At 44.8% G+C, this 72,089-nt stretch overlaps 2 protein-coding genes and 3 long non-coding RNA genes across 5 annotated transcripts; 3 read left to right on the plus strand and 2 right to left on the minus strand.

The window, feature by feature from the left end:
- The first annotated feature begins 9,909 nt into the window (after positions 1 to 9,909).
- LOC135372375 (uncharacterized) lies at positions 9,910 to 13,475 on the plus strand. Its single transcript, XR_010415973.1, has 3 exons — positions 9,910 to 10,149; positions 10,260 to 10,366; positions 13,288 to 13,475. It is a non-coding gene; the product is annotated as an uncharacterized LOC135372375 (long non-coding RNA).
- Positions 13,476 to 14,276: 801 nt separating this feature from the next.
- Positions 14,277 to 28,201, plus strand: LOC135388692 (uncharacterized). The gene is made up of 7 exons (XM_064618410.1): positions 14,277 to 14,325; positions 14,574 to 14,621; positions 14,903 to 14,934; positions 15,643 to 15,865; positions 16,960 to 17,095; positions 17,327 to 17,440; positions 28,015 to 28,201. The coding sequence occupies exons 1-7, from the start codon at positions 14,307 to 14,309 to the stop codon at positions 28,199 to 28,201; spliced, it is 759 nt and encodes a 252-aa protein (XP_064474480.1). The 5' UTR covers positions 14,277 to 14,306.
- Positions 28,202 to 30,200: 1,999 nt separating this feature from the next.
- LOC135372376 (uncharacterized) lies at positions 30,201 to 32,281 on the minus strand. Its single transcript, XR_010415974.1, has 3 exons — positions 32,091 to 32,281; positions 30,622 to 30,882; positions 30,201 to 30,240 (listed from the first exon to the last, which is right to left on the minus strand). It is a non-coding gene; the product is annotated as an uncharacterized LOC135372376 (long non-coding RNA).
- Positions 32,282 to 34,686: 2,405 nt separating this feature from the next.
- Positions 34,687 to 40,117, plus strand: LOC135372377 (uncharacterized). The gene is made up of 9 exons (XM_064606002.1): positions 34,687 to 34,800; positions 34,979 to 35,046; positions 35,110 to 35,205; positions 35,323 to 35,334; positions 35,399 to 35,476; positions 35,553 to 35,669; positions 35,972 to 36,069; positions 37,808 to 38,060; positions 39,954 to 40,117. The coding sequence occupies exons 2-8, from the start codon at positions 35,020 to 35,022 to the stop codon at positions 37,848 to 37,850; spliced, it is 471 nt and encodes a 156-aa protein (XP_064462072.1). The 5' UTR covers positions 34,687 to 34,800; positions 34,979 to 35,019; the 3' UTR covers positions 37,851 to 38,060; positions 39,954 to 40,117.
- Positions 40,118 to 51,593: 11,476 nt separating this feature from the next.
- LOC135372379 (uncharacterized) lies at positions 51,594 to 53,241 on the minus strand. The gene is made up of 3 exons (XR_010415975.1): positions 53,011 to 53,241; positions 52,499 to 52,581; positions 51,594 to 51,810 (listed from the first exon to the last, which is right to left on the minus strand). It is a non-coding gene; the product is annotated as an uncharacterized LOC135372379 (long non-coding RNA).
- Positions 53,242 to 72,089: the final 18,848 nt, after the last annotated feature.

Here is a 72,089-nt window from a genome sequence, read left to right on the forward strand (position 1 = left end):
CCCGTGGCTGGGAGCAGCTCACAGACCCAGTGCACACATGAATGCAAAAGTCCGCTCTAGGCCATGCCACAGGAAACGGAATGCATTGCGAGTTATGGCCACTCGAATGACTGCAGATGGCAGACATACGCGGCGAGGAACCACACTGTAGCACCAAGAGGCCACGTAGGCCACGGAAAGTGAGGGGCAGGTCTACAGATTTGAGTTCACGGACAACACTGAGGAACGTTTAAGCACTCTAGGCCAGTTTACAGGAGATACCCCACTACCATCGAAGACAACACCAAGGATTTTGACCAGAGTTTTCGAGGGTACGCCGTAGGGGGCAACGCGGGAGGGTTCCGCATTAATGTAAACGGCACCGCTCTTAGACCTGTGTAGTTGTGCGCGAGACACTTTACTTTAATCGTCGAAAGCCTTCAGCACAGGTTCAAGGCAAGCTTGCCCTGGTAGCAAGACAGAGATATCATCTGCATACGCGAAAACAGGAGGGGGGCAACCAGCGGGCAACCTCAGAGGGACAGAGAGGGAGCTTAAACGTACGGGGAGCGGGTTCATTGCAACAGCGTACAATACAGGAGAAAAGGGACAGCCCTGCCGTACACCGCGCGAAATCTCAATAGGACGCGATAGACCACCAGCAACGAAGACCAGGCTTTTTCCACCAAGGTACAACACTTCCACAAAGCCAATCCACGCTTCATGGCAAGTGTAAGCTGTAAGTGTGGAAAACAGATACGAATGACGCACTCTGTCAAAAGTTTTAAGTCAAAATTTACTGAGTCAAAATTTCACTTACCGAAACTCAAGCGTCGTCGTCACTACCGCTAGGAGGACGGCAGTAGCGAAGCCTTAGTGCCTATGCGAGAGTTGGTATTCAGAATGTGTTTGCACACCAGAGCGCTGAACCGAAATGTTTTCCGTTTGTTTCTGGTTCGGGTTCGGTTCCGGTTCAGCTGCAGAGTTCACATATATTGGTTCGATTTACCGGTTCAGAGTCTGTAATCCGGTTCCGAACCGGTTCGAGGTTCTAATATGCTACACAATTATAGGTAGCCACTGAACATGATGCAAGATCTCTTGGTTACCTTTTTTATGCATTTATTTTTGTTTTTCGACCAACAGCACCCCCTTTGATCCCTTCCGCGAGCAACGTGCCGCTAATCTAGGCAGGCAGACCGCTCGAATCCTCACATCACCCCATACACACACCAAGCCAAACGGGTAACGGAACTTTTTATATCGGTTCGGTTCCAGTTCATCTCCAACGTGACGCTAGTAATTACGGTTCAGTTCCTTTTGAGTTCCAGCTAAAAATTCCCATTAATTCATGTTTTCGGTTATCGTTTCCTTTCGACGCTCTGGTTTGAAATATGTTTCAGATGCCACTGGAAGCCGGCCCCCCACAAAAGCCCACTACCCCTAAAAAAGCTAAAAGTTCTTGAAGGCGGTATAAGAGGTTCATGACTCAGCAAAATATTCTCGATATCTCGATAAAATTCATGAAAATGACGGCGACTATGATGTTCGTGTGGTGGACAGGTGGTCAGGCTCTGTAGAGAGTTGCACAGAGAGTTGCACTCCACAGCGCAAACGTTGGGGTGCATCCTCCCTGCGCAGCAGGAAACCATGTGTCAAGTGTGTGTGTCCCATCCTGAGTCGGTTCAAAATGACTTCAAACGAACGATTTTCGAAACGGAACCTGGAACTGCGTATGCTACCCCTAATGAGATGTAATTTGTTCATTTTCAGAGAATACGAGTCTCGGTGTCATGCTACATGGATTTTCTTCTTCGGGACCGATCGAAGGTCGTGAGGACCCTCGAAAGGAGTTGTGTCATTAGAAAGAGCAGCAGCTGCTGCTGCAGCATCCGCGAGTTCGTTGCGTCTCCGAAGATGGGCAGTGAACAAAATAAAGAAACAAATGGAGTTCTTCACTACTTCTTCTGCGGACGATCCACTGAACGGCTACGATATCAGCTCCTGATATCGACTGATATCAGGAGCAGATGTTCTCATTCGGACAACTTCGTAGCTTTTATCATTGAAAAGTCGAGTATCGGCTTTTTAGGTAATTAGTCTTTCGACGGCTGAGCAACAGGTGGCCAAGAACGTCCGCCGGCCCAGAGACGACTTAAGTGAAAACAGCATGTCTATAGACCTTATAGTTTTTTTGTGAAAAAGCTGCATCTAAAAGAAAAGACACCCTGTATGTTTTTTTAAAGCAAGGAAAAAGACAAGACGGATGCACCGAGGGGCGAAACGCGAGTCATGGAAGAAGTTCTTCTCATCTCGCTGTATTAAACCTCAACCAAAAATGTGGGTAATAGTGAGGCCCCCTATAAACCGCTTCGAACATTACAAGAAGAGGCCACTGCTCTTGGCAAGCAATTTGAACACACCTCAAGTTCCTTGCATTACACTAGTGATATTCTACAGTAGAAAATGATACGTCCAATTCTGAGCAGAGCAAAAACGCCTTGGCACCACAACACAGCAACTCAAACCAGAAAAATGTTTATTTTTCGCAAAGACTGGAAATGATCTGCAAAGTACGCTAGACGAGGGGAAAAGGAGGGGCGGGAAAAATGAAGGTCAGAGAATACAACTGAAAAGCAGGATGAATTGACACAGACTGAACCCTAAAGTTTGCCTTTATGGAGTTCATCTACCAGCATGCCTCTGGTTACGCAATTTCATCTTTTTAAGTGTTAGCTCATCGTGATGTCTTTTATTCTTTCATGACATGTCGTCTTTTCTGTAGATTACCGGGTTGATGTGAGTAGTAGGGGATGGACTCTCATAGTGCACAACGCTCAACTGGGCTGAACACGATTTAATTAGCAATTAGAGCTAATTGGGACACCCCACATTAATCAGCATCCTCCAGGGAGCCACCACACTAATTGGGGAGCATCTAACTCGTGTCCAGACCAGCTGACCATTGTGCACTATGAGAGCCCATAAAAAAGAAAAAATAGATAGAGATAGAGTGGAGAGAAGAAGTTTAATTGAAGATCAACGGCGCCATCTCGAAGAAAGCGGTCCGGAACGGCCGCTGACCATCGCCGGGAGACGGAGCACAGGGGCAGGTTGCAAAGCCTCGCAGCTATGACTACAAGGTCCGGACATCCTGTGACGTCAGCTGTAACGTCAGCTGTGACGCCATCATGACATGTCTGGGAAAGTTAGGACAGCTCTGAACATGCGAAGAGAAAAACACTCGTAATACAGAGGCTGCCAAAGCAAGGGTATGCTAACCATCAATAGCAATCAACAAAAAGAATTAGTTACACAACAAATCATCCCACCACAACAGGAGCGCAGAATGATGCGACTGCTCCATACGACAGTCAGGCAGAGAACTGACTCGTAATGGTTTTTTCTCCTGTATAAACTCCTGCATCTGCACCCCCTAGCAGTTACTTTCTTAACTAATCTCACACCAAATTATTAAGAATCACGCCTGCGCTACTCTCATTCCCAAGGCAGAAGAAGATAGAAAATGGCGGGAATGCCCGGACAACAGCAACCAGTGCCCGACGTGCACGGGCATGAAAATTGCAAACAAAGCGGGGACAAAGTTGGTGAAAGCATTAGTTACACAACAAATCAGCTCACCACAACAGGACCGCGGAGCGATGCGACTGCTCCATCTGACAGCCAGTCAGAAACTGAGCGAGCGCGGGGACTGCGGAGCAACCGAGTGCACGTCTGCTCTCTGCGACAGCCAGCGAGCAACTGACTGGGACGCCGCGCCGCGGCAGCTACGCATACGCGCGCGCTCTTAGCGCCCTCTGCGGCGACCACCTGTGAGAGGCTAAGAGAGAAGAGCATTCCTGCACCCTCCTCTTTCATTGCTCATTGGTCGTGACGTCATCCCATTGTCTGAAGGCTACACTGATTTTTTTTTTTCACACGGTCGGTCGACACAACTGGACAAGGTCAATCTGCAATGAAGCCATGGCATGACGTCATCATGCACCTGCGCGGCTCAAGGACGCGTACGCTCTAGACAGGGGACCTATTATTTATTGAATCACTATCCCAAGATTATTTCCTTTATTCTTCTATAACGATTGCATAGGAAACTATTGCGAATTCCAAAGTCTTACTAACTGAGACTTGCAAAAGAACAAAATATCCTAACACGTAACTCAATCAATGGCTAATAAGAGGACCAGGCACTCAACAAATCAACACAGAGTACGGGTAACAAGGAGCGCAGAACGATGCATGTACTCCATCCGACAGCCAGACACGGAACTGAATCTTAATGCTTTTTCTCCTCTATAAAGTCATGCATGTGTCCCTCTTATGGTTGATTTCTGAACTAATTTAATTGCAAAATTATTAAGAATTGTTCTAGCACTATTCCCATTCAGGGCAGCACTATCGACATCGTGAAGACGAGAATGTTGCTTGTCAAAAAAGAAAAAAATACTATGCATCAGCAAAGGAAAGCATGCATGTCCGGGCATGTCAGCACACGTCACGACAAATCGTACGGCTGCTGGGCAACAGAGGAAAACAAACACAGAGGCACTTGAACAGAGTGAAAAAGACATTCACCATCATTTTTCACGTTCACCGCATTCCCTCATTATAAATCCGTTCGTCACAAAATCCACCACAATCGTCACACACCATTCAACAGTGACGAACAACACATCCACACCCCATCAGAGGCAGACGGAACCCCACCGAAGCTACGCTATTTCCACTCACGGCGAACGCAATTGCTAGGAGCAGAATTAACGTGCCCACCCCGACTGAAAATCAGTCTGATGGCCCATCAAGAATTCCTGGTGGTACATCAGGAATTCTGGTGGCCCACCAAGATTTTCGATCTGGGCTAGTGGGAAGTCTGAGCGCTTCTGGTGGAGTCTGATGAACCATCAAGATTTCTTGATGGGTCCTGGTGGAAGGTTAATTGTACATCAGGTAGAATGTGATGGACCCTGATGTTTTGATGGATGATGGTCAAAATTTCTGTGTCTGGGGAGATGGGACATTGAGGGGCTGATGGAAGGCATGTACTAAAGTTATCTGCATAAAATTTTTTGGCAATGATTCATGCTGTCTTCATTACAGAATAAGAGAAGTCACTAAAATATACATAAATAATGCATGCATTGTGCTGCGACCCTCTTTCCGTATCTGGTGTTTATCAAAATAATCGAAATTATAATTTTAATAACACATTTTCAATTTTTAATAATATATATAAAATTACACCTTTATACCTTTAGGAACAGTGCTAGGAGTACAATTGTCCTGTAATTGGGCGTGAGGCTTCCGCTGTGGTCGTCTCATGTTTAATTGTCTCGCGTGCCTTGCACTACACTTGCTTTGTTGATTCGTATACTCCCATTGAAACGCGTACCCCTCAGGCTCCTGAACATAGAAGAATCCTGCAGCCATCTTGAGAAGCAGGGCCTGTAGCTTGGAACAGAAAGCCATACAACTAATATTATGTCAGAAATTACACAAAATTCTTCGAATATGAAATATGGTACTTTAATGTGGATTTCTGTTGTACCACCTGATGTCATTTTTTGTAAACAGTGAGAGGTCGATTCATTCATTCCTATCTGAATTGTACACCGGCACTACTTCTATGTATATGGCATTGCATATGGCAACATATTTGCCGTCGTTCAGTTTCAGTTTTTCATTCGCAGAACCCAAAATGTTCGGACAACAACGAAATGACACAGTGAGGGGAAATGAGATTCCCGTTTATCCCAGTTCATCAAGGGAGAGTCGTTTAAGCAAAATGTAGTGGGATTTAGTGTGGGCGAGAGCTCATACTTCATCTGAACTATCTTGCAAAAAAGTACTCAGCAAGCTTTTGCTTCAATGTCACGCCCTTACAAAACAACTTGTTTATTAAGGTACTAATTATCGCTGTCTCACTCGACTATATGTATTATATACATATGCAACAGGAGACCGAAGGGAGCAATTGTCACCTGTTTATTGATACATATATCGCAGTATGCCATCCTTGTACACACACAGAAAACTGAAGAATTGGTGAACACCCAGCTGAAAAAAAAAACATCTTTTATACTTAAAAAATAGTCACAACATACATTCCAAGACACTCAGTCCCTTTCGAAGGGATTGGGGATTCTGCACAGGTAGCTCTCACCACCAAAGTTCAAAAACACACAAACACTCTCTATCTCACGTGCCAAAACTGCAAAAAGGCTTTCCCGGTCTGGAGGAAGGCTGCATTTCATGATATGAGTCACGCTGCCCAGGTCACTTGCGTCAGTGATTGCTTCTTTCAGAACCAAGATGACTTCGCAATCGCTTCTAGACTTGAAAATCCGCTGAACCTCGCCGAAGCACCCATTTCTCAGCATGATATACCTTGAGCAAGTCTTCTGTGGTCTTTTGTATTCAATACTATGCACTTCACAGCCATTCAGCCTTCCCCTCAGGTAACGCTCTAGTCCTGTGCACCGACCAAAGTCTCTGACCAACACACTGTCAATGACGTCGTCGTTGCTGCATGGAAGCTGCATGGCACCAAGAACGCGGTTCCTAACATTTACCTTGCTGGTCATTATGAAACGCTCATACAGACTCTGTAGATCACTAGGAAGGTCTACGGCACTCCGTAGTGAATCTAACTTCTGTACCATCATGCAACGTTCTGTCGCTTGAAGAGGGAGTCCTTTCGCAGCCGTTGCTTTTCGGAGGAGGATACCATTAGCTCCTTCGAACGGAAACATAGAAGTCGCCCATAGCGGTCCCAGGTTCTTCACTGCATCAGGGAGGTGGAGCAACTGATGCATGTTGAATGTGCAGGCTACTTCCCCGTACAAGGTTGGCAGCTTTTCACAGAATCTTTTTAGAAGCTTCTCTGCTTGCTGTACTTCGGCTTGTGCGATGGAGCTCTGGTTAAGCAGGTACACTGCCTGACATAAATTGGAAAAGTGTTTGAAAAAGCGTGCAGGTAGTATGTCTTTCACGCACGGAAGGGAGCAGTGGAACAACCAAAATCTCCACTCAGTCGCTTTCCAAAGTTGCCGGTCCTTCAGGGACCTTGGAAGCCGCGAAAAGCTTATCGGAGGCTTTATCCTCAGCAGCCGAGAGTCAACCTCAAAAATTGACCGACCTATGTAAGCATCAGAATCTACAGCACTAAACCATTTTTCTGGGATCTGTTTGATGACCCCTTCCAGAACACAGTGCATGTAGTCGGGACAAATTCCTGAAACTAAGTCCAGACCCTTGAGGCGCACTAAAGGGCTGAGGCCCTTTATGCCATTCACTACTTGGCCAGTGAGCACAGCTTTTTTCATGTCTCTAACGATGTCCGTGTGTGTTCTTTTCTGGATGCCTTCTTGGAATGGGTACTTCATGCTCCCTGTAAAAGATAGATAAACACTTTTTAAGGTAATATAGAATATACGATTTGTGTTAGACTATATACATGCATTCCTCAATTATACTGAGACATGAGGATAGCAAATCTAGAGCTCATTGTATTGCATCAGGGCCTTGATTGCTTGATGGAATTGCCACTCTGGAGCTGGAATGATTCCAGAATTATTCATAGTTTTTGGAAGTTCGAATAGCAACAGCAGCACTAGTACTGGAATGAATAGCGATAGAAATATGAGAATATCTGTTAAGGTACTGTTAGTATACCCCAGCATTCGATACCAATCATACCAAATTCAAAATTAACACAATAGATTATAGGACCCACATTTGAGTGACCATTTTAAAGAATTTTACTAATAATGAAAATTACAAAATAAGTAGTGCTATAATTTATGCTTTCTCAGATTGGGGGTGTATATGTCTATCAGGAAGAAAAAAAGAAAGGATGGGCACTTAATGGCGTCAATGCCCTTTTAAAAGTGGTGAAGAAAGCATAGCGCAGGTGTTATAATTCTACGATGGATGAATTGCCTGCCTGCAGAGCATTTCCTGTACGAAAGAAAAAAATTTGCTGACTGGGGAAAGTTATGTCGAAAGTAACTTAAGTAACCGTGCTGCTGCTCTACAAATGAAATAAATAGATTGTGAACGAAACCTTTAACTACGAGCATATAGCAGTGGCTAAGCTGCAAGGTACCTACCATGTTTGTGCACACCGGCCTGATAGCACCATGGGCATCCGTGGAATCCATTAAATTGTTTCATGTTCAGAAGAGAAGCTCTAGCAGGAGAGTCAGCAACGCCACATACAGCATACACTCTGGAAGAGATAGTCTCTCCTGTGCAGCTCGTCCACCGTAGTGATCCGATGCTGTTGAACTCTTCAACGAAAGCTTTCAAGAACACAAACATGTTTGGATGCTTTGCTGAAAACCAAAGGCCTGCAAGCGTCACATTCTGCCACCTCGTTATCACGGGCAGTTCGTTAACCAAGAAATGTATTGGCCATAACGATGCTGTGGTGGAGTTAAAGACTGCGGATCCATCTGAACTGAACGTGACTGTGAGATCATGCTTTTTACACCCAAGCGACTGCCTCACTCTTTTGTATAGCGCACCACAAGTCATGTCCGAAAGCGTGTCAACTGGTGAAGTCAGTTTCTCCAAATTCTGGAGAAGTTGTGGTTGGCATTTCTTTATAAGAGTCTTGAGCTGAGCTTTCAGGTCGAATATAATGAAGAAATGCCCATCTTCAAGCATCTCTTTCGTGTTGTGGGTGACATTGCAGATGGCGCACTCTCGTAGTTCTCCTGATTGTGGTTTCCTCGACTTCCCCAGATAGCTTTGGCATTCTTGGCAGAAGTAATGAAAATTGAGCGTGTCCCTTTTTGTGTGTTCCCAAAGTTTCCTAAACATATACTTTGAGTTGGGCAGGATCCTGTCGCCCAATAAGGCATTCACCAACTTCAAGAGTCCGTCAATCTGCGTCCATGACAGCCTTGATGTAACGACGTATGCGAGAATCAAGAGCACAGCCTGGGCGACTGTTACTGTACTGTTGGGTAATGTTGCACTGAAGCTGTCGCTCATGAAGGAGCGAAAGTCGAAGTCTTCAGCAGATTCAAGCGGTTCACTGTCATGGCTTCGTTGATCGCCCGTAACCATGTCTTGGACGGTACCGTTGTTGTCATCAGGCTCTGCATCAGTAGATTCGTCAGCTATGGGTGGCAAGCTTAGTCCGGCTTCCGCTAGACTGCTTGGTTCACCTATGTCGTCACCTTGCTCCTCGTCTGCTGCAGATGCACCGCCAGAAGCCGTGCAGGAATCTTCAAGTCCAATCCGCTCCTCTGTCAAAGAGTAATCTAAATTTGCACTTGTACTAGCACTAGCACTTCTATTCACTCTCTGTTCCTTCTTCCTTCTGTTAAATACGGTCTGCTTCGGAATGCGAGAGTCACTCCCCGGCTCCAAGAACCGTTTCCGACGCGCCTTTGTGGCATCCATATCTTAATTATCTGAACGACAGAACACACATTAACCACTTAGCTATCGGCTCACACCGTAAACTGCCACTGTACTTCGGTAAGCTTGGTAATAATGGTAACTCTCCGTTAAAGGCTTGCAAAACCAAAACGCCTGCGATGCGCGGGGAACAACATTGGATTGACTTGAGCCACACTATTGACAATCCATTGTGTTAGAACAAGACGCCACCAATCAAGTAACAACAGCGGTCACAGAGCATGACCCCACAATCAAGCAGTCGTACTCCAGCACTAAATAATGTTGTCCTTCAAAAACATATTATAAAGTCAAATCCTTCGTTTTTCCACAGTTTTTCACCTCGTTTGCTTGAGTTTAACATCGCGTGATCTTTTTTTTATGTGAGCATTCTGAACTGCTAAGCGTCATCGCTATCAGAAGCTCGGCACTTATGCACTTATCCAAGTCAATCCTGCGTTGGTGTCTTTTGGACTTTTTGTTTTACGGCAACGTGGTGCGCGGTTGTGCCCGGTCGATTGTAGTAGTAGTTTCGCTTCGTAGCAGTGATGTTCGCGTACATCCGATTTCATTTCGACGATGCGCGGCTTGTTGTGCCAACGTCTAATATTAGAAACTTCACGGAACCCGTAGACGGTACAGATTTCAACGGGAACGCGACCTTTCCAGTTTGCGATGTGTATTGGCCCGGTGACAAGAAAACAAAGGGCGGCTACTATGAGGCCGATGTAGTTTTTTTGGCAGGTAAGCATCTCGTACATTACTTCTAGAAGAAACTGAAGTGCGCACTATGAATTTAGTGATGACACCGCAGCCTTGTGTTGTGTAACGCCATTTCAAAATGTATGACTCAGAAAGCGAAGAGGACGCAAGGCTTGGAGGAGAACGCAAGCGTCTCGGCAAGCCGTCGAAGAGCAACCACCTGCATGCACCTGTTAGTCAGAAGAAGAGGCCTCTTAGGGTACGAAACTTTCTTAATTCGTTTAGTTGTCGTCACCTAGATGTGTCAAAGCAAATATTTGTATGCGTTCTACGCTTTCCGGTGTCATGTATATGTGTACCTGTTCAGCTTCATTCTTAGTTATCAGTTGGTTTATTCCAGGCCGAATCATCCAATGCTTGCGCTCGACCCCCGGAACTTTTGTTCCCAAAAATTATGATCGACACGTCCTGACATTAGTATGCATATCCCAAGGTTTTATTGAAAAATATTCAACCACTCTGTCTACACGGAGTCACAGTTAAGGGGAATCACAAAAACAATGGTGCAAAAGTAGTAGTCAGGCAATGGACTGTTTGCACTAGTCCCGGTTTCACTAATGCTGGTTAACTTTGAACCGCGAGATCAAGAGTTGCTAAAACTTGAAGTTATCACTCAAATATTTTTTTGTCAGCGCTAGCTTGTAACGTCATGAATGTTTCAGTAACAATAACTATCTTTTGTGAAGCACAGTTAAGCATTGATTTTAAGTTAAGGGACGGTTGATCCCGATTCAAATGTTAATCGGCGTTGGTGAAACTGGGCCCTAGCCAGAATTCGCATGGTTTTTTCTTGCGACTTTGCAGCCTTACTGACGCCATTTCATTCACGTCGCAACCCTCATAGCTGGCTCATGTAAAGTCTGGGCACTGTAGTACACCTGTATGGGGTGCAGATGGTCACACGTTAAGGGGTTGCTGAAGAAAAAATGCAAAGTTAGCAGATATGGTAAAAATTGCACACATTTTAGCGCTCTTGGCTGCTCGGCGGCTGGCCAGAGGTTCCTAAAAAAGTGTATTTTTAATCTGCAATCTTTGTGCACGGTGCAATGATGTGCAATCTTCAAGTTTCGTTGCCGAAAGAGATGTCCGTAAAGTTAGGCGAGAGCGTAAAATTCCCGATGTTTACTTAGGCCTCTGCAATACTTAGTCCAATAATTTTGCGATCACTCAAGGCCAACATATCCCCTAAACGTAGCTGCAAAACTATGTTGCACTATTTTAGTAGGGTGAACGCAGGGAATTTTTCTGTGTGCCCAGTTTTCGCCGTTGCGGCCTTGCACTCAGACTCCACTTTTGAGTGGTACGCCATCATGCGTTTCCCATTTCACAGGGCCTTCGATCTCACTGATGTTACACTGATTCCCACGGCTGGCACTTATTTGTGGACATGTTCACGTCGGCATTGTTATTGACGTACAACCCTTTTATATGCTGTTGCGAAACCAACAGATGCCGTGTTTCTATTATTATGCCACAGCGAATGAGAGTGGAGTACTGACTGACGATATGTAGCTGAGTATAGCAATGACTTTTGCAACAGTACAGTTTTATAAAAAAATGCACACCTTGTGTAGCATTGACAAAACTGTTGCAAAAGTTATTGCTATACACAGCTACATATCGCCAATCATTACTCCACTCTCATTCGCTGTGGCATAATAGACACACGTCATCTGTTGGTCTCGCAACTGCATATAAAAGGGTTCTACGTAAATAAGAATGACGACATGGACATGTCCACAAATAAGTGCCAGCCGTAGGTATCAGTACTGCATAAGGAAGACCGAAGGGCCCGTGAAATAGGAAACGCGCGATGGCGTACCACTCCAAAGTGTAGTTGGAGTGCACGGCAGCAACGGCGAGACCTGGCCACAGAGAAAAAATCCCTTGCGTTCACCCTACTAAAATAGTGCAACATATTTTTCCAGCTGCGTTTAGGGGATACGTTAACCTTTGAGTAATCACAAAATTATTGGACTTTTGCAGAGGCCGGGGTACGCCATACCAAACATCGGGAATTTTATGCTCTCACCTAACGTTACTGACATCTCTTTCGGCAACGAAACTTGAAGATTGCACATCATTGCACAGTGCACAAAGATTGCAGATTAAAAATACACGTTTTTAGAAACGTCTGGCCAGCCGTCGAGCAGCCATGAGCGCTAAAATGTGTACAATTTTTGCCATATCTGCTAACTTTGCATTTTTTCTTCAGCGACCCCTTAAAGTGTGACCATTTGCACCCCATACAGGTGTACTACAGGTGACTTGACATGGCCAGGTACGAGGGTTGTGACTCGAATAAATTGGCGTCACTAAGGCAGCAAAGCCGGAAGAAAAAATCACGTCGTAAAGACGGCACCACCTTACCCCCTTCTCCTTGCTGATCGTACGTAGCTCCCGTACCTGCTTTCGTCTTCACTGAACGTCGTTTCCAATTTTTTTTTCACTGAAATAAAAAAATGTCACCGGCGGTCCTTGGTCGATTTAAAATTGAATTACCCAACAGGCGATGTTCATCATCCGCTGAACTTCGCTATCTTGGTTAATCTTTGTTTCTTTACCGTCACGCGGGTAGAGGACAGACAAAAAGAAAGCCGGAGCCTTCAAAAAAGAAAAAAAAAGAGTCCAAATGCAGGGCGGTGACTAAGATCTTCAAAATTTTTTATGTCTCATACTGTGAGAACTTCCAAGTATGCCAGAAAATTTGGGGGTTTCTAGCTTTCCAGGAAAATGTCTTTATTGAAGCGCAAACAGTGGACAAATCGCGGCGTACTGTGCGCCCTTCTGACGGGGGAAATGGCTTGGGCTCAGTACGTTCTTTGGGGTTTGATCTCGCGTTCTGTGCAGAAAATGTCTGCGTAGATTAAACAGTCCGCTGCCTGGACTACTACTTTCGCACCATAGTTTTTGTGATTCCCCTGAACTTTGAGTCAGTGTAGATCGAGAGCGGTTAAATATTCTTCACTATAACCTTGAGATGTGCCTTCTAATGTCAGAACGTGTCCACCATAATTTTTGGGAACCAAACTTCTGAGGGTTCAGCGCAAGCATTGGATGATTCGGCCTGGAATGACCCAGTTGCCAGAAATATACGCAGCATGACGTGACTATTGACAGGATACAGCTAGTAAGCGAAAGGCTGCAAGCCGTAGGGACGAACTGGCGCTTCTCGATGAGCTGACTGGTGAAAGCGAAGACGAAGTTGTCCCAAAAAGGCTTCTTGATGAGAGGGACAGCCACACAGGATTTCTTGAAAAAGAAATAAAAGACATCAGAAAATTAAATACGCAACTCAGTAAAGCCCTAGCTGCAAAGGTACTGGATCTAGGTAAGTAATGCATGATATTGTCACCAATATTGATTCAGTACTCATCCACGTTCCCTGGTGCTCCGTTGCTCCAGTTTACGTGCAGTGTTAATGGATTGAGTTGTTAGGATAGAAAACAGTTACACAGACAAGGTCACAGAGACGTTTTAACACTTTGTCTGTGCTGTTTTTTGTCTCTCGGTCTTGGGTTTTTAAGTTATGAACCTGTACCGCCACCTTGCTTGCTAGCTATCCATTGTCCTGTGATTTACACCAATATTGCTATTGGGTCGCAGGGGAAATGAAGCTTTTGTGCAGGACTCACTGAGATAATATACTTCCACTTCAGATTCTGTACCGCAGACAATGGTGTCCATTCCCGTTCAACCTCAGAGAAGTAACAGCACTGCGATGTGACCATTACAAAAATTATTTATATTAAGCTTTCCCAGCAGGTGTACAAGAAGTAAATCACATGGAGTGCGAGACCCAAAGCCGCCATGTCTTGGTGCATCATTCCAAGGACGTGCCTTCCTCACCACTTACTCCATGCGAACTCGACAGTATGAACATAACGTTACTCGGGCCTCCTTAGGATTTTTGATATTTTGTGTATCCGTGATTTAACCAGGCCGACGGATGTCCGCACGTGAGAATCAGCCGGTGTTCCAAAAGAAATATTTTCAATATTTGTTGCTCCTGGTGTGAGGACTTTTTACCCTGCCTCATGATTTCCCTATTCTGCACCTGTCCAAACTGTTGCACTGCTGTAGCATTTTTTTAAATTTATGCAGGTATCTCTCTTTCTTCAGCCAACAACGTGGAAGGAATGGCATACTCAGTTTCAGGTATACCACATTCTTCTGCATTTCCCGGCATGAAGGTATTTCTGAGGTGGGCCATCTTTTGGGGACTGCCTTCCTGGCCTATCATTACAAATACCTGTACATCTACCGCAAAACACAAACTTTTCAACCAATGTTGGTCGGCCTCATTTTGTCCCAACATGCCGGGACACCTGCTGTAGGACGCCGGGACACCTGCTGTAACATGTAGGACGCCTGCTTAATTTTTCGACATGTTAATCATTGTACAGATGGAAACCTCGCGCAACCTGAGGGATCCCTGGAACTTGCAGCTCAAGGTAAATATTTGCCCACTTTCTGTCGGTTGCACCAGTCTCGGTTCACAACGAGGCTTTCACGAGCGCGGCTCATCCCTTGAGCTCCATCAAAGAGAGTTCACCTGAGGCTATTATCAGCTTGGGTAACACAAGCGGAGAATGGCGCAGAAATGAGAAGGTTGGATGCGCTTAAGTTATGCCTTCGCACCATTTTAGTCGTACACCACTCTACGGTACTGCACTGTACACCACTGTTTCAACATTGCCTTCTGTCAAGTTAATCATACTTTGCTTCCTTCCAGGGGAACCTGGAGAACAGCCTCCATTGGAAATGGTAAAGTATATCTTCTATGAACTACTCTGTGACATCGCAGGGTATTTTTCCTTGTTACTTTTCAGGCCTCTGTGTATCGTTTTTCTCATACTATATTCAGATTGTATATCGCACTGTGTACACATCTTTGCACAGTATAATGCTTTTAAGTGTAATTTAAAATTTAGTAAACTTAATATAAATGGCTAAGTGGATAAATCCCCACAGTCTGTTAATTACCGGGAAGAAATTGAGATACTTTATGGTTGAGAGTCAGTGGCGGATGCAGGAAGGTGGGGGGGGGGCGGTCGCCTTCCCAGAAAACGTCAGTTTATGCATTAGATTTTCCTCTCTCCCCACTACCCGCTCCGACAAAGAAACCCTCTCCCCAAACAGAGGGTCTGGATCCGCCCCTCGGACAAAGTTAGCTCTCCTGCATTTGTACACTAATCGCGATTAAAGGGAAGACTTTATCATGAGAAGTTTCCAGGTGCTCAAACTTTGCCATGCCGGTACCGGACAGCTGTTTCGACCTCATTGGGCCACTGTCAGCAGTACGCAGGCAGGCAACGTTTGAGCAGGTGCTGTCAGAAGGTCACGTGGCTCGTGATTCTTCCGGTCAGGGTGTGTGTGGGCTTCGCCCCAGTGCAAAGTCAGTGAAATATATGAAGTAGTAATTGATTATGCCATAATGAAGTTAATTAATTTATACCATCTATACTGTTGTAGACTCTCCTTGGAAATGGGGTTGCCATCCCCAAAGAGAAGTGGGACATCATATTTTCACAAGACGAGGACACCATTTTCGTCAAGGAGCTTGCGGTAGCGGTGTGGGGTACTGAAGTGCTCAGCTGCAAGACCTTCTCAGGCAAGCTGTCGAATCATGCCAAAGCCAAAGGGAAGGTTGAGACGTTCCCAGCCCTAACACCAGAGAAAGTTCAAGCTGTTCACGGTATGTTCACCTTGTTTATCAGGGCTACTATTCTATTTAGTCAAATTATTTGGGTGCGAGATCATGAATGCCCTGAATCAAGAATCAAGTAGTTTTTTAGGGGGTAGTATCATGTTTCATTATTTCTACGATCTCTAGTGCCCTGAAACATGTGTCATGTACATTCTCCCATTCAAGATGAGATTCACTGATAATGTGATCCTAAAATGTTTTTTTTTTTTGTTGAGACCATTCCAGTATGGAATTCATCACCCTCTGGTACTGTTACCAGTTAGAGGGCTTGTTATTTAAAAGGTTGAGTTACAACTGCATTGTTAAAGGCTCTTCTGTTATCTTTTCCTGCGGTTCCTTTTATATTTTTTGTTAGGCTATAAGTATTACCTGCAGCATTTCTAAATAAGTAAACACAAAATGTGCAAAAAACATTTTCGGTCAGTTGCCTCGATTCATCCTTTTGGCACTGTTTTACAGTCAGTATAAGTGAGAACTAATCAACGATGCATCTGTTCAAGCTTCTGTTACAGTTTTGGGGCTGCGGTCAGTAGTGTTGGCAATATGGTAGCAGCCTGCAGCTTTAATCAAATTGGTGACCAGGCATCGTTGGTTGGAGCTTGGTAATCGTTATTTTTGCAAAGTTCTATGCATTTGTGTTGATTTTAGCAACTTTTTACCTAAATTTGGCTGTTTCTACTAATACAGCAGTGGCAGCACAGGCCAGTTTGCTCTTTCTCAATGTGTATAGTGTTCTAGATCTCAGATTCCATAAGACTTCTGTATTTGGATAGGCACCACTCCAAGATGAAACGGGGCTTTTTTGCATTTTATTGTTCTATGGCTTAATGCAGTACAGCAACAGGAAGTTATGGTTTGTTTTGTGATTCCTGGGCACTAACCTTCCTAATGAATAAAGCTGTCTCTCAATCCCATTCCCAATTTATTACGTACTATGCAGCCCTTAGTGTATTACCACATTAAGTTATGTGTTACTCCTTTTATTCTACAACGAATGCTTTACACTAGCTGTTCGTAAGTGTTGAGTTTCAATGTGATTGCTTTAATGGTGTACTACATATCTCTTCGCTAATTTGTTACAGGGGCCTTTCGACGATTCCTCGTGGAAAAGAAGAACGTCCCAGAAGACAGCCTTCAGAAGAGACTGAAAATGATGAGAGTATACCTGTCGCAAAAAATGAGCGACCTTCGTCGACCTCCACGGCGAGCCTTGAACTTGTAAATATTTTAAGGTTCTCAAATACAATGTGTATCTTCTTTGAAATCTCTCCACTCTAACGTGTGATGTCATTGCCTCCCATCAACACACCCACGACGGCACCATTATCCCGGAAAGGAACAAATCACAGCTCGGACACTCTTTACACATGTGTATTGTACAAGGACAGCTCTCCATACGTCATATGATTTGGCAATATTAGTTTTAGCAGTCATGTATATCACCTTCAGGTCACCTCACACAATCCACTGGGGTCCAGTTGGTCCAGGCTGGGGTCCTGGTTGGACCACCAGCCGATCAAGCCTGGTTGGACCACCAGCCCATCACGTCTGGTGGGCTGTTGGGTACGTCAGCCCACCAAGGTCCCAAAACATACTAGCCCATCAGGCTTGGTGGTCCATCAAGAATATTTTTCAATACGGACACCAGCCAGTGTCCAAGAAAGAAGTGAATGCTTGCGCCCCCTGCAGGCCGTGCTCATTGGTCGTGACGTCATCCTATTGTCTCAGGGCTACACTGTTTTTTCCCACTAATGCTCCTCTGGACAATTTCCACCTAAAACAATAGTGTTGTGGTATGACATCATCATGCAGCTGCGTGGCTCAAGGACGCGTACGCTCTAGACAGGGGACCCGTTATTTATTGAATCGCTATTCCAAGAGTATTTCCTTTATTCTACTATAACTATTGCACAGGGAACTATTGCAGAAAAACGCCATATATGAGAGGTGATTGTAGGATTTAAGCATTTCATTCCCAAAGTCTTACTAAATTAGACTTGCAAAAGAATAAAATATCCTAACAACTTTAATGCCTACATACAACGAGCTAATCGAGACATGTCCATCCCTTCCGAGAGCCAGGCGGCAAACTGAATAAAGCCATGCACCTGTCTTCCTTGCGGTTACTCTCTGAAGTACATGAATAGCAAAATTATTAAGAATAGCACTACTCCCATTCAAGGCAGCACTATCGACATCGTCAAGAATGTTCCTTGTCAAAAAGAAAAAACTAGTATGTAGAAAAAATATGTAAGAAAATGGAAAAAATGTAGAAGGAAAACATGACAGAACAGGTCAGGACATGTCAGCGCATGTTTGTCAGACAACAAGGGGGAAAAAAGTAACGAGAAACACTTGAAAACCAACATCAAACTATTTCTAAGCACACGCACTCCTCTTATTCAAAAACAGTGCTCATCATAAATCCGTCCAGAACAATACACACCATTTTTTCTATTGCTACACTTTTTTCCAGTAACGGTCAATGCTTTGCTACAGACTGTGTGACGTCATCACATCCCGTCTGAAGAAGACAGCGGCAAAGACAAAGTCTCCTATTATTTATTGAATCGCAAGATTATTTCCTTTGTCCGATTCTTAATGACGTTCACTTTTACAATAAAATTCAACAAAAAAAGCACCGTCCATACTCCAAAGGCTCATCATGGTCATTAGAATCACAACACCAGTAAACTACCACTGCCCTTTTAAAATAATAAGTGAGACCACCCAACATCATCACCAGGCTTATGTAATACATGACCCTTTCTATGCTCGCATACTCATTGTCTGTGGCTACACCTGCGAGCAAAAAGGCGCGAAAGCCGGGGGCAAAGTACCATTCGCGTACGACAATGCACAAGACAGAACGCCTTTATGGGAACATGATGGCATTCACACCATATTAATGATTTTCTATCTTGCATTGCAGTTTAGAAAAACTACTACTACAAAACTATACTTTTAGGAGTCTATTAAAATTCTACTTTCTATGGAAACTATAATTGCCCTATTACATGGATCGCTATTAATGAAGCGCTCCAATTTTTCCTCTCTTCCCATTTCAGCCTTGTCATGCAGTGAAGCAGACTCACATCCAAAATAATTAATTTACACTGAAGGTGCCGTGCTTCAGGAATTCCTATCCTGCGCTCAGATGCAAGCATTTCTTCACGAACACGTTTAACAGCTGACTTCTTCAACATACCGAGCTCCTAACAACATCTAACAAACAATCAGAGAAACCCTCTTCTCAGCTGTACCATGCGACTTTCTTCGCTTCAAATCGGTGATTTGAGGAAGAGAGCAGCGAAAAATTGCGCGCACTTGTGCTTGACTAAAAAAAACTAAAGCATATGCTAATAAACTAAGAAAAAGACACTCATGTCTGCTATCTGATAGTGCCACATACACAGACGTATTGCCCTTGCGTAAAGAAAGCACAGGACAGGGATACACAAATTTCCTTAGGTGAGCAGGGAAAAGGCTTAAGACCTCAGGTCACCACACATCGCCACACGGCTAGCACAACATGACACCAACAAGATACTAGCAGCGGGAAGAACTGCAACACTGCTGAGCAAGTCCAGACATGCCATGATGACGTCCCAAATCAGGAAAAAAGCACACGCACGCACGCACAGAGGACAACGCATTAAACACACGGAGCGCTCAGGAATAATCGTAGCTTTACCGCACATCGCTACGAAGCTCAACGTCTAAGACAAGACGACAGCAACAAGATATTAGCGAAGGGTAATAATTGCAACACTACTGAACAAGTCCAGACATGCGACATCGCATACAAAACACTGCTCATCGGGGAAAAGGCCTCAGCCTGCGGCGGACATCATAGAGCTACACAACTTCATTTTTCTATTTCGCGTAAACTAAACGTGGTCTGCTTGGAAAACGACGTACAAATTTTCTTAGGGAGCAGAGAAATATAGAAATTTCTGCTCCGTGCTTAGATACCAGCTTTTCTGCTCAAAAACCTGCAAAATTAAGCACTGCTTACTTCGTCAAGACATCGAACACCCAACAAAATCAAACAAACAACCCCACTTCCACTGATAGAACACTATTCAGCTTTTACGCAGGAGGCTTTCTTCTACATAAAAGTAGAGAAAATAAGAAATGAGCAGCGAAAAATTACACGCACTTTTGCTCGCATAGCTATAAGAGAAAAATAAAATAAATAAAATAACGACGCACTCGCTAATAAACTGTGACAAAGACACCCATTTCTGCTATCAGATAATTATTGCATAATGCTAAATACTCATTTGCATTGTCCCTGCGTGAAGAAAGCACAGGACAGGGATGCAGAATTTATCTTAAGCGAGCAGGGAAAGTCACTTCTACTCGAACAGCTTAATACCATAAAGTCTGAATTTTTGCAAAGAAAATAAAGCTTGAACAGCGCTACGAACGTGACAGACACATACTAACAAATAAACAAACACTTCTATTCATTTCTATTGATAAAGGCGTAAACCACACTACAAGAACAAAGCACGCTGCTTCAAGAAAGCGTATCAAATGCAACGCAACAGGACCGGCTCTCATACAATAGCCTGCCCAAAACAAATATTTCACCAGGTTCGCGAGGCAATTCCATTAAAAACGCTCTCGGTCTATCCTACAGATAGAAATGCAAGCGCTGCTACCCTTATTTTTTAAGCCACTATTCCACGCAATAGTGCATAAATGTATCACTCGTGTCACATGAAAAGGCACACACAAATAACTTACTTGTCAAGTGGGATCCCTGGTTCAGAAAAGCGCGCGCGCCCGCGCACATACACAGACACACACTCACATTTTCACACTCACAAACACAAAGTCTATTGTCACAACCACATAAATCCATATTATTCCTCAGGTCAATAATTATTCTACCATCGTCAAAAGATGGCTCACTCTTGCATGCGATCGCAAAGTGATAGGTCCTCCTTCCGGATGTAATAGGATATCGCCGATCATTATACAGGAGTGCATTCTCTTCTTCGTCTTCCTTTTATTTTCTTGCACCCATATATTTTGCAAGAATACTATAGAGACCCAACAGAGCAGTGCGCTCCCATCAGCACGCATTGGCCTGACCTTACACACCCGAAGCCTTTTCTGAATACATTCTGCTGGCGCTGGAATAAAAATATTTATCGCCAGGGTACTACAATGTCAGCTGTGCTTCCGTATAAGTGATAAAACAGTGCGCCCGAACCGCGCCCCACGCGAGCCGCAAGCGGGGCCGTTCTCGTGGTTTGGACACGCGACGCGCGCGATTCCCCGTACGAGCGCAACGCGAGCCCCGCGGTTTAGACGCGCGACGCGCGCGATCCGTTACCGTTTCCCGGCAAGGCTCTAAGACTCCTAAAAGTATAGTTTTGTAGTAGTAGTAGTTTTTCTAAACTGCAATGCAAGATAGAAAACCATTAATATGGTGGGAATGCCACCATGTTCCCGTAAAGGCGTTCTGTCTTGTGCTTTGTCGTGCGCGAATGGAACTTTGCCCCCCGGCTTTCCCGCCTTTTTGCTCGCAGGTGTAGCCTCAGACAATGAGTATGCGAGCATAGAAATGGTCGTGTGTTACATAAGCCTGGTGATGATGTTGGGTGGTCTCACTTATTATTTTAAAAGAGCAGTGGTAGTTTACTGGTGTTATGATTCTAATGACCATGATGAGCCTTTGGAGTATGGACGGTGCTTATTTTGTTGAATTTTATTGTAAAAGTGAACGTCATTAAGAATCGGACAAAGGAAATAATCTTGCGATTCAATAAATAATAGGAGACTTTGTCTTTGCCGCTGTCTTCTTCAGACAGGATGTGATGACGTCACACAGTCTGTAGCAATGCATTGACCGTTACTGGAAAAAAGCGTAGCAATAGAAAAAATGGTGTGTATTGTTCTGGACGGATTTATGATGAGCACTGTTTTTGAATAAGAGGAGTGCGTGTGCTCAGAAATAGTTTGATGTTGGTTTTCAAGTGTTTCTGTTTGCTTTTTTCCCCTTGTTGTCTGACAAACATGCTCTGACATGTCCTGACCTGTTCTGTCATGTTTTCCTTCTACATGTAGTTTTTTTCTTTTTGACAAGGAACATTCTTGACGACGTCGATAGTGCTGCCTTGAATGAGAGTAGTGCTATTCTTAATAATTTTGCGATTCATGTAGTTCAGAGAGTAACCGTAAAGTTTCCATAGGTTTATATTCACTTTTCGGTCCCTTTAAAATGTCACGTTTGCCACGGCCATAGAGGCAGCATTGCTTGCGGCGCTTTTCGCGGGGAGCTTTTTTTTCTTAAAAATCACCACTAACATCACATCGCATTTATGTCTGTTTTCATAAATGAAACGTCGTCGTCATTGTGTGCCGCTACGGTGCGGGAGAGGCGGACATCGTCATTCCTAACGCTTCCCCCACACCGGCAAACTTGGATAACTGGCACGCACGATATGTGACAGTGGCGTGATTCGGAAACCGTGCTTGTGGCGATGTTCCCAATAACTATTTGCACTTGGGTTGGGTTGGGTTGGGTTGGGTTGGGTAACGTAAAGTTACTGTCTGTCCAAAGGGGACTACCTCCATAGGTAGCTCTCCTGCTTGATGGCAATACACACTTGGGTTGCTGCTTGATGACAATACACACACTTCAAGTCTATTGGGTTGCTGTTGCGGTTGCTGTTTTCTGGTCTATTTTTGAACCGTGATGTGGGCAAGCTAACGCATGTCCCATCCTACAGTTGGCGATACAAAGTCTATTGGGTCAAGTTGGCGATACAAAGTCTATTCCAAGGTATCGCTTGCGGTACTGTTCCCGTGGGCAAGCTTTCGCTTGTCCCATCCTACGGTTTGCAATACTGTTCCCGGGGAGATTTTTTCTTAAAATCTGTTCTAGAATTACTGCTGGCGTAGTAACGGATAGCAATGCCACTGTTTCAGACTCTCAAAGAGCCTGCATCCCATCTTACAGTTGACAGTACGACCCCCATTGTGTAGTTGTCCTGCATGATGAAAATATATACGATCAGGGTTGTTTAACTTTTGTTGGATCTTATCCAGACAATTTTATCCAGATTGTTTAGAGATTTTCTTCAGGTGTGATATGAAAGACAATCTGAATTCAACGTCACACGGAAAACGTTTTCGTTATTCCCGGTGTATTTTTTGTAGTGTTGAATGTTTGCAAAAGCCCAGGCACGCTCAACATTAGCTTTTAACTTTTTAACTGTGTGGCTTTTTAACTTTTTTAACGCAGCAGCTAATGCAGGCGCCTAGGATCCATACCATTCAGTCACGTGTGCATGGAACTCCACTTTTCGGGAAACAATGGAAACGGATACAATGTTGCTGGGACAGGCAGTTCCGTAAACACAAACTATGGGAGGTCACCGGAAATCAAGAAGAGCAAAGCACCATTGTACTCTGTGTCACATTTCTAGAATTCTATATATTTCTCTAAAAATATCCTAAAATATCCGTGTTTTATTGAAAAAAGCCCACTGGAGAGGATCTTTTTAAAGGGACCGAAAAGTTAATGTAAACCAATCGAAACTTTATGTGCAGCGAAAAGCTTGAACCGTCAAAAATTAAAATTCAAATATCAAAACACTCCGCTCAAATTGCTGTAGTTTTTCTGTAATCGAATTTTGGATAATTGCATGTCGAGGGACCCTCGTAGGAAAGCAGTCTGTCAACAGTTGCATGACCACGCGCTATCCATCGAGGACGCATGTAATACGCGCCATTTCTTTCGCTAGTCCGGTGAAAACAAAAATTGCAGTGGGCATTTGTGACCACTTTCTACGTCGAGAATCTCGAGCCTCTTGAACATGAGTAGCGCTGGTATTCCGCATTCGAGAACTGTCGCTCACACATAACTTCTGTTCTGTGCGTAAGCGTGCTGGAAAGTGTGTGCCTTCGTGTGCTTCGAAGCAGAAGATTCCTCGTCCAGAGATTAACCGGAGTCACATTCTTCCTCACCAGTAGCTCACCGTGCCGTGAACATGGACTGCTTTGTGGAATTTCCGTGTATCAGGAAGAAGCACTTGTGTCAGCCGAAACAAGTGCTGCTTTTTCGTCGTGCAGGTGTTCATGTGTGGAATGCAAACCGACGCACACTACGGTTCTTGCTGCCGAGAGGTAGAGAATGAGTGTGAAAAGCAGACAGACAATTGCATCACAACTAACGAATATTTGGAAATACTGTGCCTGGGCACCGAAGTGTTGCCAAGTGTCTTTTATTTATTTATTTTCAAATACTGTTCACCAAAGAGCATGGCAAGATATGCGGCAGCGCCGTGTGGTCTTTACGCGCTACTTGAACGGCAAACTGGACGGAAAACCCTTATTTCTGCAGGAAATTCTGTTATGTCACCTGTCGACCATTCAAAAGAAGGATATGGGGTGCTCCGAGAAAATACAATAGAAGTACCCCACTGAATCTCAATCTGCGCCGTGCATCCTATTAAGGATGCTTTGTCATCAGTGCGCAGACTTGTACAAATGTAGATGTCAGCAAATTTTCATTTCTTGCTTACTGCAAGTTTTTCTCATTGCTTTTTTTTTGCTACCACAGCATATTATAATTATTATATAGTTTGTTCCTGGAGGGTTAAGTAACCTGGGGGCATATCTGTATTTGTAGATTATACTCATGTCTTGTATATATGAGGAGTAAATAAGATAATTTTCATCACTGTCATTCAGCTGAACTGTGTAACCCAGGGATTTCCCTACATCCCCCCCAGGGGGGTGTACACCCTCCCTGGATTTTTGCAACCCCCCCCCCTGAAATTGGTCAGGTGACCCCACCCAGCTCGACCATGTAGTGAGTCTGGCGCAGCGAATTACATCCTGTACTGTCAAGCTTGGGCTGTATGACCACAGTTATGCAGATGATCGTACCATACAGTTGTCCAAAATCATTTGAAAGTAACTGTTCAATGCATATATTGCGCGCATATCTGAGAAAAATGTGTGCGTGCACGCACACTTAGTGTGGATCATCAAGAACCATTTGCGCCCAACTCAGCCAAGCGAGCTGCTCTGCTTTTTTCGTCTAAGGTTTCCTCCGTTGGTTGCTAGGTACTCATTGAGCTTCGTGAGACAGGGTGCTAGTCTTTTTCCTTTGTCGGTCATGCGATTATGCATTATGTTAAAATGCCCTTCATAATGAATCTGTATTCTAATGTACTGTGTTCTAATGTAATAAGATGTACAAATAAAACGGGAAAGTTGTGCAGATGTCACCATTGTGCCACAATTCCTTCTGTGTCTAAGAAAACTTCCGTAAGTGGAATCTTCACCAAGCATACCCCCCCCCCCCTTTGAAAGGTCGGTACCCCCCCAGCAGTGAATTTCTGGGGAAATCACTGGCTGTGTGAACCTTCTAATATACCTCTTACTGACCACGTTTCCAAATGCCAATTAATATTTGAACCAAGATTGGGATTTAACACTTGATTAACTCTGTTTTGCAATAAGGAAACTGATTTATTATCACATAACCAACTAATATTTGTAAAGGACTTGAGGGCCGACTTCTTGTATTATCAACCCTTGATCTGGGTTCAAAGTTAACCATGCAGCATTGGTGTGCATAGTACTCCAAAATGGCTAAATAATTTAGCGCATAAGTTCTCTGTTGCTGTAATTGAGGTGTACTTTTGTAAAGTACTTTTGACAGCCCTGCAAATTGAAACTGGCTTCAGTGTACACGACAAATGCATCGTAACATTTAATTGAACTATAATATAAGAGCAGAGGCAACATTCTGTCACAACTCAAACTATACCTTTCTTTTTTATTGTCCAGAGATTTAGGAAACAGAGTAGGACCTCTTGGCGTCTGATGTTTTAACGTACTTGATAGAGTTGTAAAACCTGCAACAAAATAAACCAGAAGTATAAACAGCTTTCTATTTCCCTTTTGAATTTAACGAGCAAGGGATATTTTACCATTTGTGCACTTTTGTATTCTCTGTTGATGAAACGATTACACGAACAATAATGCTGCATCCAACAATGACCTGTCATCGTGATGAAGATGTGAACTTTTCTTCACGTGTGCTAAGTGAGACAAAAGAAATGTACAATGAAAGTTGTACAAAAACAGCAAATCTCCGTCGACTAAAATTTTATATACAGGTTGTTTCAAAAAACGTGTCATTCGACGGAAAAATACGGGGTAAACGGCACTTTTGTGGTAGCTGAATTTGCCATCTTGCAAAAATATTTTCATTTGATTTTAATTAAAAGAAATTCAATTTCTTTAATTGAACTTCAAAATTTGCCACGTCAACCTCACGTTTTCTTTACAGAATTAGAGAGCCCGTAGCGAACTTACTCAGAACCACCAAGAAATCCGCTCGATACTGCAAAGGGAACTGCCCAAAGAAAGTCTCGAAGTTGAGGCTTCAGAGTTTCGGGTATTCAACAGCGCACCAAATCAGTCGCAAAGATGCGCGAAGGGCAGGACATGCTCCTGCCTCCATGAAGCTAGAACAGTTTATCGCCGGATCGGCGTGCAGCACAAGACGCGCCGATAACAAGGTGGGTGACATTCCACCATACGTTGAAAAAACGGCAAACAAAAATGATCCCACCACTTTTTTCCCGCCCTCTTTTTTGCGACCTTCTATCTTTCATCTATCTTCTATCTTTCTATGGAGGCAGCAGCATGTCCTCCTCTCCACGCATCTTTGCGACTGATTTGGGGCGCCGTTGAATACCCGAAACTTTGAAGCCTCAATTTCAGGACTTTTTGTTGCACTTCCAATTGCAATATCGAGAGGATTTCTTGGTGGATCTGGCTAAGTTCGCTACGGGCTCTCTAATTCTGTAAGAAAAAAAAAAAACACACGCTAGGTTGACTTGGGAAATTTTGGAGTTCAATTAAAGTAATCCAATTTCTTTTAATTAAAATCGAATCAAAATATTTTGGAACGATGGTAAATTCAGTTGCCACACGAATGCCGTTTACCTCGTATTTTTCCGTCGCCCCGTTTTTTTATAAAGTCCGAATGACACGTTTTTGAAACACCCTGTATGTAGATGCTACCACATCATGTAGTTTCCATCCAAAAGTAGGACTAGGCAAGGTTGTTTGGTTGTCGATGGTAGGTTGTCGGCATATTGATGTGCTATGCCATTATAGCACATCAATATAGATGAGGGGTGAACACAGTAGACAGCTTGATGGCAGCAAACTCTCACTTGAAGATTTATTCAACAGAACAAGAAACCGAAAGCATCAGTAGAAAAGGGAAGTGCCCATGCAACGCAGAACCACATTAACCTCTGAGAGGGTGTAGGATTGGGAGAGCAATAAAGACAAATGACCGTTATGTCCGAGATAGGGGGACTCTGCAAATTTAGCACCAATATGATGTAGCCTTGCATGGCTCACTGCAGCTGTGACACGCTTTGAACAATTCCGGTGGTGGGGGGGGGGGGGGGGGCTTCAAAGACAATGAACTTTCGCTGTTTCACTGGGCACTCAAGTGTAGATGATGCATCTCTAGAAAATTAATTAGCGTTCCTTAGTCATAACTGTACCTCAACAGGAAGTAGTCCCATACCCTTCAAAGAAGCTATTAGTTCTGATAGGTTTCTTCCCCTGCCGTTGACGTCACACTAACGTTCTGCACCTGTCCAAAGACTATAAAAATGTCAGAAAGTCTGAAACACGTAACAGATCTAGTGCTTCCCTCTGTGGACTTTGCATACCTGCTTTCAGCTGCTTCTGTCATGCCAACTTGAGTGCCTGGATCACACACACACGAAGCAGTCCGGCGCCACTTCAACACTGGAGAGTAATGGCAGTACGAATTAGTGATGGCGGCGTGGCAACGACTCTTGCAAACCACAAGCGACTGTAGTACCAGGCCACTAGCAGATGACTGCAAAAAGTGATGGGCAAATGAACAAACTTCTGCTGCAGCAGGATAAATATCGGGGAGGAATTGCAGAAGTGGTTACAGATATGCTACGCATGCATTACGTCCCAGCTATTCATAGCCGGTAACGTCAGACCCAAGTTTGACGTTAGGAGGAATGTGCGGCAAGGGCGTCCCATATCTCCCACGCTTTTTGCACTGTATGTGGAGCCACAATGCTGCCGTGTTATAGAAGACGTGACAATCCAGGGTACAAGAGTACCCAGGAGGAACTGACACTTACTACCGACGATGTAGCTATCATCTGTACGGTGGTGGCACATGTGGAGAGAGTGCTCGAGATCATGCTGCACTTCTGTGAAGTGCCGGGAGCAACATTGAAAGTGGACAAGACGAAGGGCTGCTCGATGGGTGAATGAGCAAATAAGCCAGAAAACTTTGTGGGAATCGAATGGACTACAAAACTAGCCACTTACCTAGGAGTAAAACAAGATCCGGAGACATGGCACCCTGACATATGGAAGCAGAAGCTAAACCAACTGCATGGAAAGCTCCAGCCATGGGAGAGAGCTGTCCATCCTACGCAGGAGTGTGATAATTAACGCTGCTTTCTATCCTGCCATCTTATCTTCTGAACAGGCGATTCCTGTAGATGGGAGAACAGTGCAGCAATTCCACAGGCGATGTGCAATACACCTGTGGCAGTCGAAATTCGAGGGCATGCGCAGGTCAAATATCTTCTGGTCGCTGGACACGGGCCAAATGGCTTTGTAAACCTGGAAATAATAATAATAATTAAATTCAGGCGTTTTCCGTACTTCAGGGATCAAAGGAGGCCCGATATTCGTGCTGCCATGCAAGTCATGGCAACAAGTCACTTGCTGGCGTGGATAGTGTAGACGGAAACTACAGCGCTCGACGGGATAATCCTGCTATTCTACAAGGAATCGTAGCTCAGCATCAGTCTTTAAGTGGGAATACATGGCAACAGTCAAGAAGAAAAAGTTGCATTGGGACACCATGGCCATGATGACCCCACCTCCACTCTACCGACAAAACTTCACAGAAATCTCCCCGCGGGATGTTCTGAAGCAGATAAGATGCCTGCCTAATCCAACGAGCTCCAAGGATTTCTTTCTGAAGTTTCACATAGAAGTACTTCCTGCAAAAACTGGCTCCAGGGCAAGGAGTTCCTGTTACCCTGGGAAGGAAGATGTGATGTGTACGGTGAAACAGAAACCTCGCGCCACGTCGTGTATGAGTGCAGGAACGCTTTTCTCTTTTGGAGGGATTTTCGTACATCTTTGCAAATTGAGGAGGAACATCCATACGAGGCCCTGAAGTTTCTCAACTTCAAGCGCGATGAATTCACCGAAGTGAAAAGCGTTGCTGTGGTAACAGGGCTCCAAGCTCTATGGAAAGCGCGAACATCGCGAGTCGAATGTGAGGCAAAGCGCAAATCGCCCATCCATTGCCTGAAGATGGAACTGTTGTGGACACTTCCACTGATAGGCACCAGCAGAATGATAAAGGAGCAGGTGTGATAGAACGCGAACAGGCATGCCACTTAATCTTGTTTACCGTTGAGGGTACTATGTTCCTCTTTTTTGCTGATGTGTCCAAAATAGCTGTGAAATAAAAAGGACGGCATTTTTCAACATTCCTAATTTTTCATGCTGTACCATGTCAGGTGCTGGACTGCCTTCCCAGATTCATGGGCAGGTCAGTCACCCATTCTTGAATTAGATAAGCCTGCTAATTTTCTTCTGCAACTGGAACCGTCAGAATAAAATCTGCAAACATAGCTGTACACAAGTAAATGTATGATAACCCAGTTGGCCAATAACGCCACGTTGCCTAGAGCAGCAGCATGTTTTTCAGTATGTGTGAAACCAAGGAATATAAAGACAGAGGAAAAAAAACAATTGAAACACACGGCCGTAAATCTTATTGTCACCCCGCGGTAACAATGAAGAATACAAGCATGAATACAGCGGAGTAGTTGTCGACTACGTAATAACGATTTACGATACGATGAGTGTAATACAGGAGAACACATACCACTGCATGGATTGTAACATAAGAAGTGTTGTGGCCTTTTCCTTTCCTAGCATACAGACGGTTCCAACATACGACACAGTTTGAAGCCGTTTCTCTCGAAGCATGCCCTTACAGAGAGCTTTCGTACGTGGAGGAAGCACATCTGAAGCCAGGAAAAAGCTTAGCTCCTGAGTGAGCACAACTCTCTCGATAATTTGTATGGGGACGCCTTTTGATGCGGTTACAAGCTTCACGAGAGTGCCGTTACCACCTTCGAACACGAAGGCGGAGTGAGCCCACAGAGGTCCCATCTGCTTGGCTGCCTTTGGCAAGTGAAGCAGCTGATGCATGTTGAATTTCATGCAGCTTTCTCCATATAGGGTTGCTGCACTTCAAACAAACTGGTTCAGCAGGAGCTCTGCAGTAAGCAAGAGAGGTGCAATTGAGTACAACATAGGTAAGGCATCAACATGAAAATACGTTGGTCATCACATGTTTCAAGCGCAGTAGGTTTTGTGTTCCTTACATAATTTCAGTACATTTACTTTGCCAGTAGTAGTGGCTTTCTCTGCAATTGTATATAAAATATGAATGTGCATGTGCTCATGTGCAGAAGCATATTGCTGCAAAGGAATACCTAACGGCCATGGGGTATTTATAAAATTCATAAGTTAGCAAATCAAAAATGAGGACATGTGGAACGACTAAACATGTTGCTACATACTGCTAGGAAGTAACTACAAATTTCTATGACAGAGCTGATCTCATTAGTAATGCAGAACAAAAGCATTTCCTTTACCAGCTTGGTCGATCATTCGAGGGCTGATCCTTTCAGAAAGCAGGATGTGTAATGCAGCAGAGAGCTTTGAAAAATGCTTGCAGTACTTGTCTGGTAGTAGCCCGAGGGTGCAAGGGAGGGCATAAAAGAGCACCCACGAACGCCATTCACTAGCATTCCAAAAGCTGCGCTCTGTGACAGTCCTGGGTAGACCGGTGAAGCAATGAGGCTGCCTGATATTCAGGAGACGGTCATTTACACTGCTCAACGTAGAAGGACTTCCTGTTGAAAGATGCCCAAAACAAATTTTCTAAAAGCAGGATACAAAGTAATTGCTCTGAGGCTGAAACATGCAAAGGGACAAACGCAGCAAAAGCCTGGGACCTCATCTGACGGACAAGACATGTAGTAACACTTACACCCAATCGTACAGTTCTCTTTCACACACACATACACATGTGCGAGGCAGCAGCATCTCCAAAACATGGTGGGAATAATATTTCTGAGGCTAGAACACCTTGAGGCTTGTGTTGTGTTTTCGCCTTTGTATGTTCCAGCCTCAGCACAATTACTTTACATGATGTTCACCAGATACCACTGCCTTGCACTTGTGTTGTCTGTCTGTATGTGTGTGTGTGAAAGAGGAACTCTGGGAGTGTGTGTGAAGGAGAATGCATGTTACGTCAGTCAGATGAGGCCCCCAGGCAAGTTGGCGGAAAGTGGATGCCAGCGCGGTCTAATTGCACAAGGCACTGAGCAGACCTGAAATAAACCTATAGAATTTTTAGCTTAACACTCTGGGGAGCTATTCTCGTAAAAGTAATCGACCTCGGTTACTTTATGTCTCGCCTATCATTGGCCGTTTCGCAAAGAAGGCGTGAATAACAGAGGTGGATGCCACGCGTCCTCAACCAATAGTCGAGCCCTTGATCCTGCAATCTTCGAGCTTTATCTGAGTGCCCATGTCACAGCGAAGCCGCCCTTCTGCGTGTTCTCGCCAGAGGCGGAATGTTTTAGGTTATATCATGAAAGAGAAATTGTGCCGACGTGCGATATGTGCGCGTAGAGTGCACAGCCTACAGTGTGGCGCCACTTGACTCCCAAAGTGGCGAAATGCGCAATGTTTTGCAATCTATGCACATGAAGGTTATTCCACAGTGAACGGAATATCAGTACATATCACATTAATTGAAATACACGTTTACACCTATGCGCCACGCTTTTCGCTCCTTTTCCTCCTGTCGTTTATTTCAGCATACCACATAGCGCCCGCATATTGTAGGAAAGCGCGACCTTTCTACTGTTCATGGCGCTAGAAACACCGGTGGACGATGGCTACGGATAAATAAGGGCGGCGTCTATGAGAGGAGCGTGTTCTGATAGCTCTGCCCAACAGCTCGTGAAGTAAGGTAATGGAGCTCGATTACTTTTGACGAGGATAGCTCCCCTGGTTGAAATCAATCACATCAGCCTCTAATCTGCAAACTTACCGACATAAAATCTCCCCTCTGAGTTACATGTTGCAAACCATAGCTCTGCAAACTGCCTTGCAACGCCTTGTAGGACACAGTGCATATAATCCACAGTGAACCCCCAGACAGGATGAAGGCTGTCTAAGCGAATGAGTGGCGAAGGGCCCTTGATAGCGTTGATGACAGTGCTGAGCTCGAGCGCCAGCTTCATATCCCTCACTACTCCTTCACCAGATCTCTCAGGTCTCTTGTCTTCATACGGGTACCGCATTCTGCCTGGAAATGAAAATGAAAATGAAAATAGTTAACAAATGAGTTTCGTGGCTGTAGAGCACTGGTAAAGTGATGCAATATAGTGTGGTACCTACCGTGGCTGTACGTTCCTTTGGTTAGACACCATGGACATCCGAAATATCCATTGAACAGGACATAATTCTGAACGACTGCTCGAGCAGGGGCGTCCACACAGCAGCAAGGTGCATAAGCCTTGGACACGTATGTGTTGATGCCACACGTCCACGTAACTGGCTGCATGGTAGTAAGCTCATCCACAAACTTGCTCAGAAAGAGCGTCATGTTCGGATGCTTCTTCTCAAACCACAACCCGGCCAGCACAGGATTCTTGAAACGGGATTTCGGTGGGAGCTCGTTGATGATAAACTGAATCGGCCATATGGAGGCTTTCGAAGATTTGTAAAGCGGGCTGCCATCTGTGTTAAAGGTGACTGTGAGGTCGCTGTTTCCAACAGTTGCACTTTGCCATTTTTGTGATTACAAAAAAGGAGCCCTTTGCCTCAGTTGTCTCAAGTCATAAGTAATGTTGCAAGTGCCGCAGAGAAAGTGTTCGTCCAGGGAAGCCTCACAGGTTTCACAATAATAGTGATAGGTCACGGAATCAGCATTCTTCTTCGACCACAGCTTTCGGAACAGGAACAGTGATGGTGGCAAAACAGTACTACCAAGCATAGTGTTGATTATACTCAAAAGGTCTTGCAGCGCAATCCACGACAAGCCGTGCCCAACAACAAAGGCCATCACCATAATGATTGCAGTAGCCACCGTGGTTTGTGAACCTGGCAGTGCAGCCTTGGAGAGCTCAGAGTGTACATCCTCATTCATTAAACAATCTGCGTTTAGTGAGGGTTCGGGTTCTGAATATGCGCCAATCGTACCCATTTCAGCATCATGGTCACTGTCACTCGACAGGAGCCACACAAAATCATCTGCAGTGGAAGAGTTATATGTGTCATCATCTGCTGTACCAGCCTCTACTTCGGTGCCAGCAGGGCTCGTTTCCTCTTCGGGGGCCTCATATTGTGCAGTCTCAACCGCATGGGAGTTACGCCTATTTTCAGTTCTGATGTCAATCACTCGTGTGGAACAACGACTTTTACTGCTGTCCTGAGATGTTGCTCTAAATATCGCGGGTGTGCTCAACTGATCATCCACAGCACTCATTTCTGCATTGACTTCACCGGCGGAATGGAGATTTTCACAAAGAAGCGCGATACTCCTTGTGTCTGCTTCATCTCGATGCAGGTCACTTTCACACGTAGAGGACCCGCTTGCCTGTTCAGTTGATTCTTCGACGTGCGCCACGGACGCCTCATTTTGTACAGCAGTTTCAGACAGCCCACCCTCTGCCTGTTTTCGCCGATTATAGTGTGTGGTCCTCGGAAGTCTGCATCCTTGTACAAGTATGCCTTGCTACTTCGCTTTGGAGGCATATCGCCTGTTTCACAAGCTCCTACAAGCAGCGTAGATTGCTTGAAAAAGTTTTTTATACAGCGGTGAGAAGCGTTCACAATATCCAGCAGCAGCTATTGTTTCGATACACATGTGGTGTGGCTATGTTGTGTGTCGACGTATCTGGGCAAATTTTTGGTGGGGTTTGTTCGATGAAGGATCCCGAAGTATACATTTTTTTTTAGATGTGGGACTACTGAAAGACGTATCGCTTACGTTCCTGATCCAGTAGATCAACAGACAGCCATATCATAGCCATAAGAATGAAAATATAAAAGGCACAAAGCTCAATCTTGTCTGCTTTGTACATTGTGCGAAAAACTGCACTGATTACGGTGATTTTTGGTGCTCTGAGTCAACTTTGGTATTTTTTTTTTCAGATAAACAACAGCACTGCACAGGAACCTCTTGTGCCCGCAGTGTAGAGAATAGCGAAAGCGTTGCGTTCTCATAAGTCACCGAAGGCTTCAGCATATATATATTTCCCCCCGTTAATTTACTTTTGTTCCCGCTTTGAGACATCAAATGTATTGGCTTGTTGGATTTGAGATGGAACTAGGCCGGAGTGTGTTCATGATCGTCATACTGCATGTTGCACTGAATAATTGCACACAGTATTGGTATAACATTCAGTTACAACTGTGCCTTTATGTTGCAGCACGACGCACCTTCCCGTGTTGCTTCGGTAGGAATTAACAATGTCTTTAACGAGCACTTATCCTGTGCTGAAGGAGCCCAGACATTCAAGGGAAAAGAAGAAAGAGGCTCAGACGAGACAGCTGGAACAAATACTTAAAAAAACGGAAGTAGGAAGACTCAGAAAGTAGTGATGAAAGTTTGGAACTCATACCAAGGAAGAAGTTGCCTGTTGAAAGACAGAAACGGAGGGAGGTAGAAGAAGAAAACTGCAGTCTTCGGAAAGAGCTTCTAGATGAGAGAGAACTATACAGACAATTACAGGTTGCGCTACTGGAAAAAATTGGTATGTCCTGCAGTAGTTTTTATTTCACTGCAGCTGGGCCATTCGATGCTAGACCAGATACCTTTTTATTTTATTTTCAAGAATTTTGTGGGGTTGAGTAGGACCTTTGGATTATTTGGAATGGACTGTCCCTCCTAACAACATTACGCATAATGTCCGCCTTCACTTCATTTTGCAGACGCGGTCCGTACTACACACCCTGCTGCGTCTACGTCCCGCATGTTATGCTTTGAGAATGAACATATGGTCTGCTGCCCACTATTTTGCTGCAGCTGTGCTTCTTGGTAAAATAATGACGTGCCGTTTCAGACTCAACAGAAAAGGCCCCCATTTGTGGAAGCCTGTGTGGCGACACCAGCGGGACCTGTCCTACAAGATGCCAGCGCGAGCAGTGTAGCCTTACAGGTAAATGTTCTAATTATTTGCAATCTTGTAGTCCCTCTATTCATGCACACTATCGGAGGCAGAGTGAGAAGTATGGTGGGCATAATAATTTCGATAATGTCTATACTTTTCTTTCAGATATCCTTCACTGTAAGAAACTAACTTTACTATTTTTCCTGCCCTGTGTCATCCATTTGTTGTTTTTATTTTTCAGGAAGTACAGGCAGTCCATACCGAGCAGGGTGTCTCGCTAGCAACTCCTCCTTCAGTGGATCCAGTTCTTCGTGACACGGTAGCTACGTTTTCAGAAACATTGCTCTTAGTGGTGCTTTGTGACGTTCCTGATTGTGTATGACACGTTTCTTCAGTTTTATGAAAACAAGCTAGATACAAACACAGCAGACACAGAACAGGTCATCGTGTCCCCGAATACACCTCGCCAGGGGCCTCTGACACAGCTCAGTTCATTTTCTACTCATAATCAGGTGATGTTTGTTCGTTTGGGGTGGGGTGAGATGCTGTCGCAGAAAGGAAAAAAGGGGGCACCTGGCTATGTATTGGCGAGGCGCAAAATCTTGGTGACTGACAGCTGAGGCAAATATGTTTTCTGATCTGCAATATTGAAAGCTTTTTTGCCCTCCAGGATTCCGCGCTGCACTAGTGGATTTTGTGTGTCCCAGGGCTTGTGATCACATTTTCTCATTATGCCATATATTTTATCGAGTCTTTCCTTGTTCCATTAAGTTCAGCAAATGCTTACTAGCAATTTACTTCCTTCTTCAAACAGACAAGGCGCGCCTGTCTAACAAGCATGCTTCACGGCCCTTTTTGGGAAGGTCATGTGCCCAAAGTACTCCAACACGACCGGAATTGGTCGGTGAGGAGGTAGGAACCTAGTATACTAGTACATATTCCCGCCTGTTTACATTCTAGATAGTTCTTCAAAACATTTACTACTATTGGGAGTACGTTGAATTTATTAATAATGTCTCTTTACGTACATCCAGGGGTCGACATTGACTACGGTAGCAATAGGGTCGTGGTAACTGATCTGGTTTTTGAAAACATGCATGGAAACACTGATTATAATGCAGCCCAAGGTTGACGGCTACCTTTCTGTGATTAAATACGATAGGGAAGCCCGAAACTATTTTTTATGGGTTCAGTGTGTACATATAGACACCGAATTCATGCCGAGTATTCACATGAAGTGCTCATGCATCACACCCCGCATTACCTCAAACCCCTTCCCAGGAGAGAGAGCGTACATCAAGCTTTTCTTTGGTAGTGGGGAAGCCTCATCCCCATTCCAAGCCGCTGCTTTTCTGTATTTAGTGGCAAGAGCATACATCCAGGTTCCTGCACATGTGATCATTGACTGCAAAAAGCTGTATGCCTCATATTAAAACAGGTTTCAGGTGCTGCTCAGAGCTTCCCAGAGGCTGCCATACACATTCATTTCTGGAATGGTGACTAATGAACCCTAAGAACACGTCCACCAGTCTGCAGTCACGCCAGTGAACATCGCAGTTCCACAAACTGTGTGCAAGATGGGTTTTCCGACGCCTAGCTTTTGACCTGAAACGAACGTGTATGGCAGCCTCTGAGCAGCAGTTGAACCTGATTTAATTTGAGGGTTACACATTTTTTCAATCAATGATCACATGCAAAGGAACCTGGATCACGTACCTGCATGCATGCTTTTGCCCCTAACAACAGAAAAGCAGCAGTTTGGAATGGAGACATAAAACTTTCCCACTACCAAAAAAGCATGATGTAGGTTGTCTCCCGGAAAGTCCATGGGAACTGCATTCGTCAAAAAGCTGGTTAATAATGTCCGATACTATTCCAGGTTGCTCAAGGGTGCCATTCGAGTTTGGTATCTATATGCTCATGTTGAACACAAGGAGCAGAGCCGTAGCGAGGCAATTTTGCGCCCAAGGCACAGTAAATCTGAAGCGCCCCCTCTCCTACTGCCGTCAGAAGCCCTGTAAACAAAGAAATGAAAACGCTTATTCGCACTGCCATCATCCAAAAATACTCCGAAAGCTGGGAGACGACGTAACGGAAAAAAAAACAAAAAAATCTAGAGAATTCCGACTTAACAAAGCCAAATAACAAGGTTTACTCAGACGTTTCGTACGTCATGCAACGGACATCATCAGTACCAAACTGAATGAGAGATTCCACAACCAGTCGCTATTTGGAAAGATGGGAGTATTGGTATGGAAGGGGGCACTGTTTTTGTTACAAACCGAGGGGTCATCACATATGTGCCAAGACTCTAGAAGTTTTCTGAGTCCCCACCTTTGTTCTCGGGCCAAGGTCACTGCGTTGTCGAAGTCACAAGCAATGTACCCATGTACCAACAATGTTTAGTAAGCTCCGTTGTGAACCATGTGCCGTGCGTTGCGCTGTTTATGTTCTTTGAAACGAGTGTTCCATTTGGCGAGAACGTAAGCAGGACATAAACAGCGCAACGAACTCCCCCGTCACTACGGCACTGCCAAGGAGCATTGCACTTATCCTCAGAAGTTTTATTGAACTATATCTACTCGCTGATTTTTCTTGAGTACATGTCTGTCAACTTGAACAACTCCTGTATGTTACTTTTGCTATGCAGTACTAGTCCTTCTCTATCCTCTGCCTCGGCTAGGCGGCTTTAGAAGATGGAATCGTGAACAAGTCCGAAAAGTTTGAGCGGGTGCTTGGTGCTGTCAAAGACTCAACGTTCTGCAGGGACATGGCACGGAGACTTTGGACCGCTGAGGACCTCTCCGACCGAAGTGTCACTGTTGAAGTTTGCAGGCGCTTCGCTAAAGATGGAGCGGAGGGCAGGAAGCGTCTAACTCCAAGGAAACTAAATGCTTTGGGCAGTGAGTATATTATGTATTCCTTAGTAGATGGGCACCTTGGTACATGACCCTATGATGCAGCGAAACAGGAACGGGGACAAACACGAGAGACACGCTACACTTTGAACCAGGTTTAGTACATTAACAAAAAAATATGGGAGTTCTTCAGAGGCACGAACATGTGATATACGGTTATTCAATGGCGGCGGTATCTGTACCAGGTTTCTGAGTTGATAAGAACAAGTTGCTGTAAGAATTGCTGTTGCTTTGCTCACCCAGTTGTCCCCCTTCTTGTGCTGTCAGCTACGTGGCGTGTGGGCAGATCGTTAGAAAATTGGTGACTTTCGTATTTTTATGTATGGCTTCACATGCACACACATCAACGTGATATGCCAATAGGGAGTTCTGGGTGTTTTTGTTGTTAACTTTCCCCCCTGTGTTCGCATAGCCTTTCATTAAGACATCGTCCTGTCTCACCTACATAGCTCTTGCCACAAGTTAAAGGGATAAAATAAACTATCTACTCTTCATACATCCCAAGCAGCGCGATGTACTGAAAGAAGAGTGCAATAGGGGTGGCTGAGGTGGAAGGCCTTGAACAGACTTGTGAAACTAAACATTGATAAGGCATATACCGTCCACCCCTATTGCACTCAACATTCAAGTACATTGTGCTGCATGGGTACATACGTTTCTGTGGTTTGTTTTACAAGTAGCTGCATTGTGTATCGCGCACTCTTCTGGGTAGCGACTTTAGTCTACTGGCCTCTGATGGGACTAATTGACCCCATGTTTTTTTTTTTTAAGATTTTCATAAACTGTGTAACTTTGCACATATGGAATCACGACTGCTCTCATCCGAGCTTTAGCTTCATCCTCTTGCTTTCTTTTGTTCCCTTGGGCGTAGTTTCTCTTTATCACACCTCTTATGAAGTTGATGGGGTGTCCTGCTTCCTTTGGTCTGCCGATCTGATTTCCAAAGCCGTTGGTGACAGTATGAACGCAGCTTTTCTTCAAGCTCATGCGGAGTAGGGTTGTGGTCAGACCTATCTTAATCATGTAAGAGTGGTTAGACTTGAAGTCAAGGATATACTTCTGCTTTTTCTGCGTGTATCCCCAGACGTGGCTGGGAGAGTTTATACAGGCGTTTTTCTGAGATTCTCGGCCTGCGCGTGATCAAAGAAGAACGTTTGCGTTGGGCGTACTCTCAGGAAAAACGGAAGTCCATCCTTGACTTCGTCATACCACTCTCGCATGATAAAGATAGGTCTGACCACAAGCCTACTCCACATGAGCTTCACGAAACGGTGCATTCTTCGCGATTCAGATTACCAGATTAAAGGAAGCAGGATACCACATCGACTTAATAAGAGGGGGCACAAGCCCATTATGTCTCTGAGATATTTTGAATTAGCCCATTTGAGCCCTTTTCCACCTGTTGGTAATGACGAGTCTTTCACGTGGGAATATCGGGAACAATGTACCCTTGCCCTCCCTCCCCGTTCCGCCGCCCCTGGTCACGGTACTAATAACTGACATCGTTGTGAAAACCACATGGTAACCTAAAAACAATCGCAGCAGTTGCTGAGTCGTAGGGGGGCATATGAGAGTAGACAAATTATGCAATTATTTATTTTATTGGCATTTTTGAGTCAAAGTAGGGGTTTACAAATTATGCAGTGGCACAAAATAGTCTGTTTTCTTAACGAATTTTGCATGGCTCAGAGGGACTACACTCACAATACGACATTCTGGAAAGTGACCAGAATGTGTGCATGTGATTGACAAGCTCTTGCTGCTATTCATATCTGACTATATTCTTAGTGACCATAGGGATATGGCCATTGTCCATGCTGCATTCACCGTCTGGTACCGGTTTTTCTGTGACTATATTGTCATACCTTCATTTGTCAGCACGTTACCAATCGCACTCCATGTTTCATATGCCTATTGGGAGTACATCAAACGCAAGCTGGACCCACACGCCTCCAATGAAGAAAGGTACCAGCACCTCACACGGCACTTAAGAAACCTGCTCTCGGACATAAACCGCAAGAAATAAACACTGGAAAACGTGACGTTGGTTTTGTTCTATTCTTGTGCATGGGGAGGGTAGCAGGTATTCCTTTACAGCAGGTACTCCAGAATTACTTGCATGCCGGAAAAAGCAGGTATGCCTGTAAGGCAGGCATGCCTGTATGGCTGCATGCTGGTATGGCAGCCATGCCGGTATGGCAGGTATGCTGGTGTGTATCGTACATGGTTCCAGATTACGATATGAGCTTATACTGGCAGAATCATACCAGAATTTTCCTGTAGGAGAGTACTCTGGAGTACAGTTATAGTTATGGCAAAAGAGCACCTTATTACGCTATCAAGTACCACTTCGATAAAGAAGACATAGTCATGAAGCACTTTCAGCCAAGTGATGTTAACAAGAATTGAACCTCCGTAAGCAATAAGAGGATAAGTCGACTATCCCCTTTTTTAGTATATCTGTTGCATGACATCAGCGTACTAGTATGTACCTGTCAAAGAAAATGTAGAACCGTATTGCAATTTATTGATTTCTATAGGAGGGTAAGAAACCGCTTTTTTACACACATACAGAAGGTGTAGCTTAAATTTTGCTATGGTCCAGAAATTAACTTTCGACTTCCACTAGAAAAACATATGTACATGCTACCTCACGTGACCATGTCATTTGACCGTGTCAGTGCTACCGATCATTGTAATCGTAATGCATGATTGCACCAATGCAACATGATGCAGGCACCAATCGTAACATGCTGACCACGTAGGACATTAGTTTCAAGACTGCTCGATTAGCAACATGTTGCACGCAATCTAGGCCGCTCCATTGCACAAAGACAGCTTTGCACTATCTGGCATCACCATTAATATCCGACTTGAGAAAACTTTTTTTTGCCTGCACGGAAATCCTGTGTGTGCGCCGTTATATGGAAAAAGGGGATATGTGATGCTTATAGATTTTCTTCAGTTTCTCTTAAGATACACAATCAAAAATGATGCTAGCAGGACATGCATGTAGTTGGGTGTGCATGGATGTTACACATTTTGCATTTGCATTATTCAAGAAAAATCAGCTGCAATTACCAAATATTCACGTTATTCGCCGTTAGGTATTTCTCGACTTACCCCAGTTGTTGCACACTGAGGTTCAATTCCTTATTTCTCTATGCATGATGTTAAACAAAGGTTAATTACGAAAAAGTATCTAATCTAAGACTGCGTATAAAATTGATACATGTCAAATGTAAATGTCATGTCTTGTAAAATGTCAATGTTAATTTTTCTTCACACTGCACATGAAACTGGATTCCTACATTGCGCAGCACTCAAACCGACCGATAGAAAGCTTCAAGCTCTTATGTACAAAGAATGTTGTGAACAGAACTAAATTTATGGATTGTGGCACAGTAGCTTTGGACTGTGTGCTAACTTTTGTGAACTAGCGAAGAGGCTGACATTGTATAGCGTTCTGCTTTGTCGTGCGAGCTCGTTTTAAAGGACTTAACCAGAGGTGTAGTTGTCTGATTTGACAGAAATTTCCTTTTGCTAGAGCCAGTACCACATGAACTGCTTTTTTTTTTTGTCGTTTTACCAATATCCATATCTTCAAGATGTGTAGCTTCGCTATGCAGAAGTTGTACTGCAATTTATGCCTCCAGTGAATTAAATGAACCTTAAAATGTGAAGTCACAGTGAATGTGACTGAGGGCTCTCAGTCACGTTCAATGTTATTTGCTAGTGTGCACACGTACATTCTGTCATCGTGCCTAAAATCTAGCAGCATACATACAGCAGACAAATCTGTTAGAGGAGGTGCTACTAGAGCACCACTTGAAGAAACGAAGCACTGCACAATATGGCTGGGGTAACGAGCATCTTGTTCTGTTGGTATTAGTCTCTTACAGAGCAGGATACATGTTTTTAGCCCTTCTGAGGTAACTTCAATATGCGGTTGATGATGTAGAAATCATTGTTGCGTGTCAGAATCGCTGTACTGTTGGTCCTTTTAGCTCTGCGGTTCTGCTCACTTGTGTACACAGCGTGGCTATAAATGAGTCGGATATACTCAGTTTCGTGCACAGGTACACAGCAGCCTAATCTTTCAAGCGCTCTTGTTTCCTCAGCTGAGAGGATGTGCACACGTCTACCCCGGCCAAGAAGACTGGCACCTTGAGTTTTTGTAGCTGCTTGTGTCCTTGGGTAACCAAGCATCCGCTGGCATAAAGCTTCAGCTACTTGTGGCAAAGGCAAGATTTGAAAGAGTAGCTCAACCTCTTGCAACACAGCAACACGTTCTAGAACTTGATGGGGGGCACCCTTGGCAGCATTGATCCAGCTGACCACTCGTCCATTTCCAGACTCAAAAACAAAGGCTGAGTGTGCCCACAATGGGCCAAGTTTACTGACGGACCTCGGATGGTGCAAGAGCTGGTGCATATTAAATGTCATCATCATTGAGCCGTAGAGTCTCTGGGCCTGATCAACAAACTTCTTTAGAAGGCTTTCTAGAAAATAAAGAGAAAAGAGAACCAAAGGAGTTGCTATTGCAGAATATGCAATATTCTATCTTAATATTCCTGTTCAACAGCAGTGAGCTCTGAGCAGTAAAACAATACCCTTTGTGCGTAATGGTAATTACATCAGAGGTCAGTAAAACAATACCCTTTGAGCGTAATGGTAATTACATCAGAGGTCATATCTTTGCAGTCAGTTATGCATTCCATTAGCACTGATTGATGTGTGATTTTTTTCATTGATGCATATGAAAGCAGAACCAAGAGTGATTATTCAGATTGATTCTTCAGAAGGGCATTCTAGTACGTACAATTTGCGTGACTTGGAACATTAACTGATATTGTTTTCATGTGCCATGCTGTACAGGGTGTTTCTCGGTTGCACCATATTTTAATGAAAAGCAGTTGCATAATGACGTCTAGTTTTGTCACTTGCTTACCAGACTTCTTCTTAAATAATACTTAAAAATTATTTTTAAAACGTTCAGTTATGCATAGCAAAATTTGGACACTTATATACAGGAAGTACAACAGATGTTTACATCACAGGATCCATGCTATAGTGATCTTTTTTCAGCAGTTTGAACCATAGCATCTAAGAGCTGATCGCATTCTATTGTGGTGAATTATAGGATGTTGGGTTATTGGATTATAGGACGTTTCCTTCCATAACTCTGAAACTGGCTAAAAAAGTGCGTGATCCTCCACATAGTTCCTATGCACTGCTTGAGTTACATGCTGTTTCATTACATTTCATGCATAAACGTGATTTCTTGTACGATGACCTCCCTATTTAAATGTGCTTCTACTTTAAACAAGGGTTGTTTAAATTCTGCTAAATTTAGAACGTGCCATTTTTGTTTTCCATATAGGTCAACTCTGTTGTATGAGTCTATCCCATTGAAGGTGTTTGAGTGTGACAAGTTCAATTATTTTGTCATAGCACCTCAAACACTTCTGGGCGTTCACGAAGGTGGCTTTGTAAAACTGCTGAGCATCTGTGTATAGTGGCTAACTGCAATCTATTTCCATGCAGTGCATAACAATCATTAGAACTTATACTCTCTGAATTACCTGAATTTGTTTTGCTTGCTGTGAGACCACTGTAGTATTTAACATCCAAATGGCACGTACAAGTAGGCACCAGTGATTCCAGTTGCGTTGAGGGGGCACACCATCCAGACAGGGAGCACTGTAGTACAGGTGCCAATTCCTCCACTCATTGACCTTTTAGTGGCAACGTTCAGATAGTGAGCGAGGTAGTCTTGTTATGCAGCGTGGCAGCTTTATCACTTTTAACCGCTTCTTCAAGATCTGTGTAGTGCTGGGACTGCCTGTTAATGAGTATGTGTTTGTTATGAACAGTCGTGAATTGTAAGACCCTCTTGCAACTGCTAATCTATATGCCAACTTTTCGAAATTTGTACATGACTTTTGTCAAAAGAACTAATCTGATCTGCATCTTCCATGCTCGAAGAGAATGCTCTATTAAAATGCTTTGCAGATTCATATGTTCGAACGAGCAATGGCCTTACAGCAACGGTTACAAAAATGTTTTAAAACATTTAACATCAAAACAGGCGTGCTGCTGAAAGTAACTTTAATAACACTGCATATTTTTTGTTCACAAGCTTGCACAATCACCTCCTAAAGATAAAATGTCCAAGTGTATCCCGTGCATAATTTCACAGAAAAATAAACGGGTTATCCAAAGAACCTTTGTAACTTGCAACCTAAATATATGGCCTTCGACTCTGCGCTTGACTCGAGGAATACATGGACATCATAATTTGTAAAGAACCTACCAATGTAGAAGCGTTCTGAAGAGTTTGAGGAGTCCAGCATGTACTCAGTAAGCTGCCTTGCCACACCCAACAGAACGGAATGCATGTACTCTGTAGCCTGTCCCCATACAATGTCATAATTTCTGAGGTTAATCAATGGAGAGGGACCTTTGAAGCCATTAATTTCTGTTGCACATTCCACGGCGAGTTCCATATCACGTATAACTCTTTCTGGCACCCTCTCTTCTAGTGATTCTTCTTAAATTTGCTGAGTGTGTTAAAGCATGCAGGGTACACGTCCATGATAGGAAATTCAACAGTAGATTTGCAACCGTGTTAGGAAGCGGCACAGACATGAACATGTGTAATATTTTGACAGTATTACAGAGTGGGCATCCTGGAGGAAAATGTCCAAAGGGGGCGGGGGAGACAGCGCAATGTGACCACCAACCAGGGTGACTACCAGGTTCCAGGGTGACTACCAACCTGGGAAACAGGGAATTGTCAGGGAATTTGGCCAAAAAGCAGCTGAAGTCAGAAAAAGTCAATGTCGTGATGATACACGACGAATCGAGAGTTCCGACCGGTGGTTGAGCGGCGCTGTCGAAGCAACATCACTGTGGCTAGCAGCTCGCCAGTATGACAAGCTCTGACGCAGAAAAATAGGGTAGCCTCACTAATACTTAATAAATTGTCTGTTTTATGAAGGATCTGGTATCAAAACATAGGAGCAGGCACCAAGTTCCATTTTGTTTTTGTCACGAAATTCGCTTGATATAGTCTGTGGGAATCTGGAAAAATCATGGAATTTGAATGCAGCAATTTGGTAGACACCCTGTGTTCAGATGGTTGGTGTGTTTGGCTCACATTGATTGGGTCTTTCTCAGGGCAAGCTAGTTTAGTCCATCTCAAATCAAGCAAGCTGCTACATTTTATGTTTCAGTTGAATGGGAGGAAATTATGTTGAAGCCATCAGTGAGTTAGAGGAAGCACAGGCTTTTCCGATTATCTACACAGTACGGTTCGGGAAACCGGAAGGGGGGAAACTGCCTCTCAAGGGTGATGCTGTCGCACGTGGGTTTGGGCGTCCCCTACAAGGCTATTTATTATTGCATTATAGTGATTTCTTACTCTGGCTTTACACCACCTTGGGCACAAAAGGCTCCTGCATGGCACTGCTGTGTAGGCTCTTGTTTGTTTGAAATCAATTAAGTGGATTATGAACGCCAGAAAGCTCAATATTGAGTGCAACATTCCGTATGATGTACAAAACGGACTAGATTCAGCTTGAACTAGAGCTCGACTAGAGCTTGAACCACGCCAACAACTTGCCTAAAAAACTGATATGCAGTAGACAGACCCTTTAGGTTACAGGCAGGATGAAAAGAAAAAAAATGTCATGATAGATAGGCGCACTGTGAATTTTTTGTTGCACAATGGTGGCATCGCGTGGGACAAAATTGAATTTTCCAAACAAACTTTGACTGTCTTCAAGTGAAAAGCAACTGATATCATTTGAAGCAGTTCTGAGCATTTGAGTTCATAAAAGTACTGTAATCGCTTAACGTAGATTGTGAACAACCAGATACGCTTGCATTTATCGCCGGACGTCACACATGCATTGCATGTTGCGAGCCTGCAAAGAAGCCATGATGATCCTATCGAAGCACATTAACTGTACACATTATGCCAGAAGAGATGCAGCTTGACTTCCAGCATTCTTTAAAATATTTCATTTCCTATGGTCCCAAGATCCCAACGAGAGAAATAGCACAAATGAATGTATCGTCGTATAACGTCTTACACACACACTCAAGGCTAATTCCTGGTATCTTTTGTGAACTTTGCTTAATCAATCCAACTACACGCGTGTTCAACTCAAGAAGGAAAATAACTCTAGCTGATAATCTACATACGCTGTTGCCGATAAGGAGACGCAATAGTGCTCCAGGAGAAGGAGGTATGCCTCACATTCATCAAGCAGTACACCAACAAATTATGTATCACGCGATAGCCCCGTGAAACAAAGCGCCTCCTTGCTGAAAACCAGACACTGAGGAAGAAATTGGATGAGGAGTGGGAACTGGCCGTAGAGCTACAGAAGGCCCTTCTAAAGAAACACTGTATGTATTTGAGCCTTTGCGCGTTTGATCATTTGAGGCAAATAGTGCCTAAGGAATGTCTGACCATTTTATTATAGTTTCCACAACCTCAAGCACATTCACTGTCCACCTGGCAGATGGCAAAGGGGCTCAATGTACTGTTCCCCTCGAAAGTGACCTTGAAGAGTTCGTCACTGAGGAGCCTTCTACAGTGTCCCCGCCCAGTTCGATGAATGTGCCTATCCAGGTAATGTAAGGTGATACTCAAAATGCACTGTCACACACAATCTGAATCGGTCAGCAACGCTGGTCGGCACAATCCCACTGGACACACTACACGCACTTCAGATTTGTGATCGAGGCTTTCATTTGGCGCAGTCTGGCGAGAGGTCTGACAGGACCCGCTAGTTTCAAATTAGAAGAAAATATTGGTACAGGATGTCTACTTGAGAGAAATTGACATTAATCCAAATGCTATTTCGGTGTTTGTCCATGTTGTTTTCTTCATGCGGGCCACTGCCATCGGTGCCGTCTTGCTAGCCCGGGACCAGCAGTGCAAGTAGCGAGAAGGCGAGGGTAAAAGAAAGCTACTGCGCCTGCGCCAATCCTGCTTGAATAATGTAGTCAATTTTGCGAACGTGGCGCAAGTGTATGCGTTGTTCATCTCTGTCGCCGAGATTCACTCTGGCCGCACCTGCGGACGATCACAATCGCTACCTAATCACGATTGTGCGCGATGAGTATCCTCCGTTGTTAAATATAGGAGACCTGAAGAGCGTTGAATCCCTACGTTTATTAACGGTAATTGCGCATTGGTTATTGCGCGCTAGCCGTTCTCGTTCATCGTCTTCCTCTTCATTGAAATATTCCCAGAGGTCGGCATTTCAGCAGAAAGAACTCACGATCACGATCATCTGATAAGGCGGGTGTGAGGCTGAAGCTGACCCACGCTCACGCTCAGGCTGATATGGCGCATGATCGCTGTGCATCATGAGCGCGATAGTGGATCGCACTCATCCTCGCGCCACTGTTTATCGCAATCAGAACGTCGAACGAATGAGTTGATCGCGCATGCAGCGATCACGATATCAGGCAATGCCCGTTCGTGTGATATCTAGGCATTATCGCACTCACGCGATCACCATGTAGTTCCGCTGTTGGCACATGGCACCTTGCACACAGCAAAGGCAGGGACGCCGTGAATTTCCTCTTGTGATTGTGCTTTCGGGCCAAAAATAGGCAAATCAAAGATCGCAATGGCAATAAAAAGCTGCTCCAGCCTGGGTGTGGGTCCTTTGGGCACTGGTTGTGCAGGCAACAGGTGTTGCGCCACTGCTGCAGCGAAGAATCATGTCTGGTCGCGTTGACGAGCTCCACACAATGGGTGACTTCGCTGTCCCCGATTGGCTGCAGGACCACTTCAAATATATCGGCAGCTCTAGTGACAGCGAGAAAACATTTATGCTGTAACACGCGAAGATTGGAAAGAGAAGAGCAGTGGGAAATTTCGAGCACGCTGTGGATCTTTCCACAGCCCTCGGCATTCACGGTGTCCTTTATACGGCGTTCCTGGTGCATGAAGTTCGGCATATGTCTGAACTTGACGAGTATCTTGCGGAGGACTACGACGAGCAAGATGTCTGTACCTTTTGGAAACACGACACTAGTCGATATCATAAGCTGGGTCGTCTAGCGGAGGTCTGCTGTGGCATACCGGCCACTGCCAGTGCCGTCGAACGCCTTTTTTCGGTGGCCGGTGCAATACAAAGGGCGCGACAATCCTCACTTCTCCCGACTACAGTGGAAAAAGTCATCCTCGTGGCGGAAAGCGCAAAGGGGTCAAAGGGCCAGGAAGCCGGAGAAATTCCTCGACACAGCCATTAATAGCTCACTACCCTACACGTATTTCTCAATGTCAGTGTGAGGATGTTTCTTCCTTCATGTATTTCCGCGCGCTGAATAAATAACTGGTGTTAGAAGCAGAATGTAGGCTATAGATAATGACGGGTCTCCTAACTAATGTGGCCATTGGCCCTCTCGTCAACAGGATGTCTACATGCCGAAGCAAAGTGCGGCAAGCAGAAAACGACACACACCACCACATGCCGACGTTGCAAAATTCTAGCATCTTGACAATATACATTCGGTCACCCGGCAACAGGTTCACAACGACACAGTGATCGGCGAAGACGAGCATACATCACTTCACATGATCACACATGTGACCACAGTGGAGAATATGAGCACAGATGTGACCAGTATGGACACACCAGAGGTCCCAATTGCAAGCAGCAGCAATACAGAGGTGACGAAGTGATCATTTGCTTTCAGCTTTTCACTGAGTTTCTCTGAAGGGCACTTATAAACTTATGGCGAATGCCACTGCTAGTTTTCATTTAGTAAAAGCTTTATGGGACCAAGCATGCATGTCACGTGCAACCCAACATGCATAAGGTTTAATTGGTCCTTAACATTGCTATTCGTTTGTTCCTATGCTCGGTCTGCACGAGTGCACTACACTGTGTTGCACAGCAACAAGTGGCGTTCACCATTAGTTTGTGATGACGATGATGATGATGATTCAGGTTTTCGTGGCACATAAGTGACGAAGATCATAATGCGCCAAGACAAACCATTAGTTCTCAAAATTGTCTCGTGGTATATGTGAAATTCTACGCAGACGTCAGTTAAAGTAAAAAGAAGTTACCTGTCTTTTATGAACTCGGAAGCAGAACTTATCAAACTTACATACCTTATACATACATACATTATGTGGAAATGCACATAATGTATTATTTTCGCGTCTGGGATGCGAAGCGCGGATCACTTGCACGGTAACGTCCATACCAGACCACTTCGTCCCGCACACTTCTCTCGTATTCTTCTTTAGTGATTAGGTTCATTATTTTACAATACTAGACCACTTGGAAGAATCACACATCTGCCCTACTGGAGCAATTTCGCGTGTGTTTTCTATGGGAGCTACTACTTGGCGTTGACTCCAGGGCTCCGAAGCCAACGCATTTTGGAAAGGTCGCATAAAAATTTGCAGCTTAAAGACATGTATGTTGTATGAAGTGCGGTTCTCCTTGTGTCTGTACTCTTTACAATGTGGCACCAAATCCTTTCCTCGCAGATCCGTTTGGAAACTCGAAACACCGTCGTCGTTTCTCACGGAAAATTCCCAAATTGTTCCAGTTTGATCGGTGATTGGGTAGCCTAGTGGTTTAAGGCACGCACATCCTGGAGACTACTTGGGTCGGTAAGTCTCTAAACCTTGTTGTGGGTGAGGCTCTGGGTGGATTTAAGAGGTCCGGGATTTGCCAGACCCTTTACTCTCCGACCACTTACCACTCTGCGACCACTTACCACTCTCCGACTAAGGAAATTTAGCGATGTGCATGTGGTACTACACAGTTAGTTGCCACTCCCAAGCAATGTTTTTGAACTCTGTTTCTAAGTGATACCAGTAGTTTTGCACCTGAACAAGTACGAAACGACTGTTCTGGAGGCTATGTTAAGATTTCGTCAAAACGAGGCCCTTCTAAGAACAAAATAATTAGGACAGAACAAGAACATTTACATTAATTTGTTGAAAAATTTTGTCTGGTGCAGAATTTGAACCCTCGACCTCCAAAGAAGGCCAATTTTACATTTTTCGATTATCATACCAACAGCTCAATAGGCATGTACACCAGAGCATCCTGATAAACTTTGACACAAAGAGATTTAAAGTAGAGCGTCATAAGTTGAAAATTACAAACGCGACAGCCAGCACAACAGAGACAAGTATTAGGATGGCAATGAGCGTTGGGGCTATTGGGAGAATACAGGAGGAATGTGCATGAGGGCGAGGTAATTCTTGGATCACCTGTCCAGGATCCCGAGAAGCTTCATCAAGTGACTTCGAGAAACTTTAGTTGACTCCTGACAACTTCAGGTGACTTCAGATGACACCGGACGTCTTCAGGTGACTTCAAGTGACCTTAGCTCGCTACGGACGTCTTTGAGCTGACCCCTGACGTGTTCCGGTGACTACAACCGACGTCAAGTGACTCCAGCTGACTTGACGTAAGTTACTTTGAGTAGCTTTAGCTCACTCCTGGCATCTACAGCTGCCTTGAGGAGACTTTTAGGTGACTTCAAATGTCTTCAGGTGCCCTCAGACATCTTCAGGTGACTTCAAAAGACTTTAGATGTCTGCACGTGACCTCAGGTGACTCTAGGCGGCTTCAAGCGGTTTCAAGTGACTTTAGGTTACTAATGACGTCTTCAGGTAACTCGAAGTTACTGCAAAGGCGATCATATGACACAAGATGTCTTCAGGTGAATTGACGTGACGTCATACGGCTGCAGGTCAGATCAGACATCTTCATGCGACCTCAATTGCCTTTAGACGTCCTCATGTCACTCCGAGTGACTTCATGTGACTCCAGACGTGCGTAACCCCAAACGTGTTCAGGTTGACTTCAGCTCATTCCAAGTAACTCTCAGTAAATTCTGGTGGCTCCTGACATCCACAGGTGTCTTTAGTTAATTTCACATGACACCCGACGTCTTCAACTGACTCCAGATGCGTTCGGGTGTCTTCAGGTGACTGCACGCTATTGAAAATTCCAGCAGGTCAGCAGGCTGATGGACCACCAGCCCGTAATTTGGGACAGGCTCTACCAGGATTTCTGCTGGACCAGCAGGCAGCCCCGCTGGTCTGGTGGACCAGCAGGCAACTCTGCTGGTCTGGTGGACCAGCAGAGCATATGCGCTACTGGTCGAGCCGAGAATCGGCTGCTGTATATAGTGAAGGCTTTCTAAATAAGTGAAGCAGCTACAAAAGTGAAACCGATATGGTATTTATTACAGGGTATTATATTATTACTATTACGACTATTATATTACAAAGGTAAAAAAATCATACATTCTGTTCATTTCGCTTCTGCAGTCTGCGAATATCCGAAATTTTCTGGGACACATAATGACGCACTTTTTTTTCACGAGCCTTTCGATCTGTGTTGCTTGCCTCCAGTTCTGTGACGCCCAGTCTGTGGTCGTAGAGAGCTGCAATATTTTATATATATTGTAAACTTGGGCGAGGTTAAAGGAGGTTAACATACTCACCATACAGGGCGTTCATCTTTCTTGGTGTCAGGGCTTGCTTAATTTGGGTGTGGCCTTCAGAAATCACCCGGTTTGAGAGGGTGCCCGTGACCGTCTTCCCCTGAAGCACTGATGCTGGCCAGATGGCCAAGGCAGCCTGTTTTATAAACATTGAGTCTTCCTTGTACTGGAAGACTTTGTCCCAGACTGCCTTGGCCAACCAAACATCGTGTCCTGCATGGCACTGCAAAGGAATTACAGTAAATACCAATAGAGCTAGCTACACCATATTTTTGGCAAACATGTTGTTATGATTACATATACATATTTTGCTGTGGGAAACACGAGAGAAACGAGCGGTGGGCAGGTCGGCACCAGAGATGGGCAATTAGATGGAGTGTTGGGTTACAGGTCCACTGCCGCGCACCGTTGGGAGAACCCTGACCATTGCATGTCAGTAGAACTGCCGCTTCAGTAATCAATGGTCATAGTAACAATGGTAAAGTACACGTATTTGTTTCTAGTTGTGTGGAAAATGCTGGCGATTGTCGTATCCACGAAATGTGTTACTAACGAACAAGTGTTACACGCAGAGGGAGGGTACAATGAACTGTGGGTGATAGCAACAAAGAACACAGCGGCGAAGAAAGTGGTGATGAATAAATCGTATTCTGCATAGATTCCAACTGCCTCCCAATCCCACTTTATATTTTTTTCCAAATTCGTGTATCTTGAACTTGGGGTCATCTTAGATTCGAGAAAATTCGACAGCTGTCTTTGTGACAGGCGGATGTCAGAACGTGCACACATTGTCGTTTGTATTCTCTGAGTTTCCTGTGTCTCCACTCATAAGCATTGGATTGCAGTACTTGTGCTCGAACCATTAAGTAAAGGTGTTGTGTCATGTAAGGAAACAGGGCTGCATGTCTTACCATAGAATCTTGTTCGTGTCCCACACATGAGAGATCTTCTATACAGGGTGGATGGGCTGGATGGTCTTCAGCAGAAAGATTACCTAATGAGAAAGGTGATACAATATCAATGTAACAAAAGGGCTGGCTATAAAAAGGAATGAAATGTAGACAAGGTTATGACCACAAGTTAAGTTAAATTTTGCGATAAAATAGATTGAACGACATGGGAGACAATAATAAGCCCAGAAGACTGGTTCAAACCTCAGGAACACATGCATGGCAAGATATCCATTGCGACACAGTTGTTTGTAATGTTCAGCCTATGGCGGAGGTGCCTCTCTAAGCGGTCTCTCACACAAATACAATCCCTTTGGGGAATCCACGTTCTCCCCCCTCTTGCTATCAGACAATGCCCGGGTATCCTATGGTTATCTTCTTCGAGAGTTGGCAAGAAAGTGCTATGCTTTGCCTTCACTCAGGGTCACACTGTATGAGCTCACATTCAATATGAGCCACGAAGGATGCCTTACCAACATCATTATGGCGCAGTGGTAACGGTGGTATCTCAGCACCGGATGACTGTGAAAGAGGCGCCAGAGAGGTAGCTTGGGGTGGGCCAGATGCGAAGGAACTGTTGCCGCAGGGGTAGCTGGATGGAGGTGTGCATTGTTCGGGAGGCCGTGTCTCTATGATATCTGATGCATAATCAGCGACAGCAGTCCAGGTTGTTAGGCGTGGTTGCAGAGGCTCTGTGCCTGTTCTTGATTCTGTTTAAGAAAGACACAGTGGTAGTGAGGACAACACATGCTATAAGAAACAGTGTGCAGTGGAGCAAACATGGCAAGCTAGGCTAGTTGAGGGGTAACTTGATATAACATTGCAAATAACTTGAAAGTACGATGAAGTCCCGCAAAATTGGCTCAAGTCCCTGCATCGTCAGGAGCATGAGGTACAGAAACAGTGTGTCACGAAAACAGATTCACAGCTTTTATAACAAATGCGATTACGTGACCACTGCATGGAAGGGTCCGCCTGTGCCTACGCGTGCACATCTAAAACACTGGAGTTGTGAGCTTCACTTACAATACGCACATACAGAAGCAATGCATCCGCAAAGAAGGTGCCAGATATTGTTAAGGCACTCATTGGCAGAGAAAAAATTGGAATCTGCATCAGTGAGCCATTACTGTCATTTCAACTAGATAAGCAAGGGCACGCTAACATGAAAGAAAAGACGAACGAAGTTGGTACATAAGTATCCTGTTAAATATTCAATAAAGCTCAGATGACAGAATGTGTTGTTTGTTCCCTGCCGTCACTCCCACTCTGAGCGATGTCTCTAGATTTGCTACTTACGCTAATGCAGCTGCAATAGATAATTATAGATGATGATGAAACAGGAATGCTATTCAAGAACACTAGGCACATATGCACGGACACAAGTGGAACGTGTGTAGAGTACTGGTACAGAACGAAGTAAAGCAACTTGCCTTTTTCGAATATTTTTGAACACAAAGCTGACTGCAGCTCCAAGTTCAGCTTCCGCAATTGGTTATTTTCTTTTTTAAGCTTATCATACTCCCGTTGTAGCTCCTTCATTTCTTTTTTAGTATCAATTCATGGTCATCTGATCCACTCATGGTCTGTAGCAGACGGTTCTCGTGAGAGTCCAAAACCAGCCTTCGCCTTTTCTTTTCGGCAACACCTGTCTCGACACGTTCCTGAGTGATAAAGAGGTTAATGTTATCAGCACAACACTAAATAATGGGCACTACAAAAACATTCTTATAAGTAGAGTACAATCAGATCCGGTACAATCCCTACAGTTTCGCAACCTTAACAAGCTCTTGATCTCCCATATTTGCTACTAACGCAAGCCTTGTGGTAACTAAGAATGAAATCCAGAGGGTTAAGCTTACAAAGTTCAAGGACTAAGACTGCAGCCTTATCCATGGGATACATATTCTGAGACGGAGACGCATCAAACGTAGGACACTTCCATTACCTTCCTCTTTTTTGAAGGCTTTTTCCGCTGCACACCTTTGCTGTGGCGTTTTTCCAGGTGTTTGTCCATATCTTCCTTTGTCTCTACAAAGCAATAATTTTGTGCATAAAAGGGCTGCTGTATGCCAGCAAAGGGGTATTGATATCACACATTTAAGGACACACATCCCAAAAGGTCAAAGTCTGAAATCTGCACAGTCTAATGGTGGCACGGTCTACAACGAGCAATGTCACACGTAAATCCTGGTACCATCACCCGATACCATGATACGGATTACTTCGCACCTGCTATAAGCCCACAGACCCTGTTTTTAATTGAACCTCTGTATGCAATAACGAGATAAGTCAAGTTATCCCCTATTTACTGTTTTTGCCGCAATGAAATCTACACACAAGTATGTACCTGTCAAAGAAAATTTGGGACCGTATCGCAATTTACTGGCCAGCACCAGTTGGGTAAGAAACGGGAAATTCATATGTGTCAATTGGACGAACAATCATATCGGGCCCCTTCTCTCGGTTTGGAATTTTATGACTTATCTCCTTATTGCATACAGAGGTTCGATTATTGCCGAATTTCGCTTTGCCTTGCTTCGTACGTCCACCCTGCTAAGCCCATTTTAGCGAGGGTTGCATCATTCGCTAAAATGTGTGTTTCATTTGCGAAAACAACTTTGATGAACATCATAAACAATCGAAGGTGGCACGCAGCTCACTGATATCCGAATCTGAAACACGGTCCTTCTCAGACCGCATATATATTACTTCGATTTTGACATGTTGGCGTCGGTATGAAGCAGGGAAACTTCGGGCATTCTTACCGGTCATGTGCAGTATCTTGGCATTTCAATAATCTCCAGTGGTTCTCGAGTCTTCAGCCCAATATACAGAGTAGGCTTCACTTTCGTCGTAGTCTTGAACGTCTTCAGGGTGGAAGTCTTTGACGTAGTTGGACGTTGTAAGTAACCGCTCCTTGTCAATTTCAAATTCGACGTACACGAAGAACATTTCCAGAAAAGATTGAAACACCAACACACCAATGTGGAGATACCAAACGTATCGGGAATCGCGTTTTACGGCTCAACAAACAAGCATAAAACGTGCACCAAACGCGGATGATGTAGGGATGATGATGATGATGGTGATCTGTACTCTGCTAAATTTGACATTTAAATAGCGTAACTAATAAACAATTTTGTACTGATACTCTAAACATTGAATTGCAAAGACAGTTTCTCAATTAATAGGATTTTTAAAACGTTCTTAAACATAACCACGTAACCGAGGAGAAGGCAGTACAGAAGGTAAAATGGTGTGAGCGTAGGCGCGAAGCAGTGTTCGGCGATACCCCTTTCTTTGTGTTTGACTGTTTGTCCCACAGACGGGTGCGACGTTTAGTGTAAATGTCAATGAATCCGCCGTCGGCGAAGAAGGCTCGGGGTCCATACCGGGTATGGATGGAGCCGAACACAGAAAAGAATGTTGTTCCAAGACAGATGTTGCACAACGACAAAATGCGGTCCGCAAAGGTTAGTCTGTGTGTTTATTGTTTCTCATGAGTGTTAGGGCTGTATATGATGCCCGAAGCACATATTATGCATAACAATAAAGTGCAAGCCTTATTTAATGCTTTCGCTTGTTATAAAAGGGATGCCTCCGATTTCAGGTTTCCCAAACAGGATGGACAGACGCTGTTGCTGCCAGTACGAGTGCATGTGGCGGCAATGACTATTGTAGAGGAAGAAGACGTCCTGCGGCACAGAGGCGCGAGACTTGACTGCGGTTCCTTCTTCTACGTTCGGCCTTTGACCAGTAAAGACGTTCTCTCCCCCTTACTGGCTCGTCCCTTCACTATCATGAGGATGATCGGGGACACGAGCTAGCCACGTCATATGAGGACGCCGAGGAAGAGTGGGATAGGACGTCTGACGAATGCTTTGAGTGCAGTAGTGAAGGAGCAGACGAACCTAGTTTCTCTAGTGATGATGACGTTTCTCAAGAGTCAGAAGTTGGAAGTGATGACGACTTTGGGGAATTCTTAAGTGGTTGCGGAGCTGGCACACTACCGCATCAGAGCACAACAATACAGCAGGCTGTTCTCTTGGTCCTTATGTATATAGTTACAGCAGGTCTCTCCTGGTCACAGGTAGATGGGCTTCTGACCCTCATTAACACCCTTTTTGGCCAAGATGTCTTACCATGTTCAAAGTACATGCTGAGAAAAATTTGGAAAAATCGACGAGAACATTTGCTCCGGCTACAGGTCTTCTGTCCGACGCGCCTTGTGTATCTTGGTGAACGCGCATATTCCTCAAAGGGCAGTGCATTCAAATGTGAGGTGTGTAATGTGACATTAGGGCAGCAGAAGCTTGTGTCGTCCGGCAATTTCTTCATTATGTACAACTTGAAGAAGCAATTCCAGATCCTGTTGAAACATGTTGGAGAAGCCCTCTACAATAAGCTGAGAATGCTTGCTTCTGCACCTCACACTGAAGGCTTATATAATGACATCACAGATGGACAGCTCTACAAGACTGTTCGTGAAAAACTGCATCTTAACTGGAGCGATTTCACAGTGACATTTAACAGTGATGGATACCCAGCATTTGAGTCCAGCAAAGCTTCTGTGTGGCCAATTCAGGCAATGATAAATGAACTCCCCATCCACACAAGGAGCAATATCCTCGTTTGTGGCTTGTGGTTCTCAAAGATGCACCCACCTGTTCACCTATTTATGAATTCATTTGTGGCTATGTTCAACAAAATTGGACAAATTGTGTGGAACGCTTCAGGTACACTGGTGAAGTCACGAGTGTACGCAGTGTGCTGTGTTGCAGACTCTCCTGCTAGAGCCTCGATTTTAAATCGGAAGCAGTTTAATGGCTACTACGGTTGCTCATGGTGCTTAAAGAAAGGAGATGTGGTCAATGGTAGGTCTTCGTATTTTGTTGCTCATCAGAGTACGAAGTTGCACTGTAGTCACTCCATATTTATAGTAATTTATTGATTGATAATTTTGCACAATACACAGGGTACCCGTTTGCCGTTCTTTTATTTTTCTGTTCTAGGAACCCTGAAGTATGCAGCATATGCCACTGAGAAGCTGATAGAGCGAACACATCAAAGCGTGTTGCAGGCGATGAAGTTGGCCTCGCTCAGAGGGAAAGCTGTAGATGGCATGAAAGGCCCAATCCCTGTGATAGAGCTCAATGGACTCGATCTCGTATGGGGAGTGCCGCCAGATTATATGCATTGTCTACTGCTTGGTGTGGCCAAGTTTATAACGGAACTTTGGATTACATCTGTGGGAGAAGCATACTACATTGGCCGTTAGCTCAATATCGTGAACAAGCGGTTGTGTGCAATCACACCTCCAGGTTCATCCAGAAGGCTTACACGGTCTCTACAAGAGTCATCGTATTGGAAGGCTACAGAATGGAGATACTGGACTTTATATTATATGCTACCCACGCTGCATGGAATACTGCCGATGATGACTGAAGGCCTCTTCCTGCTTCTAAAAAGTGGTGTTACAGATCCTGACATTGATAAAGCAGACAAACTGTTCAAGCAGTTTGCATATGACACTTAAGGTCTGTATGGTGAAGATGCTGTACGATTCAACATACACCAGTTGGTACATATTGGGAAAAGTGTCCGAATGCTCGGTCCCCTATGGGGCACGTCTATGTTTCCTTTTCAAGGGGGCAATGAAAAAGTGATGAAACTGGTGACCGCTGCTAAAGGCGTCCCTCGTCAAATAGCAGAACGGTTGGTTATGAGGGACATGGTGAGTGACATGGCAAATATCGTTGCTTTTTCAGGAAGCTTGAAGCTTTGTGCTGAAAGGTTAATGAGCGCAACAACAAATAAGGCAACAATTCGTGGTCTTGATGCTGTGAGGTGCGACAAACACATATCGGATCATGCCTCCCAGTTGCTCTTTGAGAAGGTCGGAAAGAGTGTAATTGTTGAACATTACTTCAGGGCATGCATTAATCACATAACAGTGCATGCAGCTGAATATACACGTGCCCAGCGAACATGCTCATCATATCTGAAAATGAGTGATGAGAGCTATTGCTAGGTCAGAGAAATATTCGTCTTCCGTGACCCAGTGGAAAAAGTGGCTTTGTTGTGCAAAAGGCTACTCATCAACGGGTCACCACTGGGTCATGCATCTCACATTTATTGCTGGGACCATCCCCCTGCCTCTGAGGGACTGTGTATATACCTTGGTGAAGAAATTGAGAGTCAACTTGTGTTTGTAATGATTCAAAACTCAAAGTATGTCTGTGATCAGCCAAATTGGTGTGAAACAGATTGAAGGCATTGTAGGTTGTGACAGTGCTTACAGGTTCTCGCTTTTTTTTCTTGCTTTTTTCTTAACCTGCTTCTGTGTTGAGACTACAGTTTGCGGTTTTTACACAGTTACTTTCCAGTCTAAAGGTTGCTAGAAAAAAAGACCACTTTACATAGGTGGGCTCGTAACACTTCACACCCACACTATATGTACCTGGATGCTGTAACCACTGACTTGTACACTTGTCATGTTGTAAAAAGACGCACCAGATATAATGTACTGGGAGCTCATGTGCACGCTGAAAACATAAGATAATTGCACTAACAAAAAATTGATAACCTTCCCCCTCCAACTGCCCCATGGTATGCCTCTGTTATGCCCCACTCTCAGCAAGCTTTAGGTTTGTGCAAAAAAGCTCATGAGAACAAACTGTCATAAGACAAGCACCAGTCAATCATCTTGAGAACGTGAGATGTTACACACTCTCTAGTAACTTAATGGAAGTATAGAATACTAAAAGTAATATGCTTCAACGGAACAACAGCAGCAAGGTTGTTTGGATTCATATTATGTGATGGATTTTCCCGTTAAACAGAAGGAAACTTTTTACACCACTGGGTAAATGGAACAGACAGAACATTTCAAAGCATCTCTACATGTATTGCAGCTTGTGCTTTTCGCTTCCGGCATGGTGGTGACTATTATTAGTATGTTATAACAGTATAGTAAATGCCATTTCCAACTGCATCGCATAAGCGTGCAGGTAATGCTCTTGGTCAAAGCTATGTTATCGACAGTTTTGAGAGTGCTTGCTACACAAAAACTGCGCTTGCGCTGCCAAAAAATACGTTAAGAAGAACTCTTAGTGAAAAGGACAAGTTGTGTTTTGCCTTTAGTGCTTCGTGATCTAGACCACAAAGAAAATACTTTGATGAGTGACATTATACAAACAGCTTGAAAAATGCTTGCTACTGTGGATAAAAGCATGCCCTAAATCAGATTATCCGAATGAATGTGCCAACTGTTCGTGAGAAGGTGGAACATCTCAATGAGGACTAGAATTATTTTGAAAATTGTGTGTGCATTCCTCGTCTTTGAAATGACACCATTTAAGATGTCGCATACAACTTCCTAAATGGAACTCCTAATCCAGGTTCCTTGATGTTCCGATTACAGAGATTATAGACCGTGTTACGCTTCATATCCTTGTAAATATTCATCCTTTTGTGCACTCTGTATTCACATATCATGTATGTAGCTATTCCATATTTTGTATTATTTTGTGTCCTTGTATATATCCCCTATTTTGTACATATATGCTGTGTGTGTGTGTGTGTGAGCATGCTCATAACAGCATACATACATTAAATAAAATGATTGAATGGAAATCCACCCTTCATTAGGCTCAACTGGGCTTGCTGCATCCTCTTGCTGGAACAGCATAGGCTCTTCTGCTGGACCAGTGAAACCTTCTGCTGGACCGGCAGGCTCTCCTGCTGCACCAGTAGGCTCTTCTGCTGGACTGGCAGACTCTCCTGCTGGACCAGTAGGCTCTTCTACTGGACCAGCAGACTCTCCTGCTGAACCAGTAGGCTCTTCTCCTGAACCAGCAGACTTCTCCTGCTGGACCAGCAGACTCTCCTGCTGGACCACTAGGCTCTTCCGCTGGACCAGCAGACAAACCTGCTGGACCACCAGAAATGTCTGCTGGATTTTTCAATAGGGATGCAGTCATCTTCAGGGGACTGCAGGCTCCAGACGTAGTCAAAACTTACAAACGCGTCAGTCAGCGCAATATAGAACAAGTATTTGGCTATGGCAAAGAGCATTCGGGCAAATGGGAGTGTTTGGTTGACACAAAAGCATAGAAAGAAAGGCGTTCTTTCTCATATTCTATAGTGCGCATCTGATAAGCCCTAGCGAATAATTATTCCCAAAACAGGTTCTGTACGAACATTGCTTGCGTTAGTTTTTAAATCTCTCGTCGTATTAGCTCAGAAGAACTGAAATAGCATGTCTAACCAGGAAACCCTAATCCTCAAGCTGTAGACTATGAGATTCCAGAAGCATGGGATATTGGGAATTGCCCGTTTTGACATCAGTGAGATATATCTCAGAAATAATTTGAACACTTCCACATAATGTATTATTTTCGCGTCTGGGATGCGAAGCGCGGATCATTTGCATGGTAACGTCTATACCAGACCACTTCGTCCCGCACACTTCTCTCGTATTCTTCTTTAGTGATTAGCGTTCATTATTTTACAATACTAGACCACTTGGAAGAATCACACATCTGCCCTACTGGAGCGATTTCGCGTGTGTTTTCGATGGGAGCTACTACTTGGCGTTGACTCCAGGGCTCCGAAGCCAACGCATTTTGGAAAGGTCGCATAAAAATTTGCAGCTTAAAGACATGTATGTTGTATGAAGTGCGGTTTTCCTTGTGTCTGTATTCTTTACAATGTGTCACGAAATCCTTTCCTCGCAGATCCGTTTGGAAATTCGAAACACCGTCGTCGTTTCTCACAGAAAATTCCCAAGTTGTTCCTGTTTGATCGGTGTTTGGGTAGCCTAGTGGTTTAAGGCACGCACATTGTGGAGACTACTTGGGTCGGTAAGCCTCTGAACCTTTTGTGGGTGAGGCTCTGGGTGGGTTTAAGAGGTCCGGGATTTGCCAGACCCTTTACTCTCTGACCACTTACCACTCTGCGACCACTTACCACTCTCTCACTAAGGAAATTCGGCGATATGCACGTGGTACTATACAGTTAGTTGCCACTCCCAAGCGATGTGTTTGAACACTGTTTCTAAGTGATACCAGTAGTTTTGCACATGAACAAGTACGAAACGACTGTTCAGGAGGCTATATTGAGATTTCGTCAAAACGAGGCCCTTCTAAGAACAAAATAATTAGGGCAGAACAAGAAAATTTACATTAATTTTTGTTGAAAAAATTTCGTCTGGTGCAGGATTTGAACCCTCGACCTCCAAAGAAGGCCAATTTTACATGTTGTCGATTATCATACCAGCAGTTCAATAGGCATGTACACCAGAGCATCCTGATCAACTTTGACTGAAAGAGATTTAAAGTGGAGCTTCATAAGTTGAAAATTACAAACGCGACAGCCAGCACAACAGAGACAAGTATTAGGATGGCAATGAGCGTTGGGGGTATTGGGAGAATACAGAAGGAATGTGCATGAGGACGAAGTAATTTTTGGATCACCAGTCCAGGATCCCGAGAAGCTTCATCAAGTGACTTCGAGCAACTTTAGGTGACTCCTGACACCTTCAGGTGACTTCAGATTACACCGGACATCTTCAGGTGACTTCAAGTGACCTTAGCTCGTGACGGACGTCTTTGAGCTGACCCCTGACGTGTTCCGGTGACTACAGCCGACGTGAAGTGACTCCAGCTGACTTGACGTAAGTTCATTTCAATATCTTTAGCTCATTCCTGGCATCTACAGCTGCCTTGAGGAGACTTTTAGGTGACTACATATGTCTTCAGGTGCCCTCAGACATCTTCAAGTGACTTCAAAAGACTTTAGACGTCTCCACGTGACCTCAGGCGGCTTCAAGTGACTTTAGGTTACTAATGACGTCTTCAGGTAACTTGAAGTTACTGCCAACGCCATCATATGACACAATATATCTTCAGGCGACTTGACGTGACGTCATACGGCTGCAGGTCAGATCAGATATCTTCATGCGACCTCAATTGCCTTTAGGCGTCCTCATGTCCCTTCGAGTGACTTCAGGTGACTCCAGACGTGCGTAACCTCAAACGTGTTCAGGTTGACTCCAGCTCATTCAAGGAGACTCCCAGTAAATTCTGGTGATTCCTGACACCCTGAGGTGTCTTTAGTTAATTTCACATGACACCCGACGTCTTCAACTGACTCCAGATGCGTTCGGGTGTCTTCAGGTGACTGCAGTCATCTTCAGGGGACTGCAGGCTCCAGACCTAGTCAGAAATTACGGATGTGACAGTCAGCACAATATAGAACAAGTATTTGGCAATGGCAAAGAGGATTCGGGCAAATGGGAGTGTTTGGTTGACACAGAGCTAGCGTAGAAAGAAAGGGGTTCTTTCTCATATTCTAAAGTGCGCATCTGATAAGCCCTAGCGAATAATTATTCCCAAAGCAGGTTCTGTACGAACATTGCTTGCGTTGCTTTGTAAATCTCTCGTCGTATTAGCTCAGAAGAACTGAAATACCATGTCTAACCAGGCAACCCTAATCCTCACGCTGTAGACTATTAGATTCCAGAAGCATGGGATATTTGGAATTGCCCGTTTCGACATCAGTGAGAAATAACTTGAACACTTCCACATAATGTATTATTTTCGCGTCTGGGATGCGAAGCGCGGATCACTTGCACGGTAACGTCTATACCAGACCACTTCGTCCCGCACACTTCTCTCGTATTCTTCTTTAGTGATTAGGTTCATTATTTTAGAATACTAGACCACTTCGAAAAATCATACATATGCCCTACTGGAGCAATTTCGCGTGTGTTTTCGATGGGAGCTACTACTCGCCGTTGACTCCAGGGCTCCGAAGCCAACGCATTTTGTGAAAGGTGGCGTAAAAATTCGCAGCTTAAAGACATGTATGTTGTATGAAGTGCGGTTCTCCTTGTGTCTGCATACTTTACAATACGGCACCAAATCCTTTCCTGGCAGATCCGTTTTGAAACTCTAAACACCGTCGTCGTTTCTCTCAGAAAATTCCAAATTTGTTCCAGCTTGATCGATGCTTGGGTAGCCTAGTGGTTTAAGGCACGCATATCCTGGAGACTACCTGGGTCGGTAAGCCTCCAAACCTTGTGGTGGGCGAGGCTCTGCGTGGATTTAAGAGGTCCGGGATTTGCCAGACCCTTTACTCTCTGACCACTTACCACTCTCTCACTAAGGAAATTGGGCGATGTGCACGTGGTACTACACAGTTAGTTGCCACTCCCAAGCGATGTGTTTGAACACTGTTTCTAAGTGATACCAGTAGTTTCGCACATGAACAAGTACGAAACGGCTGTTCAGGAGGCTATACTGAGATTTCGTCAAAACGAGGCCCTTCTAAGAACAAAATAATTAGGGCAGAACAAGAAAATTTACATTAATTTTTGTTGAAAAAATTTCGTCTGGTGCAGGATTTGAACCCTCGACCTCCAAAGAAAGCCAATTTTACATGTTGTCGATTATCATACCAGCAGTTCAATAGGCATGTACACCAGAGCATCCTGAGCAAGTAGAGCCTCATAAGTTAAAGATTACAAACGCGACAGCCAGCACAACAGAGAAAAATATTAGGCTATGGCAATGAGCGTTGGGGCTATTGGGAGAATACAGGAGGAATGTGCATGAGGGCGAGGTAATTTTTGGATCACCTGTCCAGGATCCCGAGAAGCTTCATCAAGTGCCTTTGAGCAACTTTAGGTGACTCCTGACAACTTCAGGTGACTTCAGATGACACCAGACGTCTTCAGCTGACTTCAAGTGACCTTAGCTGTGGAACCAGGAAATCCCAATCCTCAAGCTGTAGACTATGAGATTGCAGAATTATGGGGTATCTGGAATTGCCTATTTCGACCTACACCAGTGGGCTGCTACACCAGTGAGATGTATCGCAGAAATAACTCGTCCACATAATGTATTTGTTGGAACTTAAGGAGAGAGAAAGAGAACTGGCTGGTTCGACGGCGAGTGCCCAACTGATTTATTTTCCGCGGCTACGCGGGCGCGAGATGCTGAACGAATATGATGATGGCAACGCTGGGGTTGCTGCATGGCTCCCCCCACAGCGTAGCGGTTTATGAGATGAAGCAGCGGAGATGCCCAGCGGGCACGTCGTTGAGGGGTGTGGTGGTGGAAGCACTGGGGAGGATTGGGGAATCAACCGTCCGTGGTAGAAGCTGAGGCGAGTTGACTTCGTCGTACAGGAAACCCGCTTTCAGCCGGTCCAGCGAGACCGTTTCCGTGCGGATGGCTATTTGGACGGTGAGATGCTTGGGGCCAAGGGAGACGACTAGAAAGGGTCCGCCGTACGTAGCCTGGAGGGATTGCGCACCCCGTCGTGCCTGGCCAAAACGTTGGTAGCCGTCTGCAGGAGCGTCAGGTAAGACGGGCGGGCACTAGATCGGGGGGGGGGGGACGGGGCTGGAGGTCGGCAAGGCAGGACCGTAGTCGCTCGACATATGAAGTTATGTCGACTGGAGTGGCCGGGGTAGAAGGTGGGAAGAAGGCGCCGGGAATACGGAGCGTGGTCCAGTAGACAAGTTCTGCAGGGGTACATTGGAGGCCCTGCTTGACGGTGGTTCGTAGCGACAGGAGTATAAGAGGTAGTGCTTCTGTCCAAGGGCATGTGGTAGCGGCCTTGAGAGACGTCTTAAGGCTTCGGTGGAGGCGCCCTACCATTCCGTTAGCTTGGGGATGGTATGCCGTGGTACGAGTCTTGTGTCCGCCCAGCGGGGCGGCGAGCTCAGCAAAAAGACGGGACTCGAACTGCCTGCCTCGATCCGTTGTAGTGGTATCGGGCGCGCCGAATCGGGCGACCCATGTCTGGACAGAGGCAGCTGCTGCCGTAGTAACGGAGATGTGAACAATAGGCGTGGCTTCCGGCCATCGAGAGAACCTGCCGATCATCGTGAGGATATGGCAGAATCCGTTTGATGGAGGCAGGGGGCAGACGATGTCAAGATATATGTGCGCGAAACGGATGTCCGGTTCAAGGAATAAAGCACTGTTCGAAGTCGTGTGCCGGGTGACTTTGGAGTTCTGTCAAGCCTAGCAGGAGCGAACCCAGCGCTTGACGTCGCAGCGCATACCGGGCCAGACGCGTCGGGAAGAAATTAGCTGTTGCGTGGCCCGGATACCTGGGTGCGCCACAGAATAGAGGTGATCAAACACCGAGCGGCGTACTGCAGGGGGTAGGAATGGTCGAGGAGTGCCACGGGAAACGTCGCAGCAGATCGGGGTACGAGCGTCAGGAAAGGTTACGTCATCAAGAATCAAGCTTGTCGCTGCCCCCAGTAAACCACAAATATCCCGGCGATGTCCGTGCAATATCGTGAAAAAGATATTTGGATATCCCAGGGCTTATTTCAGAGAGCCTGTAGACGTCACATGTACGTCCAGGAGACTTAATTTGTCCCACGATTTTCCACATTCAAAGAATGTTGCATAGACGTCACCACAGGATATTTGGATATTCCCAGGATGTGGTTAAATCCCTGAGCATGTGTCAACGCTTGATGGGTTCTGTACGGAACGGACATATTAACTGCCATACCCCACCCCCTAATTGGGCAGTAGACTAATCGAGGCAGAAACCACTTGGATATCCAACAAATCTTTCCACAAACAGTACTGCAAGCAATACTGCCTGCGACCGCAACACGGTCAATCAAAGCAGACCGCATTAGCCAACGTGCTCTCACCCTCCCCATCCGCCACATACGCGGACTTGAAGGAAGACCAGAGCAAATGGATAGAGCATACACTGAAATAGAAGATGTTGATAGCACGTTCGTTAAGTGTATTGGGGCGTGAAGCATTTGTAACGGTGAGGGGATGCGACATTGCAAATAACCCGTCTATCTGAAGTGTCAAGGTATACCCAATAGCGTTTCTAGCATTCTTTCTTGTCAAATACCTTGTTTTTAATTCAAGCTATTGTCTATAGTGTGATTACCTGCTGATTGGAGCTGTAAAAGTGATCGAATTCCTCTGTTGTGTGACGAGTAGTTGTGCACACACAAATGTTTTGCAAGGACAGCAGCACGCGGACGATAGAAATACATCACGATTTTACTTCTTCCCCCATGCGTAGTTTTCCTTGATCTCAGCACACACAAAAAAGTTGCTGTCAGAACAAGATGTCACAAATTTATCCATATATCTCCAAACGACGTCCACGGGACGTTCCTGCGACGTTCAATCCAATGATATCTCTGGGACCTGCAAGCTACTTCTTCCTTCCAAACATCCAAAGTGGGATATCTTGCAGACATACCTGGGACATTAGGTATTTACTGAGTAAAACCGAAACGCGAATGTCGTTCTGGGACGTCCTATGAGTATCGTGTGGATATCCGGATATTCAGGACGTTAGCGACCATGTAGGGATGTCCTGGTGATATTAATGGTTTACTGGGCCGCCGACCGCAGAGAGTTCAGTTCTTCGTCTTCAGCTTGAAGTTGGGCTAGCTGGTCAAGTGCAGGCGGCGTGGACGCAAGGGCGGAGAGTTCTTAGTCAACGCGGCTGAGGGCGTCGGCGACGGGGTTGAGGTAGCCATTGAGGTGCTGATTGTGTTGAGCGACGCTGAGTGCGTTGTGTTGCATTTGTAGCAGCCCCAGCAGTGCCATCATCATCTTCGTTCAGGAACTCGCGCCCGGGTAGCCGCGGAAAATAAATCAGTTGGGCCCCCGCCGTCAAACCAGTCGATTCTCTTTCTCTGGTGACGCTCACGCACATTCAACGACCTGGCATATCACGTTCGGGTCACCAGTTGTTGGAACTCAAGGAGAGAGAAAGAGAACAGGCTGGTTTGACGTTGAGAGCCCAACTGACTGATTTTCTATGGCTACGCGGGCGCGAGATGCTGAACGAAGATGATGGTGGCACCGCTGGGGCTGCTACAAACGCAATACAATGCGCTCAGTGTCGCTCAACACAATCAGCAACCACTGAAGCATCCTTGTACTCAGCATACCCATCTCATCACTGGAAACCGCCCGTATCGCAGAGCTCTTGTTCCAGCCGTCCCGCTGCTGCTGCATCAACAGCCACAATCGCAAGCCTTGTGCCCAGTCGTCCACCATCCAGCAGTCGTCCTCATTCTCCTCTTCATGGTATCGGCGCGGACCTCTACCGAGCAAGTGCCCAAAACCAAATCTCACGTCATTTGCAAAGCTGCTTATTTGACGAAGGGGACCTCAGAAGTTGCGGAGACGCAGCGTATTTAACAGTATGCGTTCATGTGGCAAATTGATCGGGGTTTTGGCGGTAATCTGCACCACCTTTCATCAGCCTTTGAGCGTGCCGTCTTTCGAGGGAAGTTTCCAGGTTTGTAAGCGTCGTTGCCTGATGATCGGTCGATGAAGGTAATTTCTTCATTCCTCGTCTTATGATCCATAACAGCCTACAAGACAAAATTTCACTGAGAAGATACGACTGCGCTTTCACCGAAATTTAAAAAAAAAAAGAAGCCAAGAAGAAAAAGAAATCATGAATTTCGTATGCATGCATCAAGGTAAAAATGTAAAGAAGAATAATACGACAACACATTTCGAGGAAGTCGTACTGTTCGCAGCTCATGCGCTGTAGGCTCTCGGACAATACATTTGTGCACTTGAATGTTGTACGTATCACACAGAGGGCGGCAAAGTTACGACCCACATCCAGGGCTGAACAGTGCCTCACTTTCATAGGGATTAAACTCCAAACATCTGTGGACTAGCATTTGCGACAACCAACTACCACCCCGAAAAATACTTCCATCGACGCTCGGTGGGAGCCACACTTTTCAAATTTCAAAAATCGTATTGATGATTCCACCTTCATTTTCAAGTGAGATATCTTGAGTTTGTGTAAATGATTGTGGGAATACCACAAGCTTGAAATTCATTTGGTTGTGAAGTCTCCCTTTAAGGGAGTAAATTTTTTGAACGAAGTTCGCGCAGGAGACTCTCACGGCGCCTTCCGCCGCTAGTTTTTCGCCTGCACCCAAATCTCACCTGCAACCCAAAGCCTGCACCCAAATCTATGGTTTTTCGTCCATGGGACGAAAAACCATAGGAAAACTAGCAGACAGCGTCGGAAAGTCGTCCTGCGATATCTGTGTTACCAGAGTACAAAGTGAAAGCTTAGTGAAATCTGTAGCCCGAAAAATGTACTTAATGTCGGAAGTTTTGCAACCAAATCCAACAACTTTACAAAAGGCGTGGCCAGTAGTGCGCCGAAAGACATGTGCGAAAGGAAAACATAATAATTGACAGGGAATGCCTGGCATTAGTACGGTGCACTCTTCGAGACAGCGAGCAGACGGCAGCACCCCCATAGTAAGACGACGACGACGACTCACGAGCGCAGAGGATAAGCCAGCGTAGCTGGAGCAGGTTCGTAGCAGAAGAGCGCTTTGATTTGTCGGCCATGAGTTCATCCGCAGTTGACGGCGACGGGTTGACGGCTTCGAATTCCGGTGCCGGCTGTGCTGTCTGAGTTTTTCCTGGGTTTTCCTCAGACGCTTTCAGACATATGTCGGCATAGTTCTCTTAGAAGTCGGCCCAGGACGCACATTCCCCAAGGGAGTTAGTCGTGATGTTGCGCACCTTTGTGAGGCCGACAACGGCAAGCCCAGTCAACACCACCACCACCACGGCAGCATATGTGAGGCCGACAATGGCGAGCCCGTTCACCAGCACCAGCACAACCACGCTTCCGAGATCGCGGACGCTTGGCGAAAATATCATTCATGGGCAGATCAGCGGCGGACGCTAACATTTTTAACACTTCGCGCAGGGTGTCCGAAGCCGAGCGAAGTTCGCACCTTTTTCTGTTTACAATCTCTCCATGGAGGCTGGCCTTTAGAGTGTGCGGGTAGAGGTAGGTATCCCTCTGGAAAGCGATCTGGAAAGCATCCCGAAGAATATTGCGTCCTAACAGTATAGTAGGGCGTGCTCTATAGAGCCTCCTTCTCGTCTACGGTAGCATCTGCTTTCAAACGCGTTAGTTGAATGAATCACCTTGGTAAGCCGTCTTAAAGCAGATGCGAACGTCGCGCGATTGGTAAGACAATCCGCCCCGCAATCGGGAGGTGCATGCTTCAGATCGAGCCGATGTCTGGCTTTTCCGAAAACTGCCATATTCAAGATTTTTGCGCTCATCTTCACAAGCACTGTACGAAAGAAAATGACAAGATCACCATCAACTGCAATGTCGATGTTGTATTTATGTGTTGAGACGCTGAGCGTCCGTCCTGAGTGCCCATTCGTACCAGTGATTTGCCTCGCCCAGTCTTTTATCTGTCCTTGGCACGGCGTTTTATCGCTTTTAGTTATCTAGAACCAAACAGTCCAACTTTTATCCCCCTTTAATTTATTGTCCGTTCGGCATGAGCCGCCGCGGAGGATCAATTGTGTTAGTCAATTATGCTAATGCAGCCACCAGTTTGAGCCCCAGGTATTGAAAACCTTCAAGATTTTACAACGCGAAAAAAAAAAGAAGAAGAACGAAGCGTGCGCATATCGACGTAGCCGCCAGAGGAGCGACATTATGGAATTAGGAAGTGCGGGGTACCTACGGTGATTGAGAATTCACCACAGGGACGTGCCTGCAGAAGTGGGCAACAAGACGCAAATTCTGCGCAATATCATACGCCAATAGGTGTAGGGAATGCACATCTCTCTATCCTCCTCCTTTCCACGCTTGTGAAGGACGTGCTTCCCATTGGAGAGGTTCAAATAACTGAAAAACAAGTTTAACCCGCAAACGTATCATGTGCTTTTGAACTTTTCACAATTCTATATCAGGATGACACACTAGACACCATAGTCGCAACGATAACTTGGGACCTTTTACTAAGCACTGCATCTCCTGGAGTATTTAATACCTGAATAATTCGATTTATTGCAGTCCACACAATGTCTGAGACATGATATTTCTCCCATTCACGCGTGGCTTTTCCACACGTTTGTTTTGTGTGTTTTTTCCCGCTTTTTTTGTGTGACGTGCTCTGTATTTTACGTGAAAATATTGATCTCACAATCTCTCGCAGGAGTAAAGTAATTAGAGTCCTAACGATTGCTGTTAGTGGAGACTCCTCTCCACTAACAGCAATCGTTAGGACTCTAGTTACTTACTTAGCAATAAACGATGAGTAACCTACCTAACTTTTAGCCCACGTAGCAGTGTCAGCGCTTAGAGTAGCGTGTAAACACTACGCCATCGCACCGATAATATTAGTCGATAATGGCAGATATCCCTAGGTATATATAGAGAGGTAGCGAAACTCCCCTAGGGCCCTGCCTCTTCAGAATGACGCCGCGATTGAGACCGTCAGCGACATCCATCCGTAGCGGGTAACACTACGATTGTAAATAAATGACGTCAGACATGATGTCAGCAGTATGCCTAATAAGCAGCGCATAATTGGCCATGGCGCGTTTGCATTCGCGTACTTCGTTTGCGTTGTATTTCCTTCCCCTTTTTTCTGACCGAACCATACTAATCACCCAGGGCAGCAATACCAGACGAGAACAGAGAAAAATAAATCATATCAGGTTTAATGGCACATATCAGTTCCAAATACATACAATTATCACAGGTTTTGACGAAGGGTACGTGATAACTACAACTAAACAGGAGGTTTCACTTAATGTACATTTCTAACCTAGAGCTAAACGTACACGTAGTGATTAGCCCTTTATATTTCTCCAACGAGTGATCATAATGGGACCGTGGCAAAAAATAAATAATAATAATTAGTGCAGCGTAGTGCAGTGTCATCACCCTTCTTAGTGACATCACGTACTAACGGCAGCTGAGAGGAGGCATTCTGATGCATCAACTCAAACTGTCTGACCATTCCCTCGTATTCCAAAAATATAGCCGTAAGGGCATTTTTCTTAGGTACTGTCAACGAGTGTATATGGTCATGTAACATGATCTAACTTCCCTTAGTCGATGCTCGAGAGGCCACTTCCCCATTCGTCACTCTTAACAAGGATGGTAATGTCTATTCCCTCCCGCAGGTCAGGAGTGGACCCTGATTTACTCTTACCATCTCCCTCTTCCTTCAACATAGTCTGGGTGGTCCTACCCGAATTTATCTCTACAAGCCTAGCCTGCTGTTCGGAAGGTGAGCCAGCATTCTCAACCTTCTTTACCACCACTTATACGTTTCATTGTCGACTTGTGACCCAGCACTACGGGACCTCTCCCTGGGGGGCGGTGATCTAGTGATCTTACTTTTCCGAGCAAAAGGGTCCGGGACTAAACTCATGCTAATTCACCCACAATTTAAAACGAAAATAACAGAATAATAATAATAATAACAAAATTACATAACAAAAAAAATCACGATCAGGGATTGAACCTGGGACGGCGCGGGACTGTACTACCAAGTAGTCCGACAGGCGGTTGACACAGGTGCATACTCTTTATCCAAATTACGAATTTCGCTTCAGTAAACCACAAAAACTTTAACTCTACGCATAAAAGGTGCTTCCAGTACCATCAACCAACCCTCAGTCCACCTGAGGAGGCCCTAATTTAACCGCAACGACTACATACACTC

This window comes from Ornithodoros turicata, chromosome 1 (genome assembly GCF_037126465.1).
Source record: "Ornithodoros turicata isolate Travis chromosome 1, ASM3712646v1, whole genome shotgun sequence".
NCBI classification, from domain to species: domain Eukaryota; kingdom Metazoa; phylum Arthropoda; class Arachnida; order Ixodida; family Argasidae; genus Ornithodoros; species Ornithodoros turicata.

What these genes read in the sequence shown, in the direction of transcription:
- LOC135388692 (XM_064618410.1), top strand. An exon ending in AACAGCCTCCATTGGAAATG is followed by an intron (nt 14,935 to 15,642) that starts GTAAAGTATATC and finishes ATACTGTTGTAG; the next exon opens with ACTCTCCTTGGAAATGGGGT. An exon ending in CACGTCTGGTGGGCTGTTGG is followed by an intron (nt 17,441 to 28,014) that starts GTACGTCAGCCC and finishes GCCGTGTTATAG; the next exon opens with AAGACGTGACAATCCAGGGT.
- LOC135372377 (XM_064606002.1), top strand. Translation starts at nt 35,020, where the DNA reads ATGTTATGCTTTGAGAATGAACATATG. An exon ending in ATCCAGTTCTTCGTGACACG is followed by an intron (nt 35,477 to 35,552) that starts GTAGCTACGTTT and finishes ACGTTTCTTCAG; the next exon opens with TTTTATGAAAACAAGCTAGA. An exon ending in CGGAATTGGTCGGTGAGGAG is followed by an intron (nt 36,070 to 37,807) that starts GTAGGAACCTAG and finishes TTTGCTATGCAG; the next exon opens with TACTAGTCCTTCTCTATCCT.